We start from the raw sequence: 72,089 nt of genomic DNA, 5'->3' as shown, positions 1-72,089 counted from the left end.
AATTTTTTTCTTTAATGTGAAAGATAATGTTACGCTGAGTGAAAGAGAATTTAGCAAGAGTTCTTCTTTAACCACTTAAGCCCCGGAGGATTTGGCTGCTAAACGACCAGAGGGTATTTTGCGATTCGGCACTGCGTGACTTTAACGGACAATTGCGCGGTCGTGCGACGCTGTACCTAAACGAATTTGGCATCCTTTTTTTCCCACAAACAGAGCTTTCTTTTGGCGGTATTTGATCACCTGTGCGATTTTTTGATCACGCGCTATAAACAAAAAAAGAGCGTAAATTTTGCAAAAATAGCAATATTTTTCCCTTTTTTTTATATGAAATTCCCCCAAAAAAAAATGTAAAAATCAAAATTTTTTAATATTTTCGGCCAATTTGTTTTATGCTACCTATGTTTGGTAAAAAAAATCGCAAAAAGCGTATTTTGATTGGTTTGCGCAAAAGTTATTGCGTTTACTAACAAAGGGAAAGATTTTTGTCATTTTTGTTGTTTTTTTTTTTAACGCGTAATGGCGGCGATCTGCGATTTTTTTTGCGGTACTGCGACATTGCGGCGGACAGATCGGACCCTTGACTTACATTTTTGACACTTTTGGGGTTACCAGTGACATTTCTACAGTAATCAGTGCTATATATATGCACTGTTACTGTAAAAATACACTGGTAGTGAAGGGGTTAACTTTATTTGAGAGGGAGGGGCTGTGTGTGTCCCTAGGGGCGTGATTCTAACTGTGATTGGCTGTGGCTTCAACTGTATGCAGAGTGATCAATGGATCTACATAGTAGATCCAGATGATCATCTCTCATACAGAGAGGAGAATGACAGGCAGCTTGTTTACACAAGCTGCCTGACTTTCTCCCTCTCCCCCGCCGATCGCAGAGTGGCCGGCGGCGATCGGGTCCGCCGGTCACACGCGCGGGGGGGGGGTCCGTGACCACGCGGGAGCGGGAGCGCGCCTCCGGCGGCGCGCGCTCGCTCCCTAAACCCTCACAGGCGAGCGACGTAGACCTACGTCACTTTGCCTGTGAGGGGCTGACCGCCGCCGTAGATAGTCGTGCGGCGGTCGGCAAGTGGTTAATAGAGCAAGAGTTCATCCATTTTGATATTAGAAGACATATTGTGAACAGTGAAATAATAAGTGTATGTCTCATGTATTTTGCTTAGAATGAGATAGAATTATTAGTTAGAACTGTTTGTTCTTTGTTTGGCCCTTCTCTTCTCCTTCCCGAGAAACGATAGCTCTACAGTTTGTACACAGCTGGCTTCTGGTGAGAAACAAGCTTGAACCAATTTTCCTTTTTTCTACAGAAATCGCTCATGATACAATGTATATTTGTGGGAACATTTCAAGGAGGCGTATCTGTATTTCCATTGTTCTTCTATGTTCTGAAATGTTTACCTTATAAGCTGTGTGAAAATAAATCTTTGATCAGATGACTTTGAGCAACCGAACACTGCATGTGTCTCTTTGTTCAGAGTAATCTCTGGGCCCGCTGGGACTTGTGGTGCACCCGGGACAGGCCATCAAGTCTATACTTCACTGGGTGTGATCTAACGCCAACACTGAGTAAATAGATACCTACAGAGCTTTTTTTCTCAGAGAATAGGTGCAGGCACTCCCCTTCTAAGTTACTTTGTCTCCGCCCCCTACCCATCTCCGAGCACTAACCCTTGGTTCCACCCCTTCCAACCTCCAAGCACTGACCCTTGGTTCCACCCCTTCCAACCTCTGAGCACTGACCCTTGGTTCCACCCCTTCCAACCTCCAAGCACTGACCCTTGGTTCCACCCCTTCCAACCTCCGAGCACTGACCCTTGGTTCCACCCCTTCCAACCTCCGAGCACTGACCCTTGGTTCCACCCCTTCCAACCTCAGAGCACTGACCCCTGGTTCCACCCCTTCCAACCTCCGAGCACCAACCCTTGGTTCAACCCCTTCCAACCTCCAACCACTGACCTTGGGTCCACCCCTTCCAACCTCCGAGCACTGACCCTTGGTTCAACCCGTTCCAACCTCCAAGCACTGACCCTTGGTTCCACCCCTTCAAACCTCCGAGCACTGACCCTTGGTTCCACCCCTTCCAACGTCCGAGCACTGACCCTTGGTTCAACCCCTTCCAACCTCCAAGCACCGACCCTTGGTTCAACCCCTTCCAACCTCCAAGCACCGACCCTTGGTTCAACCCCTTCCAACCTCCAAGCACTGACCCTTGGTTCCACCCCTTCCAACCTCCGAGCACTGACCCTTGGTTCCACCCCTTCCAACCTCCAAGCACTGACCCTTGGTTCCACCCCTTCCAACCTCCGAGCACCGACCCTTGGTTCAACCCCTTCCAACCTCCAAGCACTGACCCTTGGTTCCACCCCTTCCAACCTCCGAGCACTGACCCTTGGTTCCACCCCTTCCAACCTCCGAGCATTTACCCTTGGTTCCACCCCTTCCAACCTCCAAGCACTGACCCTTGGTTCCACCCCTTCCAAGCTCCGAGCACTGACCCTTGGTTCCACCCCTTCCAACCTCCGAGCACTGACCCTTGGTTCCACCCCTTTCAACCTCCGAGCACTGACCCTTGGTTCCACCCCCTACCCAGCTTCCAGTACAGCCCCTTTTAGAGAATATAGAGCCAAGTATAATTTTGTATTGGAATGTATAGGATTAGGTTATAATAACAAGAAAAGCAATAAAATAGATCCCCCACAGCCAGCAGCAATAGACCCCCCCCCAGTAGCAATAGACCCCCCAGCAGAAGAAAAAGATCTCCCAGCAGTCAACTTTAATAGACTCTCGAGCAGCCAGCAACAGTGGGCCCCTCCCTAAACAGTAGATCCCTTCTAGCAACAATTAACCCTCAGTATCAAAAGATCCTCCACCAGCAACAATAGATTGCCATGCAAAACTAGATCCCCTCCAGCACCAATAGATCTCCCAGCAGCCAGCATCAGTAGACCCTCCAGCACCCATTGGAGGTGCCGGAACTGCGTTCCCCCACGTTCCCGCTAAAAAAAAGCCCTGGACACCTAACATGTCATGCTTTAAAATTGCACACACTCGTGGAATAGCTACAAACATTGCTACTTAAAAATCTCCATAGGCAACATTTTAAAAATTTCTACAGGTTACCACAGTTTAGAGTTACAGAGGAGGTCGGGGGATGGAATTATTGCTCTCCCTCTAACGATCGCAGCGATACCTCACATGTGTGGTTTGAACACCATTTATATCCATTTGGTCTTTTTGAACCAGTTTGTGGAAACCAGTCTGCAGGTCTCCTCTCCCCAGTGGTATTCAGTCGCTGTTTATGCTGTCTGGTCTTTGTTGGACCCCAGTAGAAGAATAAACTATGACAGTGACATAAAACACTCACTCTGTATCCTTGCTGATGTTCTTCCCCTTGGTTGCTCTGCTACTTTCCTAAGGACCTGGTTGCCCAATTTATATTTGGCATGTGGACCAATGAGGACGGGCGAGGAGACGGAGAACCTTTCAGCCAAGCCTAGTAAAGGGCACAGCGTCTATGAAGATCTACAGGTTCTACTGGTTTTCTCGGAGGTTCCTGTGTGTGTCCTCTCCAAGGTGCTGGATGGTTAACTCTTTTTCTTGATGTTGTGTGAAATAAGTTGATTGTATTTCATATTGTGAAATACGGTGCCAGCCCTGGGAAGAGTCCTGTTAACTCTTGGTGCGACTTCAAAGTCTAAGGCCAGTTTCACACGGGCTTCATCTTCTGTAAGAGCGGTGCGAGAAGCAGGGCCGTCTTTATTATGGATTGGTCCCTGGGCAAACATTTTCTTGGGCCCTCCCAAATCCACTTATCAATTATTTTAAGGCAGTGCTGGCTCAAGGGGCCACAACAATGACTAGGCCCGGGGCAGCTGCCCCTTTTGCCCTGCCTTAAAGACGACCCTGGTGAGAAGGACAAGCTTTGTTTGAAGCTTCTAAAGTACCATTCAGCTCCAGTTTGTAAATGTTGAATGTAGATCCTGATGGGAGCAGTGGCGGCTGTTGCATTGGGGGCGCCCCCCCTATCCATGTGTCCGGCCCCCTAATCTACATGCAGGGCGCCAGACGCATGGATTCCAATGGGGTTTTTTTTTTTTTTTTTTAAGCACATGATTAGAGCCAGAGGCTCTAATAGGCTTCAAAAAAGGGTGGGATCTGCTCCCCAAGCCCACCCAGTTGTGTGACAATAGCGAAAGAATATTCGCTATTATCACATGGATCCTCCTCCCAGCCAATCAGGAAGTGGGTCCTGAGACCCGTTTCCCGATTGGCCGAAAGGAGAGGCCATGCTATTGGCCAAGGGGGAGGAGGGAGGAGACGCAGGGGAAGCCGCCACCCCCACTGGGTGAAGCCGCCACTGCTTGCTCCCCACTACAGTCCAGGGTGGGTGAGTGAGCTGGCGACGGGGGGGATGGTATGGTGTGCGAGCGAGCTGGTGTGGTCGGGGGGGGGGGGGGTATGGTGTGGCCCGTCTGCCGCCCCCCCGCAATGGGGCACCAGCTGCCGCCACTGGATGGGAGTGCTCACTTTAAACAAGGCTTCAGAATTTCTTGAAGCTCGTTGTAAGCCTACTGAAGCCTGCTAGCAGCTTGCTTAAAGTGGCAATCAGCACTCCCGTTAGGATCTGTGTTCAACATTTACAAACTGGAACTGAATGGTACTTTAATAGATTCAACAAAGCTTGCTGTTCACACACCGCTCTTATATAAGCTGAAACCCGTGTGACACCGGCCCAAATGTGTATAGGCAAACTAGTCACACCTAATACCTGGCATAGACCAGGTGTCTCTGAACCACAGCCTCCAAGTATGGCCGGCTGCAAGATTTTTTGGGCAGCCTAAAGTAGGGGGGGGGGGGGAACTATGGAAATTGCATGGACAAGACCAGTTTACACAAAGTCAGAGGCACCAACATCCCTTATTAAAGAGCTAAAACAAAAAGGGGGAAATTTGGGACTTTTCAGGTGCATGGACATAAAAATACACAGAGAGATATTTATTACAAAAATTTGTTACAAAATTTTATTTCATTAAAAAAATTTAACAAAAATAAAAGCATTCTGTACAGCCATAGAATGTTGTTTATTTAACATGTTTCGCCTATTCCGGCTTCTTCAGGATAATGCGTGGTGAATGGTGATACTACAGGCGAAATAAACAGAAATAAACCAAAACAATATCACACAAACATTCAAACAAAAGGGGAGCCTAAAGTGGGGGGGACTTTGATGGGGACCCTGATATAAGGGGGCTGGTATGTAAGAGGGGACCCTTATATAAGGGGGCTCTTATGTAAGAGGGGGGAATCTGATGGGGACCCTGATGTAAAGTGGGCTTTGATATAAGGAGGCTCTTATGTAAGAGAGGACCTTGATGTGAAGGGGACTATGATTTAAGGGGGTTCTTATATAAGAGGGGACTCCAATGGGGACCCTGATGTAAAGGGGACTCAGAATAAGGGGGCTCTTATGTAAGAGGGGGTCTTAATGGGGATCCTGATGTAAAGGGGACTATGATATAAGGGGGCTCTTATGTAAGAGGGGACTCCAATGGGGACCCTGATGTAAAGGGGACTATGATATAAGGGGGCTCTTATGTAAGAGAGGACCCTGATGGGGACCCTGATGTAAAGGGGACTATGATATAAGGGGGTTCTTATGTAAGAGGGGACTCCAATGGGGACCCTGATGTAAAGGGGACTATGATATAAGGGGGTTCTTATGTAAGAGGGGACTCCAATGGGGACCCTGATGTAAAGGGGACTATGATATAAGGGGGCTCTTATATAAGAGAGGACCCTGATGGTGACCCTGATGTAAAGGGGACTCTGATATTAGGGGGCTCTTATGTAAGAAGGAACTCTGTTGGGGACCCCGATGTAAATGAGAACCCTGATGTGAGTGGGGACTATGATGGGTTTAAGACTAAAGTGATATTAAAGGTCAGTTTTATTTTTTCTTTAAGCAACACACACTCTATATTACCAAAAGTATTGGGACGCCTGCCTTTACACACACATGAACTTTAATGGCATCCCAGTCTTAGTCCGTAGGGTTCAATATTGAGTTGGCTCCGCCCTTTGCAGCTATAACAGCTTCAACTCTTCTGGGAAGGCCGTCCACAAGGTTTAGGAGTGTCTATGGGAATGTTTTACCATTCTTCCAGAAGCACATTTTTGAGGTCAGGCACTGATGTTGGATGAGAAGGCCTGGCTCACATTCTCTGCTCTAATTCATCCCAAAGGTGTTCTATCAGGTTGAGGTCAGGACTCTGTGCAGGCCAATGAAGGTCCTCCACCCCAAACTCACTCATCCATGTCTTTCTTTGTGCACTGGTCCAAATCATTTGGTGGAGGGGGGATTATGGTGTGGGGGTGTTTTTCAGGGGTTGGGCTTGGCCCCTTAGTTCCAGTGAAGGGAACTCTTAAGGCGTCAGAAGGTTCTCCTCTCTCCACAGAGAAACTCTGGAGCTCTGTCAGAGTGACCATCGGGTTCTTGGTCACCTCCCTGACTAAAGCCCCGTACACACGTACCGATGGTCGGCATACAAATGTTCCTCTTTTCTCCCCGGGATGTCGGTGTCTGCTGAAAAGTGCAAAGACAGCACAAGGACAGCACAAGAATTTTGTCCGCCGACTGCAGAAGTGATGTCATGTAATGGTTAACTTTCCCTGTGTTTTCTATTTTCTGAGCATGCCCAGTCTTGCAAATCTGCGGTCTGTCGGCCGAATTCTGTACTGACAGGCGAACAATCGTCCGTTCTGGTGTCCGCATACAAAAATTTTCATGTTTGCAAGAAAGACTTTTGTCCGCGGATTGTGCGCAGACATCTGTCGGAGGCACCATACTAACACGCGTACAATCGGCAGATCCTTCGTCCACCGACGTTTGTATGCCGACGATCGGTACGTGTGTACGGGCCTTTAGGCCCTTCTCCCGATCGCTCAGTTTGGCCGGGCGGCGGCTCTAGGAAGAGTCCTCTTGGTTCCAAACTTCTTCCATTTACAGATGATGGAGGCCACTGTGCTCATTGGGACCTTCAAAGCTGCAGAAATGTTTCTGTACCCTTCCCCCGATCTGTGCCTCCATACAATCCTGTCTCCGAGGTCTACAGACAATTCCTTGGACTTCATGGCTTGGTTTGTGCTCTGACATGCACTGTTACCTGTGGGACCTTCTATAGACAGGTGTGTGCCTTTCCAAATCATGTCCAATCAACTGAATTCACCACAGGTGGACTCCAATCAAGTTGTAGAAACATCTCAAGGATGATCAGTGGAAACAGGAGGCACCTGGGCTCAATTCTGAGTGTCATGGCAAAGGGGGTGAATACTTATGTACATGGGATCTTTTCCTTTTTTATTTTTAATAAATTTGCAAAGATTTCAAACAAACTTCTCTCACGTTGTCATTATGGGGGAGGGGTTTGTAGAATTTTGAGGAAAATAATGAATTTAATCCATGTTGGAATAAGGCTGTAACATAAAATGTGGAAGAAGTGAAGCGCTGTGAATATTCCCGGATCCGTTCTTTATATTTTGAATTCAAGATTTGCATTGAACTTCAGCTGCCTGTGCAGTTTTCTCTGAAGACGACCTCTGCTTATCATTCGTTCCTCATTCGCTCGGTTTGAATTGCCAATTTTTGAGAAAAAGATATTTAGAAACAAAAGGAATCCGCTTCTTCCGGAACGTTCTCAGAGCTCCTATTATTTCCTGGCAGTGACATCATTGTTTTATAAACCACCAATTTTATCAGATGTTTGTTCAGCGATTTAGGTGCAAAGCTTAGAGATTAAATCGATGCTACTGTGTGCAGACCATTGTCCTGGCCTGACTTTCCCAGTCATGTTGACATAAAAAAAAAAAAAAGCCTTTAAAATGACAAAGAGCCATTGTACCACCCAGTAAGAGCTTTCCTATATCTCTTAAAGCAACCCTGTCACTGCGAGGTTGTCCTCTATAGACCCAGTATGGTCACCTGCTGACTTGGCACAATCCACAGGCAGCTTCACTCTTCAATTGGACACAGACATTGAATCCAATGCATTTTTTTTACTTTATTTATTATAGGTAATTACAGTGCCTTGAAAAAGTATTCACACCCCTTGAAATTTTTTCATCTTACAACCAAAAACGTAAATGGATTTTATGTGATAGACCGACACAAAGTGGCACATAATTGTAAAGTGGAAGGAAAATGATAAATGATACAAATAAATCTGTGAAAAGTGTGGCTGCATTTGTATTCACCCCCCGGAGTCAATACTTTGTAGAACCGCCTTTCCCCGCAATTACAGCTGCAAGTCTTTTTGGGGATGTCTCCACCAGCTTTGCACAGCTAGAGAGGACATTTCTGCCCATTCTTCTTTGCAGAATATCTCATCTCTGTCAGATTGGATGGAGAGCGTCTGTGAACAGCAATTTTCAAGTCTTGCCACAGATTCTCAATGTGATTTAGGTCTGGACTGTGACTGGGCCATTCTAACACATGAATATGATTTGATGTAAACCATTCCATTGTAGCTCTGGCTGGATGTTTTGGGTCGCTGTCCTGCTCGAAGGTGAACCTACCCCCCCCCCCCAATCTCAAGCCTTTACTTCTAGGATTGCCCTGTATTTGGGTCCATCCGTCTTCCCATCAACTCTGACCAGCTTCCCTGTCCCTGCTGAAGAAAAGCATCCCCATACCATGATGCTGCCACCACCATGTTTCACAGTGGGGATGGTGTGTTCAGGGTGATGTGCAGTGTTAGTTTTCCCCAAAACATAGTTTTACTTTTAGACCAAAAAAGTTCAATTTTGGTCTCCTCTGAGCAGAGCACCGTATTTTACAGAAGAGGTTATTTTCTTGTACATAACAGGGAAAATCATGCATTTTTAAAGCACATTTGAAGAGTGTATTATATATAGATAAGACCGATACGAAAACACATAGGGCTTTATAAATAAGAGCAAATTCTGGTTAAGTGTGGGCATGGTACAGGAGATGTTCATAGGATGTGCGGACATGGTACAGGAGATGTTCATAGGATGTGCGGACATGGTACAGGAGATGTTCATAGGATGTGCGGACATGGTACAGGAGATGTTCATAGGATGTGCGGACATGGTGCAGGAGATGTCAGAGGCTGTGAGGACATGGTACAGGAGATGTCAGGGGCTGTGCGGACATGGTACAGGAGATGTCAGAGGCTGTGCGGACATGGTACAGGAGATGTCAGAGGCTGTGCGGACATGGTACAGGAGATGTCAGAGGCTATGCGGACATGGTACAGGAGATGTCAGAGGCTGTGCGGACATGGTACGGGAGATGTCAGAGGCTGTGCGGACATGGTACAGGATATGTCAGAGGCTGGGGACATGGTACAGGATATGTCAGAGGCTGGGGACATGGTACAGGAGATGTCAGAGGATGTGCGGACATGGTACAGGAGATGTCAGAGGCTGTGTGGACATGGTACAGGAGATGTCAGGGGCTGTGTGGACATGGTACAGGAGATGTCAGGGGCTGTGTGGACATGGTACAGGAGATGGTCAGAGGCTGTGTGCACATGGTACAGGAGATGTCAGGGGCTGTGCGGACATGGTACAGGAGATGTCAGGGGCTGTGCAGACATGGTACAGGAGATGTCAGAGGCTGTGAGGACATGGTACAGGAGATGGTCAGAGGCTGTGAGGACATGGTACAGGAGATGGTAAGAGGCTGTGAGGACATGGTACAGGAGATGTCAGAGGCTGTGAGGACATGGGACAGGAGATGGTCAGAGGCTGTGCGGACATGGTACAGGAGATGTCAGAGGCTGTGCGGACATGGTACAGGAGATGTCAGAGGCTGTGCGGACATGGTACAGGAGATGTCAGAGGCTGTGCGGACATGGTACAGGAGATGTCAGAGGCTGTGAGGACATGGTACAGGAGATGGTCAGAGGCTGTGCGGACATGGTACAGGAGATGGTCAGAGGCTGTGCGGACATGGTACAGGAGATGGTCAGAGGCTGTGCGGACATGGTATAGGAGATGGTCAGAGGCTGTGCGGACATGGTACAGGAGATGGTCAGAGGCTGTGCGGACATGGTATAGGAGATGGTCAGAGGCTGTGTGGACATGGTACAGGAGATGGTCAGAGGCTGTGCGGACATGGTACAGGAGATGGTCAGAGGCTGTGCGGACATAGGACAGGAGATTTTTTTTTCTTTGCATAAATAACTTTTTTTTTTACTTTCTAATACATATACTTTGCCTGTATCGGAGGGAGATACCTGGTGTGTGTGTGTGTTTTTTTTTTTTTTTTTTCTCTAATTTCCTAAAATAATTGCATTTCCATGTTCTATGTATTGTGGGAGATTGGATCTAGTGAGTGCAGGCTCCTGGGGAGATTGGATCTAGTGAGTGCAGGCTCCTGGGGAGATTGGATCTAGTGAGTGCAGGCTCCTGGGGAGATTGGATCTAGTGAGTGCAGGCTCCTGGGGAGATTGGATCTAGTGAGTGCAGGCTCCTGGGGAGATCGGATCTAGTGAGTGCAGGCTCCTGGGGAGATCGGATCTAGTGAGTGCAGGCTCCTGGGGAGATGGGATCTAGTGAGTGCAGGCTCCTGGGGAGATCGGATCTAGTGAGTGCAGGCTCCTGGGGAGATTGGATCTAGTGAGTGCAGGCTCCTGGGGAGATCGGATCTAGTGAGTGCAGGCTCCTGGGGAGATTGGATCTAGTGAGTGCAGGCTCCTGGGGAGATTGGATCTAGTCAGTGCAGGCTCCTGGGGAGAGCGGATCTAGTGAGTGCAGGCTCCTGGGGAGAGCGGATCTAGTGAGTGCAGGCTCCTGGGGAGAGCAGATCTAGTGAGTGCAGGCTCCTGGGGAGATTGGATCTAGTGAGTGCAGGCTCCTGGGGAGATTGGATCTAGTGAGTGCAGGCTCCTGGGGAGATCGGATCTAGTGAGTGCAGGCTCCTGGGGAGATCGGATCTAGTGAGTGCAGGCTCCTGGGGAGATTGGATCTAGTGAGTGCAGGCTCCTGGGGAGATTGGATCTAGTGAGTGCAGGCTCCTGGGGAGATCAGATCTAGTGAGGGCAAGCTCCTGGGGAGATTGGATCTAGTGAGTGCAGGCTCCTGGGGAGATCGGATCTAGTGAGTGCAGGCTCCTGGGGAGATTGGATCTAGTGAGTGCAGGCTCCTGGGGAGATTGGATCTAGTGAGTGCAGGCTCCTGGGGAGATTGGATCTAGTGAGTGCAGGCTCCTGGGGAGATCGGATCTAGTGAGTGCAGGCTCCTGGGGAGATTGGATCTAGTGAGTGCAGGCTCCTGGGGAGATTGGATCTAGTGAGTGCAGGCTCCTGGGGAGATCGGATCTAGTGAGTGCAGGCTCCTGGGGAGATTGGATCTAGTGAGTGCAGGCTCCTGGGGAGATTGGATCTAGTCAGTGCAGGCTCCTGGGGAGAGCGGATCTAGTGAGTGCAGGCTCCTGGGGAGAGTGGATCTAGTGAGTGCAGGCTCCTGGGGAGAGCAGATCTAGTGAGTGCAGGCTCCTGGGGAGATTGGATCTAGTGAGTGCAGGCTCCTGGGGAGATTGGATCTAGTGAGTGCAGGCTCCTGGGGAGATTGGATCTAGTGAGTGCAGGCTCCTGGGGAGATTGGATCTAGTGAGTGCAGGCTCCTGGGGAGATCGGATCTAGTGAGTGCAGGCTCCTGGGGAGATTGGATCTAGTGAGTGCAGGCTCCTGGGGAGATTGGATCTAGTGAGTGCAGGCTCCTGGGGAGATCGGATCTAGTGAGTGCAGGCTCCTGGGGAGATTGGATCTAGTGAGTGCAGGCTCCTGGGGAGATTGGATCTAGTGAGTGCAGGCTCCTGGGGAGAGCGGATCTAGTGAGTGCAGGCTCCTGGGGAGACTGGATCTAGGGAGTGAAGGCTTCTGGGGAGATCAGATTGGATCTAGTGAATGTAGAGTCCTGGGTTTAGTAACACTTTAACCACTTAAGTACCAGGCCTATTTCTGACATTTATCACTGTCTGTATACCAAATTATTATTCAAACAGTGCTGCGCGATATGCCAGGTATAAGAATATACATTATATATGTGTATATAACCACATAAAAAGAACAGATTTCCCCCGAGGTTTTTTGGCAGCAATCAAATTATCAAACAAGTTTTGATGTGTAAAGTTTATTTTATTATACAATTATTAAAAACCACAAAGGTATTAAAATATGAGCTCTGGTAACCATTTCTTGTTACAACCCATCGATTGTAATAACATGTAAGAAAAGGCAGGTAAATTCTAACAATAAGTAATCCTGCCCCAAACAAATACCCCAATGTGTTTCGACTGGGTAGGTCGTAGTCTTCTTCAGGGAGATTTTTTCAAAATATTTGGGGTGTGCAGCCCTTTTCTACTTCTCCGTGTTTTTTCCCATATTTTATGTTTATATAACCAACATCCCAGATATCCATTATTGGACAAATACCATCAAATTATGGAAATAAGACACCAAACAAATCCTATAGCAGATATCCACTATTGCATAAATACCATCCGGATATAAAGATATATAAACCTAGAGTGGTAAAAAAAAATGCAATAAAACAATGATTGTGTTGATAGGTGTCCATCCAATACATTTATGTGACGCTGCGTTTACCATATTTTCCTTAATTTTGCCCTTATGATTTGAGTATTTCTTCCAGATCTGTGCAGTCATCCAGTGTGAGACTTCCTGTAATAAAGACCGCCCACTGCTGCTCTCTCCTTGTGCAGGGGGATAGGTCTTGTCTCTGCCCCCTTCTGTAATGGGTGGAGCCAGCTGGGCCCCTCCCACAGCTCTGCTTTCTCCTTGTGCAGGGTGGCTGGTCATGTCTCCGCCCCCTCCTGTAGCTCTCTGTAGGCAGCCTGTAGTGGGTGGAGCCGGCTCTGCTCTCTCCTTGTGCAGGGTGGCTGGTCTTGTCTCCACCCCCTCTTGCAGTTTTATGCAGGCAGCCTGTAGTGGGTGGAGCCTGCTGGGCCCCTCCCACAGCTCTGCACTTCCTTTCTGGTGCAGGGGTATTGGTTATGTCTCTGCCCCCTCTTGCAGTTTTCTGCAGGCAGCCTGTAGTGGGTGGAAAAGTCTGGAGTGGCGCTATATCTGTTAAAATACAGTAAAATATAACAGTATGAATATACATAGAAACAACATGCTTCAACAACTAGAAGATATTCATGTGAAATAGTAAATACTCAGAATATCAATATTCAACATTGGGGTAACTAGAACCTACAGGGCCCCGGTTCAAGAAACCATGAAGGGCCCCCCAGACCCCTGGCTGGGGCTCTTCCCACTGACCCTGGGGCCCTTTACACTCGTTGCGGGACCCTTTCACAAGTTCGGCAGTGGGCCCCCTTCCTGCCATCTTGGGGCCTCCCCATGGTGGTGGAATGCCAGGGCCCAGGCACAAGTGTGACCTTTGCGATCCTGGAAGTTCACCTACTGGTGTCAGTAGTTTTATTTTTTGGTATTATAATTGTATTATTTTTTTTTTTATCATTTTATGTTATTTTTTTACAATGTGACTGACTATGACTCTGTCCATTCAGAAAAGGAAGGAGCTGGTAAATTACATATTTACCGACCCCTTCCTGGGTCTCTATTGTGACACACCCCCTGCAGCAGCTGGCAGGAGAGGGAAGGGAGCACAGTGAGGGGGGGGGGGGGATCAGGGGAGCACAGTGGGGGGGGGGGGGCAGCACAGTTGGGGGGTGGGAGCACACAGGGGCCCAGAGACAGCAGAGCACAAGAGAACTGGATATGAGGAGTGGCGGGGGCAGCATACAGAGGAACCAATCTCCTCCATTTTCCTCCTGCAGCTACAGGAGGAAAAAGGAGGACAGTGATTTCTCTACATGCTGCCCCCCGCTGCCCCTCCTATCCAGGTGTACAGGGGAGCCACACAGGCCTCCTGGAGTATGGGGGCCAGTTGCAATTGCAACCCTGCAACCCCTGTAGTTAGGCCCCTGATATTAAAATAAAAGGAGGCGCTGGCTTAACGAATAAGATTGCAGCACTTAGGACTCCCTGAACGCTGGGAGTAACATATATTGAAAGAAAAAAGACACAAGTGTACTATCTAGAACTCAATAAGTGTGACATATGTGATGTGATAATCAATTACCTGTGACAAGGTCCAAAAAGAACCTTTATCACTTCTCACGACACTAAAATTGTTTACATTGTACAAGTGTGTACTCACTTTTGTTGCCAGCGGTTTAGACATTAATGGCTGTGTGTTGAGTTATTTTGAGGGGACAGAAAATTTACACTGTAAGTGCTAAGCTCCGACTTAGAAAAAGGTTCCTGCACCACTTCGGGGCGACCTCGGAGCGACTTGCATTGACTTCACTTTATGTGAAGTCGTTGCAAGCCGCGCCGAAGTCACGGTGCACGGGCGACGGCATAACTCGCCCGAAGTCGTGTCGCCCTAGTATGAACCGACACTTAGCTCCGGTTCACACTACCGCGACTCTACTTCCCGGGGCGACCTCCGAGATCGCGGTGCGAGCAGCGCGCCGCGACCTCGGAGCGGCCGCCACGGACTTTATAACATTGAAGTCTATGGCGGTCGCCCCCTGGTCGCCCCAAAGAAGCTCCGGACCCTTTTTCTAGGTCGGAGCGACTTGTGTCGCTCCTATTAGAACGGGCCCGCAGCTTCTCTATGGGAGGCGACCTGCGGCGACCTGTGAGGCCCTAGTGTGAACCGAGGCTTATACAAGCTGTACACTCACTGCTTTACATTGTAGCAAAGTCTCATTTCTTCTGTGTTGTCACATGAAAAGATAGAATAAAATATTTACAGAAATGTGAGGGGTGTACTTACTTTTGTTAGATACTGTAAGTGACTACTACTTTTTATCTACTTTAAACTATGGAGATCCTCCATTTTTATTTTTATGAGCTGAGCTATTTGCCATGAAACGAACTTCACCAGCCAATGATCGATACTTCTGAAAACGCATTCTCATTTGCCTTAAGGTGAGCGGCCACTTCACATGGCGATGGATTGTAGTTTTCTACCATTCTCACACTGGATTTGGATACCTTTTTTTTTTGTGTATGTGTATATATATATATATATTGTATACATTTTTTTTTAATTTTTTTTTTTATATTACTGGACTTTTTTTTTGGATTATTACATTTTGTTGAATGGTGCGCATTATTTGTATTGCACATTTATTCTGAGTATTTACTTATTCACATGAATATTTTATAGTTATTGAAGAACATTTTTTCTATGTATATTTATACTGTTATTTCACTGTATTTTAACAGATAGAAAGAAAAGTCTGGAGCTGCGCTATATCAATATTATTTTTATGTGGTGACACTACAGCAGTGTTTCTCAACTCCGGTCCTCAGGACACACTAACAGGCCAGATATTAAGTATTACCTTGGGGAGATGCAGACTAGAATACTGCAATCACTGATCAGCAACTGATATCACCTGGGATGGATTTCAGTTTTCTTGCAAACCTGGCCTGTTAGTGTGTCCTGAGGACCGGAGTTCAGAAACACTGCACTGCAGAGTTTGGCTGCTTTATATGGTTCTATCATTTTATGTAGTGTGTGTTTTTTTTTTTTTTTTATACTTTATTCTACTTACACTTGGTAGCGCATTGATATGTTCCTTGCACTGTAGTGGGTGGAGCCTGCTGGGCCCCTCCCACAGCTCTGCTCTCTCTCCTTGTGCAGGATGACTGGTCATGTCTCCGCCCCCTCTTGTAGTTTTCTGCAGGCAGCCTGTAGTGGGTGGAGCCTGCTGGGCCCTCCCACAGCTCTGCTCTCTCTCCTTGTGCAGGATGACTGGTCATGTCTCCGCCCCCTCTAGTAATTTTCTGCAGGCAGCTTGTAGTGGGTGGAGCCTGCTGGGCCCTCCCACAGCTCTGCTCTCTCTCCTTGTGCAGGATGACTGGTCATGTCTCCGCCCCCTCATGTAGTTTTCTGCAGGCAGCCTGTAGTGGGTGGAGCCTGCTGGGGCCCTGCTATAGCTCTGCCCTCTCTCCTTGTGCAGGATGACTGGTCATGTCTCCGCCCCCTCTTGTAGTTTTCTGCAGGCAGCCTGTAGTGGGTGGAGCCTGCTGGGGCCCTGCTATAGCTCTGCCCTCTCTCCTTGTGCAGGGTGGCTGGTCTGGTCTCTACCCCCCTCCTCTAGCTGCAGGCAGGCAATAGAGGGTGAAGCAACTCGGCCCCTCCCACAGCTCTGCTGTTTGCAGAACTTAGGTACAGCAAGCGAAAAGTGTGCGCACTCAGACGCACCTCCCTGGTGTGAATGCGCCCTTAAAAAAATAAAATAAATGTAGCTCTGTGATGGAAGTATAAGGTATGTGGACCTTTTTCTGGTCCTAGACTGCTACCTCTCTGATCACAACAGACAATAAATAAATGTGTGGATATGTATTAAAGAGCACAAAGTAATCATCTAAGTGACTTTTTTTGTACATCAAATACAGCCAACGCGTTTCAGTGGAATAGCCTCACCCCCTCCCTTCTTCATGGCTTGAACAATGGAAGTTATTGGAATCACTAGAGGACCTACAGTATGTTGGGGCTTTATAAAGATCGGCCTCCTAACGGTGCTGGGAACCGGCAGCTGAGACATCATGGGGCTGATTTACTGAAAGCAAATAAACTCTTCAATGTAAAAGGAGAATTCTCCTCAGAGCTTAGCGAATGAAATGAGAAAATCGGTAGAACGGCTTCCATTCAACCAACCCAACTACACATGGATTGAAATTCTGCCTGCCCCCGCTGAACCAGCCCAGTTTCCATCCATGTATGGTCTGCCTTAGACAGGTCCTCTTTATGTGTTTTATATATAAGCTTTTTCCTTGGTTGCTGTCTCTTTGATGAGCTGTATCTTCCAGTTTACAGCCATGGTAAGAAAAGATTTTATGATAATATTGAAAGTGATGAAGATAATCGCTGATAGCGCAATCACGTGGACTCATCATAAAGGGATTTATCTGGTTATTTATTTACTCTGGTGGCAATTTTTTATAGGTAAAGTTTAAAGGTGACCACAGGACCGCGAGGCCAAGAGGGTGCATTTCCTATACGCGTCAGCTGAGAAATACAACATCTACATTGGAAATCTTTAGCCCATTATTTATTGTTCAGATACCTGGTGCCCAAACTCTGGCCCCTTAGGACCTATCGTGAGGTCTTAAGGGCCCCTGCAGACCCCAATCTGTTTCCCTATTGTCCTGTTATAGCTGCGATCTCTAACAGTCTCATGTATTGTGTCCAGCCTATCACCGTTTCCTGTCCCCAGTCTCCCAACATCTTCTATTGCATGTTCAGTCTCTGACCATCTCCTGTACCATGTCCACCCAGCCTCTGACATCTCCTGTACCATGTCCACCCAGCCTCTGACATCTCCTGTACCATGTCCGCCCAGCCTCTGACCATCTCCTGTACCATGTCCGCCCAGCCTCTGACCATCTCCTGTGCCATGTCCGCCCAGCCTCTGACCATCTCCTGTACCATGTCCGCCCAGCCTCTGACCATCTACTGTACCATGTCCACTCAGCCTCTGACATCTCCTGTACCATGTCCGCCCAGCCTCTGACCATCTCCTGTACCATGTCCGCCCAGCCTCTGACATCTCCTGTACCATGTCTGCCCAGCCTCTGACCATCTCCTGTACCATGTCCGCCCAGCCTCTGACCATCTCCTGTACCATGTCCCCCCAGCCTCTGACCATCTCCTGTACCATGTCCGCACAGCCTCTGACATCTCCTGTCCCATGTCCGCCCAGCCTCTGACCATCTCCTGTCCCATGTCCGCCCAGCCTCTGACCATCTCCTGTCCCATGTCCGCCCAGCCTCTGACCATCTCCTGTCCCATGTCCGCCCAGCCTCTGACCATCTCCTGTCCCATGTCCGCCCAGCCTCTGACCATCTCCTGTACCATGTCCACACAGCCCCTGACCATCTCCTGTCCCATGTCCGCCCAGCCTCTGACCATCTCCTGTCCCATGTCCGCCCAGCCTCTGACCATCTCCTGTACCATGTCCACACAGCCCCTGACCATCTCCTGTCCCATGTCCTCACAGCCTCTGACCATCTCCTGTACCATGTCCGCCCAGCCTCTGACCATCTCCTGTACCATGTCCACACAGCCCCTGACCATCTCCTGTCCCATGTCCTCACAGCCCCTGACCATCTCCTGTACCATGTCCGCCCAGCCTCTGACATCTCCTGTACCATGTCTGCACAGCCTCTGACATCTCCTGTACCATGTCCGCCCAGCCTCTGACATCTCCTGTACCATGTCCTCACAGCCTCTGACCATCTCCTGTACCATGTCCCCCCAGCCTCTGACCATCTCCTGTACCATGTCCGCACAGCCTCTGACCATCTCCTGTCCCATGTCCGCACAGCCTCTGACCATCTCCTGTCCCATGTCCTCACAGCCTCTGACCATCTCCTGTACCATGTCCCCCCAGCCTCTGACCATCTCCTGTCCCATGTCCCCCCAGCCTCTGACCATCTCCTGTACCATGTCCCCCCAGCCTCTGACCATCTCCTATACCATGTCCCCCCAGCCTCTGACCATCTCCTGTACCATGTCCGCCCAGCCTCTGACCATCTCCTGTACCATGTCCTCACAGCCTCTGACCATCTCCTGTACCATGTCCCCCCAGCCTCTGACCATCTCCTGTACCATGTCCGCCCAGCCTCTGACCATCTCCTGTACCATGTCCACACAGCCCCTGACCATCTCCTGTCCCATGTCCTCACAGCCCCTGACCATCTCCTGTACCATGTCCGCCCAGCCTCTGACATCTCCTGTACCATGTCTGCACAGCCTCTGACATCTCCTGTACCATGTCCGCACAGCCTCTGACATCTCCTGTCCCATGTCCGCCCAGCCTCTGACATCTCCTGTACCATGTCCTCACAGCCTCTGACCATCTCCTGTACCATGTCCCCCCAGCCTCTGACCATCTCCTGTCCCATGTCCTCACAGCCTCTGACCATCTCCTGTACCATGTCCGCACAGCCTCTGACATCTCCTGTACCATGTCCCCCCAGCCTCTGACATCTCCTGTCCCATGTCCGCCCAGCCTCTGACATCTCCTGTACCATGTCCTCACAGCCTCTGACCATCTCCTGTACCATGTCCCCCCAGCCTCTGACCATCTCCTGTCCCATGTCCGCACAGCCTCTGACCATCTCCTGTACCATGTCCACACAGCCTCTGACCATCTGCTGTCCCATGTCTGCCCAGCCTCTGACATCTCCTGTACCATGTCCACACAGCCTCTGACCATCTCCTGTACCATGTCCACACAGCCCCTGACCATCTCCTGTCCCATGTCCTCACAGCCTCTGACCATCTCCTGTACCATGTCCCCCCAGCCTCTGACCATCTCCTGTACCATGTCTGCACAGCCTCTGACCATCTCCTGTACCATGTCCACACAGCCTCTGACCATCTGCTGTCCCATGTCTGCCCAGCCTCTGACCATCACCATGTCCGCACTTTTACCACTTTTAACTGGAATTTGCATATATAATGTTATAGCCCTATATGCTTTTATATCTGTCTGATCTCTAATACACTCTTCAAATGTGCTTTAAAATGCATGGCTTTTCCTTTTATGAACAACAAAAGAATGACATTATGCTGTTGGGCTGGTATAATAATGCTATGGGGCTGGTATGAAATTTAGTTCCAGGGCTGAATTTTATTCCCAGTCCAGGGGCCAACCCCCCCACCCCCAAAATCAAATTTGACCATCACTGATACAGAGCTGTGATGGCCCACACAGGATATATCTCTGACCACGGCCGCCACGGGGTGCTGAATGGTGCAGATGTGATCATCTGACCATCTACAGGCTCAGCTTTCAGCGCCCCCGGACGCACATGCGCGGCTTGGCTGAACGCCATGTTTATTCTGGTGAGGTGAGGTTGAGGACTGCGGTCTGCTTGGCGCTGATGATTCAACTTATCACAATGAAGAGCAATATTCTAGGAGGGCGATGAGCTGAGCAAGGCGTCCAATTATTCCTCCCAGGGACAGACGACTGCATGTCGGGACATGAGGATCCGATCCATCCGAAGGCAGCGGGATCATCTCATCCCCAACACTCAGCTCTGTATTCTGTGTATCCCAGAGAAATCTCTTCTACCGCCACCTAGTGGGAAGCCGCCCACTCTGCTATCTACCGGTCTCCTGCAGCACACCTGAGCTTGGCTATGGCAGGGCAAACCAAACTGTACATGTAAGCACTTGCCTACCCCCCCCCCCCCCCCCTTCCCGCCCAGGCCAATTTTCAGCTTTCAGCGCTGTCACACTTGGAATGACAATTGCACAGTCATGAAACTTTGTACCCATATGATCTTTTTATCTTATTTTTCAATCAACTAGAGCTTTCTTTAGGTGGTTTTTAATCACTGCTGGGGTTTAATTTTTTTGGCTATAAAAACGTAAAAACCCAAAAATCTTGGAAAAAAAAATGTATAGTTTAAAAAATTTTTGCAAACAGGTAGATTTATCCTTCATTGATAGCCTGCACGGATGAGAAGGTACTGATAGGTGGCACTGATAGCCTGCATGGATGTGAAGGCTCCAATGAGGCTGCACTGATGAGGCGGTACTGATGGCCTGTACGGATGAGAAGGTACTGATGAGGCTGCACTGATCGGTGGCCCTGATGGGCACTGATAACTTGCACGGCTGAGAAGGCACCGATGAGGCTGCACTGATAGGTGACACTGATGGGCAGCACTGGTGGGCACTGTAGGTACTGCACCCATAATCAGTGCTCAGTGTAGATGTCCCTTTCACACAAGTCGGTTATCAGCTCGCTTCTCTTCTTCTCTCCTTATGCTGTCAGCCTGAGGAAAGGAATGCCGATAAATGGCTTGAGTTTTCATCATGATCGGCTGTCATTGGACACAGCTGATCACGTGGTAAACGGCCTCTTTGATTGGCCCTTTACCCCGATCTGTGATCAGCTGTGTCCAAAGGACACAGCAATCGGAGAGTGCCGCAGGGGGTGAGTGGGTTGAGCAATCATGGGAGGACATCCATGGATGCTCTCCCGGTAATGTAAACCTGCGCTGTAGCCGTCTTTCAGATTCAGCGTGGGCGGGAAATGGTTTAAATCTACAAATTTTACCGTTTTGCACACGTTTAAAAAAATCATTTTGGGCCTAAAGATTGCAAAAAAAAAAACCCGAAACATTTTATATCTTCTGAAAGCAGACGCCCTAGAGAATAAAAGAGTGGTAGTCCCACCAAAGTGCAAAATTTCAGTAAAATATACATTAAAGTAAATTTTAGGGCACACAAATTTTGGTAAAATATAGAAGATGAGGTTGTGCCGAGTAAATAGATACCAAACAAGTCAAACCTTAAATTTGAGTGCACCCAAGAAATGGAGACAATCTTCAGTACCCGATATTTTCCACAGGTGACTTATTAAAAGCCCCCCTATAGGTAATCAGTTTAGCGTTAGAGGAGGTCTGGTGCTAGAATTATTGCTGTTACTCTGGTGTGCGGTGATATGTAAAGTGTATTGCGATGAGCGATCCGAATCGCAGCAAATTGCGGGACATTTGTGCAATCCCATTATTTCCTAATGGCACCCCAATCGCAGACCAATTTTTGCCATGATAAATCGAGCCAATCGCAATGCGATTCCGCCCGCGATTCTGATCCCTCAGGCGTGAGTGGAGCCTAAATGTTTTATGCAGAATTAAGTTACAAAAATAAATAACTTTTATCAGTGCCCATCAGTGCAGCCTCATCAGTGCTCACTAATGCAGCATATCAGTGCCCATCAATGCAGCCTATCCATGCCCATCAATGCAGGCCCATCAGTGCAGCCTCATCAGTGCCCACCAATGCAGCCCCATCAATGCAGCCTCATCAGTGTCCATCAATGCAGCCTCATGAGTGCCCATCAGCGCAGCCTATCAGTGCCCATCAGTGCAGCCTATCAGTGCCCATCAGTGTAGCCTCTTGGGAGCCGATTCTCCTCCCAGCGATCGGCCAGGGGAAGGGAGAGGAGAGGAAAGGATCACACAGAGGGGAACTCCGCTGTCAAAGTCCCGCCTCCTGGACTGGCTCCTATTATAGCTGTCACATTACTTCAATTTCTTTACATACATACATACATACATACATACATACATACATAGTTTTAGAGGGTGGACAGCACCAGCAGATAAATCAGTTATCAATGAAAATAACCAGATAAATACCAAAAACCACCGAATAAGTTTAGCATGTACAAACATGCAATGGGACTTTATAAATGTGCCAACCAAACCTATGTATTTATACTAAGAATTATTTCATATCTCTTTATTGGTTGATAATAAAAAAATTAACCACTTTACCACCGGAGGATTTTGCTGTCTTACGTCCAGGCCACTTTTTGCGATTCGGCACTGTGCGACTTTAACTGACAATTGCGCAGTCGTGCAACGCTGTACCCAAACAAAATTTACGTCCTTTTTTCCCCACAAACAGAGCTTTCTTTTGGTGGTATTTGATCACCTGTGCGATTTTTATTTTTTGCGATATTAATAAAAAAAATGCGAACATTTTGAAAAAATAACAATATTTTTCCACTTTGACAGTTAAAAAAAATATCCAATATATTAAATTTTTGTCATATATTTAGGCCAAAATGTATTTAGCTACATGTCTTTGACAAAAAAATTCTCAATGAGCGTATTTTTAACCGCTTTATGACCAGAAGGTTTTACCCCATTCCTGACCAGGCCATATTTTGCAATTCGGCACTGCGTTACTTTAACAGACAATTGTGAGGTCGTGCGACACTGTACCCAAATAAAATTGATGTCCTTTTTTTCCCCACAAATAGAGCTTTCTTTTGGTGGTATTTGATCACCTGTGCGATTTTTTTACTTTTTGCGCTATAAACAAAAAAAGAGCGACAATTTTGAAAAAATAACAATATTTTTCACATTTTTTTTATGTGAAATTACCCTGCAAAAAAATGTAAAAATCCAAATTTTTTTATCATTTTAGGCCAATTTGTTTTCTGCTACATATTTTTGGTAAAAAAAAAAAAAAATCACAATAAGCGTATTTTGATTGGTTTGCGCAAAAGTTATTGCGTTTACTAACTATGGGAAAGATTTCTGTCATTTTTGGTGTTTTTTTTTTTTAACGAGTAAAGGCGACGATCTGCGATTTTTTTTTTTTTTTTTGCGGGACTGAGACATTGCGGCAGACAGATCGGACCCCTAACTGACATTTATGACACTTTTGCAGTATTCAGTGCTATATATATGCACTGTTACTGTAAAAATGACACTGGCAGGGAAGGGGTTAATTTTTATTGGAGAGGGAGGGGTTAATATATGACTGGTGCTTACTGACGTGTGTGGGGGGAGGGGACTGAGTGACACAAGGACAGATCGCAGGTTGAGCTATGCTGAACACTGCAATCTGACCCTGCCTGTCACTTAGGAGATCCGCCCGCTTTGTTTACACAAGCGGGCGGATCTCCACACTCGATTTCCTCGACGATCGGGGAAGAGCAGCGTTGATCACCGCCTCTCCTCCCCTGGCCTGACTCCCGCTGTGACTGAATAGCGAGAGAGGGGAATGTCTGGTGACGGAGGTCTACGCCGCCAGACAATAACGAGCCACTTTGCCGCAGTACAGTCAATGTGACTGGTCGGCAAGTGGTTAAAATTGACGCAGTATAAAAGATTGCAATCAATTATCAATCAAGGGTTTTTATAACCTGTATACATTACAACATATCTTCAATATCAGCCTGAGCCAACACCTCAACGCGTTTCAACTCTTACAGAGAGCTATCTGCAAAACACCAATAACCCCATTTTCAACTGATGATAATTTTCGGCAACCCATATATCGTTTCATCCCTAAAAAATAAAAAAGTGATCTCCTGCTGCCTGCATTACAAAAGGCCAACCCAATCAAGAAGAATCTTCTGGTGAAGTATCGCTCTCCTGTGTCCCGCACACACTTGCTCATTGGCTCCTCCCTCTGACCTCCTACATCAATACTGTATGCTTTGTCTATCCGACCAATCAGATGCTCAAATAGGTCAGTTAAATGAGTCTCACCATTGGCTATAACCCACGTGACATTCTGTGCTTCAGTAAGGACCAACCACTGCTGGGCGAGAACAGGAAGGGCATCTTGGAAAAAAAAAAAAGGATCTATTTTTGTCTAAATTTCAACTTTTTATATAATTCAAAAGGGCGGAGTCTATAAAAATGAAGGAGTGGAGTCTGAAAAGAAAAAGGCGAAATCAATCAGGAAAGCTTGATGTCTGAATCCAGCCTTGGATTGGTGAGTGAGGAATTACCTCCTCCTCACCACATTGCTGTATGAGCACTAAAACTGCAAAAGAACTACTGAGGGGGAACATGGCGCCATCTGTAGGGGGACATATGGTATTGCATGTTCAAAAAATTGCTTGGATTTGACTCCACCGTGCCCCACCATTTGTAAAACTCTTCCTCGCCCGGAATGTACTGTAGGCTCATCAATGTTTAACTTCAAGATTCCCTTTTTTTTGTTCCCTTCCAGCAGGCTGTGGAAACCCAGACTAAAGGTCGTGTGAACATGGCCACACATGAATGAGTCCTTTGTACCATTCTGTAGCGCTAAGTGTGGGATTACACTCCCCTACAGAGGCCGGGATCTCCGGCAGGTTACTTGATAGGATTCACGCGCATTGACTGCGCAACCGGATCACCCGCCTGACTTCCAGAAAACCTTTTACATCACAATACTGTAACCCCATTCTACATACCCCATTACTTTACAGCAGTGGTTGGCAACTTATGTGCTAAAGGGTGGCCTCAAATGTGGCCCCTGACATCACCAAAGGGCCACACATAATGTTCAATATATGTAATGCTGGAGAGGAGTGTCAGAGACTGCGGAGCTGATAGAGGAAATGAGGGTCAGAGAGTGAGGACATGGGGGGGGGGGGGTATAAGGGGGAATATTGGGGGATGGCTGTGGACAGGATACATGGTGGGTCAGGGAGATGCTGCAGAAGACAATAGGAAACTGGGGAGATGTTACATGAGACTGATAGAGATCAATGCTATTCACCTAATCAATGTTCCCTCTACAGACTGCTGAGGGCCGAGGGATGCACGTCAGGGGTGCAGACAGTTAAAAAAAAAAACGAAACTTTTTTTTTTGGAAAATAAAAAAAAAAGGCAATTTTTTTTCGCTTCTGTTACTGTTATAAAGCTTTGTCAATAAGTCATTTTTCTACTTCACTGATGTGTGCTGATAAGGCGGCATTGATAGGCTGCACTGATGGGCGCTGATGATGCAGCACTGATAGCAGGGCCGTCTTCAATATTGATTGGACCCTGGGCAAACATTTTATTGGGCCCTCCCAAATGCACTTATCAACTATCTGCAGGCAGTGCTGGCTCAAGAGGCAACTGCTTTGGGCCCCACAACAATGACTGGGCCTGGGGCAGCTGCCCCTTTTGCCCTGTGTTTAAAGACGGCCCTGACAGGCTGCACTATTGTGCCCTGCTGAAGCTACACTGATAGGTGGCACTAACGCGGCTGCACAGATAGGGGATCTGGATGGGAGCTCCAGGCACTCGGGTCCAACTCCATGTACTTGGGTCCAGCTCTGCTCCAGCTCCATCACTTATTGAAAAGATGTAGCACCCTCCTACATAGGCCGCCAGGGTGATGGGTACATTTTAATTCTTTTTGGCTCCTCTGTAATCATTGGAGCAGCTAATAAATTCTTTGGGCTGTTCTCACAGGTTTGACTCCCCCCCCCCCTGCTTTCTAGAAGGGGTTTCTAGAACATGGGGTGAGAAGAGTCAAAAAGGCAGCTTAAATATTCATTGTGCCTCAGCCAATCCCTGGGGAGGTTTGTCCAGTGGTGTGAGTGTGACTGCCATTGGCTGAGAGCGCTGATTGGGTTTTCCCGCATGCACGTCCAACATACACTTGAGCAGAATGTTGGGTGTTTTTTTTGAACCGGGAAATGGCTCTCCACATTCTGCGCGGGTGTATGGGGCTTTAGTTTTAGATTGCCTGTAGTACTGTTGTAGCTTTATTATAAGTCGCTGTTTACCGCCATTAGTAGTATTAAAAAAAAAAACATAAAAATTCCAGTGTATATGCTATAGTTTGTAGGCGCTAGATCATTCACACAAATCAATCCTTATACACATTAGATCTTTTTTTTTTTTTTACTTTTTGTAGCAGAAAGTACATTTTTATATATATATATAATTATATATTTTTTGTCTTTTCATTTATATCATAAGAAATAAACAGTGGTGATCAAATACCACCAAAAGAAATCCCTATTTGTGGGAAAAAAAAATGTAAAAATGTAGTTTGGGTACAGTGTAGCATGACTGGGCAATTACAAGTTAAAGTAACGCAGTGCCGAATAGCAAAAAATGGCCTGATCATGAAGGGGGTAAAACCTTCTGGAGCTGAAGTGGTTAAACAAGACAAATTACAGACTAAAATGCTTTTTTTTTTTTTTTTTTTTTTTGGGCAGTAACACTATATTTTTAAACTAACACTGTTAAAAAAAAAAAGTGCTTTTACATACACTATACGAAAAATCGTTCAAACTAATTTTTGAAAAACGAACACTCGGCCGTGAAAGCAAACGATCGTGCCATCATGTAATGACCGATAAATCATTCAATGGACATAAATGAATCAGTTTGTTTATTTATTTATTTATTTATTTATTTTTTTCACATAAACCGAGTGCAAACAGTTTGGATGAGAAAAACATTAACCACTTAAGCCCCGGAGGATTTGGCTGCTGAAAGACCAGGGGGTATTTTGCAATTCGGCACTGCGTGACTTTAAGGGACAATTGCGCGGTCGTGTACCTAAACGAATTTGACGTCCTTTTTTCCCCACAAACAGAGCTTTCTTTTGGTGGTATTTGATCACCTGTGCGATTTTTTTTTTTTTTTGATCATGCGCTATAAACAAAAAAAGTGCGTCAATTTTGCAAAAATAACAATATTTTTCAAATTTTTTTATATGTAATCCCCCCCCCCCCCCAAAAAAAAATGTAAAAATCAAAATGTAACATTTTCGGCCAATTTGTTTTATGCTACATATGTTTGGTAAAAAAAAAAAAACGCAAAAAGCATATTTTGATTGGTTTGCGCAAAAGTTATTGCGTTTACTAACAAAGGGAAAGATTTTTGTCATTTTTGTTGTTTTTTTTTTTAACGCGTAATGGCGGCGATCTGTGATTTTTTTTTTTTTTTTATTGCGGTACTGCGGCGGACAGATCGAACCCTTGACTGACATTTTTGACACTTTTGGGAGTACCAGTGACGTTACTACAGTAATCAGTGCTATACACATGCACTGTTACTGTAAAATTACACTGGCAGTGAAGGGGTTAACTTTATTTGAGAGGGAGGGGCTGTGTGTGTCCCTAGGGGCGTGATTCTAACTGTGATTGGCTGTGGCTTGAGCTGTAGGAACAGTGATCAATGGTCCTAAATAGTAGAACCGTATGATCAGTGTTTCTACACAGGGGAGAATGACAGGCGGCTTGTTTACATTTGCCGCCTGCCTTTCTCCCTCTCCCCCGACGATCGCTGAGTGACCGGCGGACATCAGGTCCGCCGGTCACACGCGCAGGGGGGGTCCGTGACTGCGCGGGAGCTCCCCAGAGCCTCACAGGCTAGTGACGTACCGATACGTCACTCTGCCTGTGAGGGGCTGACCGCCGCAGTATATGTACTTGCGGCGGTCGGCAAGTGGTTAACCTTTCAATTTATTGTTCGTTCGGCAGAAAATTTCCAAACTTGTCCTTCGTTTTTTCGGTTAAAAAAAGTCACAACTGATTACCGATTTTGTGCCCATTAACTGGCCGAAAAACGAAAACTGTCTGAATGACCGAATTTTGGCCTATTTTTGGTATAGTGTATGTGTGTGTGTGGTTTGTTTGTTTGTTTGCGAAGAAAAAAAAATACATTGTTGCCAGACAATATTATAAAAAAAGCCTTGAATTTGTCCTTTAAAATAAAATGATACATATTACCTTTTAGTAATGGCAAAGTGTTTGCAGCAAAAACAGGCCTATAGCAGAAGCGTAAAAATTACTCTGCCCCATAGGGGGCGCACAGGAGGGAGAGGCAAAGTGGTTAAAAAAAGAACAATGGATTGGTTAGTCCGGGTAAATTGTAGCAAAAATCTGCGATCTGATCCAGAGCCATTCCCAGTTCATACACAATGATCCATTCATTCTGCGTTTTCCCAGATTCCTATACACAGGAATGCTACATTGTATCCGGGCTGCAGAAATCCCAACGCCGCCAAAAATCTAATTTTAATAAATTATAAATGATAAACTGAATTACAAACACAGAATTCACTGTAATTCCCTTTTCTGGTGAATGTCTTATTGTGATTCACGGCCTCTTTAAGCTTTTCCCCCCCTTTGTAGTGTAACGGAAGTGGGAGGTAAAAGCTTTATATAGAAACAGCGAATTCCCTGCGCTGAGCGAGAGAATCATTCGTATCCTGGCTGCCTAGGAACTTCAGTGGGTGAGAAATTCCTTTATTTTCCCATTCCATTGTATGAGCAAAAAATGATAGAAATCCATAGAAAGTAATCCCTATAGAATGTAGATGATCCCTCATTGTGTGATCCCTATAGATGATCCCTCATTGTGTGATCCCTATAGATGATCCCTCCATTGTGTAATCCCTATAGATGATCCCTCATTGTGTATCTCTGAATTCTTCTCTTCTTTCCTAAAGATCTCCATCCTTCACTCTCTACACTCTTCACCTTCATTGTGTCCCTTCAGTCCTCTCTCTCTCTCCATCAGCAGGGGGCGCTGTTTAGTACAGTAAACCTCACACCTAGATAGTCCATGTCAATTTAAAGCGGTATTAACTACTTGAGCTCCTGAAGATTACTGCCCCCCCCCCCTTCTTCCTTCCTGCCCAGGTCATTTTTTAGCTTTCACAGTGTCACACTTTGAATGACAATTACACGGTCATGTAGCACTGTACCCATACAACATTTTATTTTTATGTTTACACAAATGGCTTTCTTTTGGCAGTATTTAATCACCTCCTGGGTGAGAAGAAACCTTGTGGAAACCCCCCCCCCCCCCCCCCAAAAAAAAAAAAAAAAAAAAAAACATTTTTTAATAGATTGTTATATTTTTTTTAAAATAAAAACAGGTAATTTTTTCTCCTTCACTGATGGGTGCTGATGAAGTGACACTGATGGGAACTGAAAGGCAGCACTGACAGCATTGATGAGGCAGCACTGATTAGGCTACACTGATAGTGGGGCACTGACAGGCAGCACTGATAGGTGGCACCGATAGTCACGGATAGGCTCTGATAGGTGGCACTGATAGTCACGGATAGGCTCTGATGGGTGGCATGGATAGGCTCTGATAGGTGGCACTGATAGTCACGGATAGGCTCTGATAGGTGGCACTGATAGTCACGGATAGGCTCTGATAGGTGGCACTGATAGTCACGGATAGGCTCTGATGGGTGGCACGGATAGGCTCTGATAGGTGGCACTGATAGTCACGGATAGGCTCTGATAGGTGGCACTGATAGTCACAGATAGGCTCTGATGGGTGGCACGGATAGGCTCTGATAGGTGGCACTGATAGTCACGGATAGGCTCTGATGGGTGGCACTGATAGTCACGGATAGGCTCTGATGGGTGGCACGGATAGGCTCTGATAGGTGGCACTGATAGTCACGGATAGGCTCTGATAGGTGGCACTGATAGGCACGGATAGGCTCTGATAGGTGGCACGGATAGGCTCTGATAGGTGGCACTGATGGTCACGGATAGGCTCTGATAGGTGTCACTGATAGTCACGGATAGGCTCTGATAGGTGGCACTGATAGTCACGGATAGGCTCTGATAGGTGGCACTGATAGTCACGGATAGGCTCTGATGGGTGGCACTGATAGTCACGGATAGGCTCTGATAGGTGGCACTGATAGTCACGGATAGGCTCTGATAGGTGGCACTGATAGGCACGGATAGGCTCTGATAGGTGGCACGGATAGGCTCTGATAGGTGGCACTGATGGTCACGGATAGGCTCTGATAGGTGTCACTGATAGTCACGGATAGGCTCTGATAGGTGGCACTGATAGTCACGGATAGGCTCTGATAGGTGGCACTGATAGTCACGGATAGGCTCTGATGGGTGGCACGCATAGGCTCTGATGGGTGGCACGGATAGGCTCTGATGGGTGGCACTGATAGTCACGGATAGGCTCTGATAGGTGGCACTGATAGTCACGGATAGGCTCTGATAGGTGGCACTGATAGTCACGGATAGGCTCTGATAGGTGGCACTGATAGTCACGGATAGGCTCTGATAGGTGGCACTGATAGTCACGGATAGGCTCTGATGGGTGGCACGCATAGGCTCTGATGGGTGGCACGGATAGGCTCTGATGGGTGGCACTGATAGTCACGGATAGGCTCTGATAGGTGGCACTGATAGTCACGGATAGGCTCTGATAGGTGGCACTGATAGGCACGGATAGGCTCTGATAGGTGGCACGGATAGGCTCTGATAGGTGGCACTGATGGTCACGGATAGGCTCTGATAGGTGTCACTGATAGTCACGGATAGGCTCTGATAGGTGGCACTGATAGTCACGGATAGGCTCTGATAGGTGGCACTGATAGTCACGGATAGGCTCTGATGGGTGGCACGCATAGGCTCTGATGGGTGGCACGGATAGGCTCTGATGGGTGGCACTGATAGTCACGGATAGGCTCTGATAGGTGGCACTGATAGTCACGGATAGGCTCTGATAGGTGGCACTGATAGTCACGGATAGGCTCTGATAGGTGGCACTGATAGTCACAGATAGGCTCTGATAGGTGGCACTGATAGTCACGCATAGGCTCTGATGGGTGGCACGGATAGGCTCTGATAGGTGGCACTGATAGTCACGGATAGGCTCTGATGGGTGGCACTGATAGTCACGGATAGGCTCTGATGGGTGGCACGGATAGGCTCTGATAGGTGGCACTGATAGTCACGGATAGGCTCTGATAGGTGGCACTGATAGTCACGGATAGGCTCTGATAGGTGGCACTGATAGGAGCGCTGGTAAGCAAGTAGATAAACTGTCGGTGCAAAGCACCTATTCCCTGCGCTCTGAGTGGTGCAATCCTCTATCCAGCTCGGCTATAGACTTGTAGATGAGAACAAACGACACGGCAACCTTGCAATGCTTCAGCCTTGCAGCCCCTCACTAGAGCAGCGTTTCGAGGCAGCGCCCCTTCTTCAGAGCCTCTGAAGAAGAGGAGCTGCCTCGAAACGCGTAAGCCTGTACAGCTTCGGGGGATGATCCAATCCTGATCTCGATGCTGAGGATTTTATACTTTGTCTGATGTGCTTTTTTTTATCAAGAACTCATTTGTGAGTATTTTTAATTCATATTTTAATAAACCTGCTTAAAGGATAATGCACCAGGCCGGTGCCCCCTTGTGTGTGTTTATCGTTTTTTTATAGGCAGCACTGGTAGGCGGCACTGTTGGTATATTGCAGGTTACCAATCATTAGATGCGGCGGCTGCATTTGTTTTCTTTTTTAAGGCTTTTTTTTTGTTCCCCCCTCCCCCCCCCTCCTGTTTTCACCTGGTGATCTGGCCAGTAATACACCTCCTGCATTAGAGCGCCCCCACTCTGGATGAAGGAGCACAGGGGGCACAGCAGACTGCAGCATTGTCAGTCTGGGGGGAAGGGAGTGTTAGATGGACTAGCAGATTTAGATAAACTAACAAATTGAAGATAAAACTTACACTTTATAATCAGATACAGCAAATAGTTTTGGGATAAAGTATTTACTTAAAATAAAAGCTGATCATTGTAAGCACCCCTGTTAGTAGTGAATGGTTGGTCTCAGCTCTGTAAAGTGATACATCTGCAGGACAGCTTGTTGTAGTTGAAAAACAGACTTACTGGCAGGATCACCAGGTGAGAAAAAAAGAAAGTCTAAAACCAAAAAATCTATCCTATCCATGGGGGGGGGGGGGGGAAGGGGCAACGGGGAAATCGCCGCCCCCCCCGAGAAAATTATTACTAATTCTAAGGCTCCCTCCCTCCACCTCACAGCGGCCAAAATCAAAGCCTGCCAGGGGAACAATATGCTCCCAGCTGCTATTATTTACCCCCCCTCCTTCCCCAGCTCACCTTATCTGACTCCAGCCCAGGAGATGCTGGAAGGGGGAGGGGGGACACAGCCTGCAGTGGAGGACAGAGTTCAGCTTCACAGAAGGTAAGCGGAGTAAAATGTAGTCCTGTCAGTGGCTTGTCTAAGTGGTGGGGGGGATGGGCTCTCTGTAGCGCTCTCTCTCTCTGTAGGGCTCTCTCTCTCTGTAGCCCTCTCTCTCTGTAGCGGGCGTTCTCTCTGTAGCGCGCTCTCTCTCTGTAGCACTCTCTCTCTGTAGCGGGCACTCTCTCTGTACCTCTCTCTCTGTAGCGGGCTCTTGCTCTCTCTCTGTAGCGGGCTCTCTCTCTCGGGGGCTCTCTCTGTAGCGCTCTCTCTCTCTCTCTCTCTCTCTCTCTGTAGCGGGCTCTCTCTCTCGGGGGCTCTCTCTGTAGCGCTCTCTCTCTCTCTCTCTCTCTCTCTCTCTCTCTCTGTAGCGGGCTCTCTCTCTCGGGGGCTCTCTCTGTAGCGCTCTCTCTCTCTCTCTCTCTCTCTCTGTAGGGGGCTCTCTCTCTGTAGGGGGCTCTCTCTCTGTAGGGGGCTCTCTCTCTGTAGGGGGCTCTCTGTAGCGCTCTCTCTCTCTGTAGCGGGCTCTCTGTAGCGGGCTCTCTCTCTGTAGGGGGCTCTCTGTAGCGCTCTCTCTCTCTGTAGCGCTCTCTCTCTCTGTAGCGGGCTCTCTCTCTGTAGCGGGCACTCTCTCTGTACCTCTCTCTCTGTAGCGCTCTCTCTCTCTGTAGCGGGCTCTTGCTCTCTCTCTGTAGCGGGCTCTCTCTCTCGGGGGCTCTCTCTGTAGCGCTCTCTCTCTCTCTCTCTCTCTCTCTGTAGCGGGCTCTCTCTCTCGGGGGCTCTCTCTGTAGCGCTCTCTCTCTCTCTCTCTCTCTCTCTCTGTAGCGGGCTCTCTCTCTCTCTGTAGCGGGCTCTCTGTAGGGGGCTCTCTCTCTGTAGGGGGCTCTCTCTCTGTAGGGGGCTCTCTCTCTGTAGGGGGCTCTCTGTAGCGGGCTCTCTCTCTGTAGGGGGCTCTCTGTAGCGCTCTCTCTCTCTGTAGCGGGCTCTCTGTAGCGGGCTCTCTCTCTGTAGGGGGCTCTCTGTAGCGCTCTCTCTCTCTGTAGCGCTCTCTCTCTCTGTAGCGGGCTCTCTCTCTGTAGCGGGCTCTCTCTCTGTAGCGCTCTCTCTCTCTCTCTGTAGCGGGCTCTCTCTCTCTGTAGCGGGCTCTCTGTAGGGGGCTCTCTCTCTGTAGGGGGCTCTCTGTAGCGGGCTCTCTCTCTGTAGGGGGCTCTCTGTAGCGGGCTCTCTCTCTGTAGCGGGCTCTCTCTCTGTAGCGGACTCTCTCTCTGTAGCGCTCTCTCTCTCTCTGTAGCGGGCTCTCTCTCTCTGTAGCGCTCTCTCTCTCTCTGTAGCGCTCTCTCTCTCTCTGTAGCGCTCTCTCTCTCTCTGTAGCGGGCTCTCTCTCTCTGTAGCGCTCTCTCTCTCTCTGTAGCGGGCTCTCTCTCTCTGTAGCGGGCTCTCTCTGTAGCGGGCTCTCTCTCTCTGTAGCGGGCTCTCTCTGTAGCGCTCTCTCTCTCTCTGTAGCGCTCTCTCTCTCTCTCTGTAGCGGGCTCTCTCTGTGGCTCTCTCTCTGTAGCGGGCTCTCTCTCTGTAGCGCGGGCTCTCTGTAGCGGGCTCTCTCTCTGTAGGGCGCTCTCTCTCTGTAGCGCGCTCTCTCTGTAGCGCGCTCTCTCTCTGTAGCGCTCTCTCTCTCTGTAGCGGGCTCTTGCTCTCTCTCTGTAGCGCGCTCTCTCTCTGTAGCGGGCTCTCTCTCTCGGGGGCTCTCTCTCTGTAGCGCTCTCTCTCTCTCTGTAGCGGGCTCTCTGTAGGGGGCTCTCTGTAGCGGGCTCTCTCTCTCTGTAGGGGGCTCTCTGTAGCGCTCTCTCTCTCTCTGTAGCGGGCTCTCTCTCTCTGTAGCGGGCTCTCTCTCTCTGTAGCGGGCTCTCTCTCTCTGTAGCGCTCTCTCTGTAGCTCTCTCTCTCTCTCTCTCTCTGTGGCTCTCTCTCTGTAGCGGGCTCTCTCTCTCTGTAGCGGGCTCTCTCTCTGTAGCGCTCTCTCTGTAGCTCTCTCTCTCTCTCTCTCTCTGTAGCGGGCTCTCTCTCTGTAGCGGGCTCTCTCTCTGTAGCGGGCTCTCTCTCTGTAGCGCGGGCTCTCTCTCTGTAGGGGGCTCTCTCTGTAGCGGGCTCTCTGTAGCGCGCTCTCTCTCTCTCTCTGTAGCGGGCTCTCTCTCTGTAGCGGGCTCTCTCTCTGTAGCGGGCTCTCTCTCTGTAGCGCTCTCTCTCTGTAGGGGGCTCTCTCTGTAGCGGGCTCTCTGTAGCGCTCTCTCTCTGTAGCGGGCGTTCTCTCTGTAGCGGGCGTTCTCTCTGTAGCGGGCGCTCTCTCTGTAGCGCGCTCTCTATAGCGGGCTCTCTCTCTGTAGCGGGCTCTCTCTCTGTAGCGGGCTCTCTCTCTGTAGTGGGCTCTCTCTGTAGCGCTCTCTCTCTGTAGGGCGCTCTCTCTGTAGCGGGCTCTCTGTAGCGCGCTCTCTCTCTGTAGCGCTCTCTCTCTCTGTAGCGGGCTCTTGCTCTCTCTCTGTAGTGGGCTCTCTCTCTCGGGGGCTCTCTCTCTGTAGCGCTCTCTCTCTGTAGCGGACTCTCTGTAGCGCTCTCTCTCTGTAGCGGACTCTCTGTAGCGCGCTCTCTCTCTGTAGCGCTCTCTCTCTGTAGCGCTCTCTCTCTGTAGCGCTCTCTCTCTGTAGCGCTCTCTCTCTCTCTGTAGCGGGCTCTCTCTCTGTAGCGGGCTCTCTCTCTCGGGGGCTCTCTCTGTAGCGCTCTCTCTCTCTCTGTAGCGGGCTCTCTCTCTGTAGCGGGCTCTCTCTCTGTAGCGGGCTCTCTCTCTGTAGCGCGCTCTCTCTCTGTAGCGCGCTCTCTCTCTGTAGCGCGCTCTCTCTCTGTAGCGCTCTCTCTCTCTGTAGCGCCTTCTCTCTCTCTGTAGCGGGCTCTCTCTCTGTAGCGGGCTCTCTCTCTGTAGCGGGCTCTCTCTCTGTAGCGGGCTCTCTCTCTCTGTAGCGGGCTCTCTCTCTCTCTGTAGCGGGCTCTCTCTCTCTCTGTAGCGGGCTCTCTCTCTCTGTAGCGGGCTCTCTCTCTCTGTAGCGGGCTCTCTCTCTCTGTAGCGGGCTCTCTCTCTCTGTAGCGGGCTCTCTGTAGGGGGCTCTCTGTAGCGGGCGCTCTCTCTGTAGCGGGCGCTCTCTCTGTAGCGGGCGCTCTCTCTGTAGCGGGCGCTCTCTCTGTAGCGGGCACTCTCTCTGTAGCAGGCTCTCTCTCTGTAGCGCTCTCTCTCTGTAGGGGGCTCTCTCTGTAGCGGGCGTTCTCTCTGTAGCGGGCGTTCTCTCTATAGCGGGCTCTCTCTATAGCGGGCTCTCTCTTTAGCGGGCTCTCTCTTTAGCGGGCTCTCTCTTTAGCGGGCTCTCTCTTTAGCGGGCTCTCTCTTTAGGGGGCTCTCTCTCTGTAGCTCTCTCTCTGTAGCGGGCTCTCTCTGTAGCGGGTTCTCTCTCTGTAGCGGGTTCTCTCTCTGTAGCGGGCGCTCTCTCTGTAGCGCTCTCTCTCTGTAGCGCTCTCTCTCTCTGTAGCGCTCTCTCTCTCTGTAGCGCTCTCTCTCTGTAGCGCGCTCTCTCTCTGTAGCGCGCTCTCTCTCTCTCGGGGGCTCTCTCTGTAGTGCTCTCTCTCTCTCTCTCTCTCTGTAGCGCGCTCTCTCTCTCTCGGGGGCTCTCTCTGTAGCGGGCTCTCTCTCTCTCTCTCTCTCTCTCTCTGTAGCGCGCTCTCTCTCTCTGTAGCGCGCTCTCTCTCTCTCTGTAGGGCGCGCTCTCTCTCTCTGTAGGGCGCTCTCTCTCTCTGTAGCGCGCTCTCTCTCTGTAGCGCGCTCTCTCTCTGTAGCGCGCTCTCTCTCTCTGTAGCGCTCTCTCTCTGTAGGGCGCTCTCTCTCTGTAGCGCGCTCTCTCTGTAGCGGGGCTCCTATCTGTTAGGTCATTTTTGTGTGGGAGAACTGCACTGCTTCTGAAAGAAGGAGATTTTCTGAGATCTGCCCCCAATCTTACACCTCCCTAGAGTCCTTACCTATTGCTTGCAGTGCTTACCAGTCCAGTACACAGCACATCCTCCTCGCCTGCATTACCATCTCATGTGTCTGGGGCACTACAAATCCAAGCATGCCAAGAGAGGGGCGGCAGCAGCAATATCATGGATCAGGCTGATTTTCAGAAGTAAAGTGCCGGTGTATTTGTGCAGTGTGTCTGTATACTATGTGTAATCAATATATATTTGATCATATACATATATTTATTGTGCTTGATGGTCTTAAGGTTTTTATTATGTATATATTTTTTATAATAAGTAGTGAGCACATTTGGTGTGGAAGTGCTCTGGAGTATTATTTCTGTGTTAATAATGGAAAAACTGTGGTGGAGTGATGGGGGAGGGAGATGGGAGAGATGGGAAGAGTGGGGAGTGAGTAAGGAATGGAAGTATAGATTGGGTGACAGACAGATGAAGGGATGGAGCAAAGGATGGTGGGAGAGAGTTATGGAAAGAGGGAGAGACAGAATAATAGAGGGATAAAAGTGATGGCGAGTAGAAAGGGTTGAAGGATAAAGGGCACAAGGATTGCTGGATGGACAGTATGATGGAGGGAGGGAGGGAGCAAGAGATAAAAGGATGGAGTTATGGAAAGATGAAAGGAGGGAGGGTTAGAGTAACGGAGGAATAAAAGTGATGGACGGTGAAGAGGTTGGAGGGACCTGCAACAGAGGGATGGAGACAGGAGGAGGTGATGGAGGAGGTGAAGGAGGGAATGGAGACGGGAGGAGGTGAAGGAGGGATGGAGACGGGAGGAGGTGAAGGAGGGAATGGAGACGGGAGGAGGTGAAGGAGGGATGGAGACGGGAGGAGGTGAAGGAGGTGATGGAGACGGGAGGAGGTGATGGAGACGGGAGGAGGTGATGGAGACGGGAGGAGGTGATGGAGACGGGAGGAGGTGATGGAGGGATGGAGACGGGAGGAGGTGAAGGAGGGATGGAGACGGGAGGAGGTGAAGGAGGGATGGAGACGGGAGGAGGTGAAGGAGGGATGGAGACGGGAGGAGGTGAAGGAGGGATGGAGACGGGAGGAGGTGAAGGAGGGATGGAGACGGGAGGAGGTGAAGGAGGGATGGAGACAGGAGGAGGGAATGGAGGTGAAGGAGGGATGGAGACAGGAGGAGGGAATGGAGACGGGAGGAGGTGAAGGAGGGAATGGAGACGGGAGGAGGGAATGGAGACGGGAGGAGGGAATGGAGACGGGAGGAGGTGAAGGAGGGATGGAGACGGGAGGAGGTGATGGAGACGGGAGGAGGTGAAGGAGGTAATGGAGACGGGAGGAGGTGAAGCAATTTACAAATACCTCAATGGTGATCTCTGCATAGAAAAAAATCTATTCAGTCGCAAGGATTGCATGAGGACGCGAGGACATACAATGCGATTAGAGGAGAAGCGTTTTAACCTTAGGCAACGCAGGGGGTTCTTAACTGTTAGGGCTACAAGATTGTGGAATTCTCTACCACAAGAGGTGGTTTCTGCGGGTAGTATGGTGGCTTTCAAAAGACTTAGACTTACATCTCAAGGATCAGAACATTCAGGGGTATGAGAGATGATTACGGCCACACACACCTACACAGGGGGAACTGGATGGACTATTGTCTTTATTCAAACTTAACTACTATGTAACTATTTGAGGGATGGAGACAGGAGGAGGGATGGAGGCAGGAGGTGAAGGATGGATGGAGGCAGGAGTTGATGGCGTTAGCAGGTGTGGTCCCTTCATCCGGAGGTGTTTCATCAGTTGTCTCCGGTGGGGCATCCCTGAGTTGGATCTGTTGGCGTCTCCGCTCAACAGAAAGGTGCAGAGCTTTGTGGCTCAGTCACGGGATCCTCTGGCGGACACTACAGACACGCTGGTGGCCCCAAGGGGGCAGGATTGTCTGATTTACGCCTTCCCTCCTTTCAAGCTTCTGCCAAGACTTCTATGCAGGATCGAGGCAGAAGGGATTCGGGTCATCTTAGTGGCCCTGGACTGGCCTCACCAGGCTTTGTACAACGATCTGGTCCTGCTGGATGCCGATGTTCCTTGGAAGCTTCCTCCCAGGGAGGATCTGCTGTCTCAAGGACCAATCTTCCATCCTGCTTTACAGTCACTGGCTTTGACAGCTTGGCTGTTGAACGCCAGGTGCTGATGGATAGAGGTTTATCTGAGTCTGTGATTCCAACGCTGTTAAAAGCTAGGCAATCTACTTCTAGGTAGATCTACCATCGTACGTGGAAGACTTGCATTGCGTGGTGTGAGTCTCTTGAGGTTCATTCTGGGTGTCTCGAATCTTAACGTTCCTTCAACGGGGAGTTGAACAGAAATTTTCAACAGAAATTGGCCTTGAGTAACATCAAGAGCCAGGTGTCGGCTTTGGCAGTCTTCTTCGAATGACCCTTGGGCCACACACTCCCTGGTGCGTACCTTTCTTCATGGGTCAGACATTTGGTTCCTCCAGTGCAGTCTATGTTACCGCCTTGGGACCTCCAATTTGGTGCTTTCGGTTCTCCAGAAGCCTCCCTTTGAGAATCTTCAGGAGATTCCCTTGCTTGCACTGTCTAAGAAGGTGGCTTTTTTGGTCGCTATCACCTCTGTGAGCAGGGTGTCTGAACTGGCGGTGTTATCCTGTCGTTCACCTTACTTGGTGGTTCTTCACCCCTGTCCATTCCTCCCAAAGGTTGTCTCTGATTTTCATTTGAATGAAGACATTGTGTTGCCTTCCCTGTGTCCCAGGCCTAAACATCCGAAGAAAATTGCTTTGCATGCCTTGGATGTGTTTTGGGCAAACATCTCTTTTTCTTCTTTCTCCTTTCTCTTTATTCCTTTCTCTCCTCCTTCTTTTTTTTTTTTTTATACACGGTTTTGTTACCCCCGACTGATGATTCTATCGATTACTCATTGCTGGGATATCCCGGTTTACTGTTAGAGCCCATTCACACTAGGGCGACTTATGAGGCGACTTGTGTCGCCCCAGGTCGCTTGACATAACAAAAGCAATGTTAATCAATGAGTGCCATCTTAATTGGCACTACTGAAGTCGCTCCGACTTCAGAAAAGGGTCCTGTAATACTTTGAGGCGACCTGTGATCCGACTTGTCCCATAGACTTCAATGGGAGTCGCCTCCTTATCTTAATTGAAGCGACTTGTGATCCAACTTTCCATAAAAATGGTATTGAACAAGAAAAAAAGAGCATTTTTCTTATAATTTTTATTAGAACATGAATACAGGTCTAAAAAGTGTCCCTGTGAAGTTTCAGCTCTGTAGCATGCCCAAAACCCCCCAAAAAATTAGCATATTTCTTATTAGAACATTAATACGGCTTCTCTCAACCTGGCTTTTTTTCTTGCAGGCATTTTTTGAGGCAGGCATGACTTTTTTTGGATTTAGTGTCTGGGGGGGTCTAAAAAGTGTCCCTGTGAAGTTTCAGCTCTGTAGCATGTCCAGAACCCCCCCAAAAATTAGCATATTTCTTATTAGAACATTAATACGGCTTCTCTCCACCTGGCTTTTTTTCTTGCAGGCATTTTTTGAGGCAGGCATGACTTTTTTTGGATTTAGTGTCGGGGGGGGGGGGGGGGGTCTAAAAAGTGTACCTGTGAAGTTTCAGCTCTGTAGCATGTCCAGAACCCACACTGAACCCACTGAACCCACACTGCTGTATTAATAATTATAAGAAAAATGCTTTTTTTTTCTGGTTCTGGACATGCTATAGAGCTGAAACTTCACAGGTACACTTTTTCGACCCCCCCAGACACTAAATCCAAAAAAAGTCATGCCTGCCTCAAAAAATGCCCGATAAATGCCTGCAAGAAAAAAAGCCAGGTGGAGAGAGACCGTATTAATGTTCTAATAAAAATTATAAGAAAAATGCTCTTTTTTTGGGGGTTCTGGACATGCTACAGAGCTGAAACTTCACAGGTACACTTTTTAGACCCCCCAGACACTAAAGACATGCCTGCCTCCAAAGACGCCCAAAAAATGCCTGATAAATGCCAGCAAAAAAAAGGAAAGGGAAATTAGGTCACAACACATCATATTCTGATTGGCCAAATACAAAGTCGTCGCGCTAGAAGTCGCCCCTTATGAGGCGACTTTAGTGGTCGCGGCAGTGTGAACCGGCTCTTAGGAGATTCCATGTTTACAAACAACTTGAAGAAAATACATTCCTGTGCTGGAATTTGATCTTAGTCCCGGTTCACATTTGTTCGCAGTGCGCTCTGAATTACATGCGATCTCTGTGATCGCACAATTGTGAACTGGGGCTTATACCTGTTTGCACTATTATTCAAAAATTGTGCCCATTTTGATATTATCCTATTACCCCCATGAAAAATAATTGAAATATAAATACCACCAAAAGAAACCTCTATTTGTGTGAATTAAATGATAAAAATGTCATATGGGTGCAGTGTTGCATGACTGCACAATTGCCATTCAAAGTGTGACAGCCCTGAAAGCTGAAATCTAGCCTGGGCAGGAATTGGGGGGGGGGGGGGGGGGGGGTGCCCGGTATTGAAGGGGTTATTGACCTTTTTGTGTGACTATTTTGCTGTTCTAGAAGAATTCATATTTAGTTGTCTGTCTGACATATGGAGATTACATTATATTTCCATATTTCCAAGGAATGTTGGTTGATTTTACATGCGTGCGGGAGATAAATCCGGAGGGATGCAGTAATTCCACCCTTGCCTGATATAAAAATAAGACCACATTTACAAATGGAAAAATCTTCATGCAGCGGATAGAACGTTGCTTTAAATAAGGGGCCAGTGAGGGACTTCTAAGAAAATGATTTCATACTTGTATATACAGAGACTGTGCTGACCCCCCCCCCCCCCCCAACAACGAGCCTATGGAGGGGCTGGGAACTGTTTGTGAATTTTTCTCAGTTTGGTAATCTACTAAAAGTGTTTTGAAATCCCTGAAAATGTAGGGTTTATGCACACGGACAGAAATAAATGAAGTTTAAAGAACAATAAACTGGCCCTTTGTTTAGAAAGTTTGGTGACCCCTGGTTTATAGTATTTTAAAACCATGTTCAGGGGCAAAAAAATTAATTTTACACCTGTATGCGCATAAACGTGAATAGACGCCTACAGTGCATCTGGAAAGTACTCACAGCGCTTCACTTTTTCCATTTTCCACATTTTATGTTACAGCCTTATTCCAAAATGGATCAAATTCATTATTTTCCTCAAAATTCTACAAACAATCCCCCATAATGACCACGTGAGAGAAGTTTGTTTTGAAACCTTTGCAAATTTAATAAAAATGAAGAAAATCCCATGTACATAAGTATTTACACCCTTTGCTCAATACTTTGGTGAAGCTCCTTTGGCACCAATTCCAGCCTCCAGTATTTCTGAGTATGATGCTACAAGCTTGGCACTCCTATTTTTGGGCAGTTTCTCCCATTCTTCTTTGCAGGACCTCTCAAGCTCCATCAGATTGGATGGGGGAGGGTCGGTGCACAGCCATTTTCAGATCTCTCCAGAGATGTTCAATCGGGTTCAAGTCTGGGCTCTGGCTGGGCCACCCAAGGACATTCACAGAGTTGTCCCGTAGCCACTCCTTTGTTATCTTGGCTGTGTGCTTAGGGTCGTTGTCCTGTTGGAAGATGAACCTTCACCCCAGTCTGAGGTGCAGAGTGCTCTGGAGAAGGTTTTCATCAAGGATGTCTCTGTACATTGCTGTATTCATCTTTCCCTCCATCCTGACTAGTCTCCCAGTTCCTGCCACTGAAAAACATCCCCACAGCATGATGCTGCCACCACCATGCTTCACTGTAGGGATGGTATTGGCCAGGTGATGATCCAGACATGACGCTTGCCATTCAGGTTGAAGAGTTCAATCTTTGTTTCATCAGAGCAGAGAATTTTGTTTCTCATTGTCAGAGTTCTTCTCATGCCTTTTGGCAAACTCCAGGTGGGCTGTCATGTGCCTTTTACTGAGGAGTGGCTTCCATCTGGCCACACCCATACCGGCCTGATTGGTGGAGTGCTGCAGAGATGGTTGTTCTTCTGGAAGGTTCTCCTCTCTCCACAGAGAAACGCTGGAGCTCTGTCAGAGTGACCATCGGGTTCTTGGTCACCTCCCTGACTAAGGCCCCCCCGCCATTCACTGCATCTTCCAAGGAAGAGTGACATGCTTGTTTGCCTCATCAAGGCCTCGACAACTAGAGAGGCAGCCTTTAGATTCTTCACATCCTTATCTCTGAATGTATAGAGGTTGGCCATCTTGCTCAGAAGGAAGGTAGATCTCGCAACCTTGCTCCACTCATCCAAAATTTATATCTCTTATTTCTGTTAGGAATGGGAAATTGGAACCCTCTCTCTAGAGGTGCTTAAGGATCTACCTCTTGCTTTGCAGGAGACTCTACAGGTTCTGCTGGTGTAAATGCCGTCTTTGATTGCCTTGACCAAAGGCGTCACAAGGGCAAAGGGACTCCTCTTGTTCTGCCTCACTGTCTGGGTCTTCATAGATGAATGGCTTGGTTAGGACATTTCCAGTTCTTCCTAGCTGTCCATAGTGGGAGAACACGCCGTAACGGCTGTTGGAATTTGCGTGTGGCTTGTACCCCCTCTTTAAGGGTTTACTGCACTACGCGCCTCACCAGAGATTCCATTTGCTGGAAATCACCATTTCCCTTTTTCCAACCGCCTGGGCTTAGTATGGTTCACACAGAGACTTACCCTCTGGGACCTGCATGCTCTTTACTTGGAGCGGCTGACATGGCGGTGAATATGTTGCCTAAAGGAGGATTCAGAGCTTTTGCTATGAAGGCTGGACCATGATGGTTACCAATGACGACTAAATCTGGAAGAAGAATGTTGATGTAGTGACCCAATGCGGTCTTTAATCTCCTGCCGTGTATTGTCAATCTGACCTAGGACTTCAAAACCTAAAGGGAAAACAAAATAGGGAAGAAACGAAAGGGTTAAAAACCCAAAAGGAGTTTCCAGGCAAGCAAGGAAAGGGTTAAACAGATCCTCATCCGCACTACACAAGGGCTGGCCACAAGGTGGGGGGACGGTGATGACATCCGTGGTGTGTAAACTGCACAGACAGCCACCCTGCACAGGTGAGAACCATCAGGATCCCGAACACAGGCAGCACACAGGGGTGTTATTGCAGACCATATACCTGTGATTGCACGCAGCATTTAGGGAAACTGCTGCAAGCTGCCCACAGAGTAATCCCAATATCAGTGCTGACCGCTGATTGACTTTCTCCACCTTAATGACACCACCGCCGCCCACAGCACACATGTGCTGAGTCCCTGGGCAGGAGCAACCCAGGGGACGCCAGGCCAGGAGAGAGAGCAGCTGCTTGGAACACAAAAGGAAGACACTAGAGGGAAGAAAAACAGACAAACACAAACTGCTGCCATGGACTATGCAATATAAAAGTTTACATCACTGCACACGGCATCCCCACAACCACGCCTGGATCCAGAGGACGCTGCTGCATGGGTCCAGGGCGTTTATGGCCTCCTGCTAATAGCAAGGCTCTTAGGCTGTACTGCCGCTTTGCCTGCCAATAGCCAAGCTTAAGCGCTTCATGGCACCGCATCCATTGCCCTTCTTTACCCCGCTAATAGCTGGGGACTCCACATGGCACTGAATCCATCGCCCTTCTCCATCCCACTAATAGTTGGGGACTCCACATGGCACCGAATCCATCGCCCTTCTCCACCCCGCTAATAGTTGGGGACTCCACATGGCGCTGAATCCATCGCCCTTCTCCACCCCACTAATAGTTGGGGGTTGCTGAAGACTCTACGTGGCACCGAATCCATCGCCCTCTATTAGCGGGGGTGGAGAAGGGCGATAGGTTCAGTGCTGCTCTTAGCTGGGGACTGAGACTCCACATGTCACTGAACCCATCGCCTTTCTCCACCCCACTAATAGCTAGAGACTCCACATGGCACCGCATCCATCGCCCTTCTCCACCCCACTATTAGTTGGGAACTCCACATGGCACCGCATCCATCGCCCTTCTCCACCCCACTATTAGTTGGGGACTCCACATGGCACCGCATCCATCGCCCTTCTCCACCCCACTATTAGTTGGGAACTCCACATGGCACCGCACCCATCGCCCTTCTCCACCCCACTATTAGTTGGGGACTCCACATGGCACCGCATCCATCGCCCTTCTCCACCCCACTATTGGGGACTCCACATGGCACCGCATCCATCGCCCTTCTCCACCCCACTATTAGTTGGGGACTCCACATGGCACCGCATCCATCGCCCTTTTCCACCCCACTATTAGTTGGGGACTCCACATGGCACCGCATCCATCGCCCTTCTCCACCCCACTATTGGGGACTCCACATGGCACCGCATCCATCGCCCTTCTCCACCCCACTATTAGTTGGGGACTCCACATGGCACCGCATCCATCGCCCTTCTCCACCCCACTATTAGTTGGGGACTCCACATGGCACCGCATCCATCGCCCTTCTCCACCCCACTATTAGTTGGGGACTCCACATGGCACCGCATCCATCGCCCTTCTCCACCCCACTATTAGTTGGGGACTCCACATGGCACCGCATCCATCGCCCTTCTCCACCCCACTATTAGTTGGGGACTCCACATGGCACCGCATCCATCGCCCTTTTCCACCCCACTATTCGTTGGGAACTCCACATGGCACCGCATCCATCGCCCTTCTCCACCCCACTATTAGTTGGGAACTCCACATGGCACCGCATCCATCGCCCTTCTCCACCCCACTAATAGCTGGAGACTGGGGACTCCATATGTCTTCCGGGGTACATCTTCCTGAACATCCAGGCCTCGATGGTGGACACTTCATCCAAGGTAGGACTTTAAACCATTCTGGTCCTTAGGAGGAGGACAAAAAAGGAACATGGCCTCTGACTCAGAACAAAGGTTTATGGGAGTGGGATCCAATAGGGGAGGAGTGGAGGCGGGGTTAACCCATACGTATGCTGCCCTAGAGTCTGTCAGGAAAGATATTTTTTTTTTCTTCTGTTGATCAGAGTTCAGTTCCAGGGACAAATGTTTCTGGGGAGGGATTGATCCAGGGACCCTGGAAATCTCAAGTCTCTCTTATTCCAGTTTTCAGGAATCTCCTCTGTGCTGTGTATTCCTTGCACTGAGCCGTGTCATGCACAGACAGGCCAGTTTTCATTGCAGGGCTGGGATAAGAGGTGGGCAGGAGGGGGCGGCTGCCCCGGACACTCTGTTATCATGGGGAGGGGGAGATGCCGCAAGGAGATTGGGAGGAGGGTGCTAAAGAGTACAAATTGTTCTGGGGGGGAGTAGGGATGATAGTGGGGTATTTATGCTCGGAGCAGGTATGGGGGGGGGGATTTGTGCTGGGAGGGAGGGATTTAGAGTGAGGGGGGAGGATGTGTACTGGGAGGGGAAATTTTAAGGTGTAAGGGGTAGAGGATTTGTACTGGGAGTGATTTATTTTTTATTCTTTTTTTGGGGGGGGGGTCTATTTGTGCAAGGGGATTTAGAGTGGGGGGGGGATGTGTACTGGGAGGGGAAGCTTGAGGGGGTAGAGGATTTCTGGTAGGAGTGACTATTTGGGGGGAATCCAATATGTGCAGGGGGGATTTGGAGTGGGGAGAGAATGTGTACTGTGAGAGGATTTTTGAGGTGTAGAGGATATGTGGTAGGAGTGATCTTGTTTTTTTTTTTTTTTTTTTTTTTTTGGGGGGGGGGGGGGCGGTCAATTTGTGCAGGGGGAGGATGTGTACTGGGAGGGAAAGTTTTTGAGGTGTAGAGGATTTGTGGTAGGATGAGTGATTTTTTTGGGGGGTCAATATGTGCAGGGGGAATTTGGAGTGGGGGTGTGTGTACTGGGAGGGAACATTTTGAGGTGTAGAGGATTTGTGGTAGGAGTGATATTTTTTTTTTTTTTGGAGGGGGGGTCAATATGTGCAGGGGGGATTTGTAGTGGGGGGGGATGTGTACTGGGAAGGGAAGTTTGAGGGGTAGAGAATTTGTGGTCAGAGAAGTGATGTTGTGTTTTTTTTTTTTTTTTTTTTTTTTTTTTTTTTTTGGGGGGTGGGGGTCGATTTGCATGGGGGGGATTTGCAGAGAGAACAGATTTGGGATGGGGGGGGGCAAAGATTTGTGCTGGGAGGGGGGAATTCAGCATAGGGGTTGGTTTGTTCTAGGAGGAAGGGGGAATTTATGTTCAGGGGGTAAGCATGCAGATTAGTGCTCCCAACTTTTTTTTTTTTTTGGGGGGGGGGTCAATATGTGCAGGGGGGATTTGGAGTGGGGGGGCGGGGTAGAATGTGTACTGGGAGGGGCAGTTTGAGGGGTATAGAATTTGTGGTCGGAGTAGTGTTTTTTTTTTTTTTTTTTTTTTGTTTTTTGGGGGGTATGTGGAGTGGGGGGGGGGGGAGAAGATGTGTTCTGGGAGGGGAAATTTTAAGGGGTAGAGGAATTGTGCTGGGAGGAGTGATCTTTTTTTTTTATTTGGGGGGGGGGGGGGGAGATTTGTGGAGAGAACAGATTGGTGCATGCAGATTAGTGCTCAATTTTTTTTTTTTTTTGGGGGGGGGGGGTTTTTGGTGACACATAATGCTCATACATCTTGGGGGGAGCGCGGTTTGGCATGTTCACCACCGGGGCTCTAGGTGATGTCTCCTTGTTATATTTTATTTGCACTGTGAAGCCCCCCCCCCCTGTTTATTCTCTGCTCCCCCCCCCCCCCCCCCCCTACAGATTGCTGAAGAGGAAGCGGAGGCCGTTGATCACTTCCCCCCCTCGATCCGCAGAGCTTCCTCCACTTCTCATCGCTGTGAGCACAGAGAACGCACAGCCCTGGCATGGACAGGATGTCGGTCACTGAACTATTCTCTGGCATCCCGCTGCCAGGACATCTGCACACCCCGGAGTCCCTCCAATACGCCCTGGACTTCCAGTTCAAGGAAGGCGATGTGCTGATTGTCACCTATCCCAAGTCAGGTGAGATTACACCTTCTGATCACAGCCTCTCTGCAACTCTTCAACTACAATTCCCATCATGCATTGCTAACATGTCTGCTTTTTAGGCTACACTACAACACGCATACAAACATGCCTGCAGTGCATTGCGTTTTGGTGCATTTCCATGCGCTTTTTGACAGGTTTTTTGCATGTTTTTTGTTTCAGAGGCACGCATCCTCTGACCTGTTATGGGTGAGGGGCACGGTGCATATTGACACATTTACATGCGTTTCTGTGTGTTGCAGTGCGTTGTCATGCAAATATGTTGCAGAAAATCGCACTGCTATGGAACGCAGAGAAACGCCGCACTCTGGTGTGACCAGACACCTAGGAAACCATTGTTTTCTGACTGTCATTGCAGTTACCTGCATCTTTCCATGCAGAAAAACCCACGCCTGCACATAGTATAGGGAATAGTATGATCACCAACCCTCACACTGACCTTCCTTGTCACCCCCCCCCAACCCTCTCACTGACCCTCCTTGTCACCCCCCCAACCCTCTCACTGACCTTCCTTGTCACCCCCCAACCCTCTCACTGACCGTCCTTGTCACCCCCCCAACCCTCACACTGACCTTCCTTGTCACCCCCCAACCCTCTCACTGACCGTCCTTGTCACCCCCCCAACCCTCTCACTGACCTTCCTTGTCACCCCCCCAACCCTCTCACTGACCTTCCTTGTCACCCCCCCAACCCTCTCACTGACCTTCCTTGTCACCCCCCAACCCTCTCACTGACCGTCCTTGTCACCCCCCCAACCCTCTCACTGACCTTCCTTGTCACCCCCCCAACCCTCTCACTGACCCTCCTTGTCACCCCCCCAACCCTCACACTGACCTTCCTTGTCGCCCCCCCAACCCTCACACTGACCTTCCTTGTCACCCCCCCCCCCCCCCCAACCCTCACACTGACCTTACTTGTCACCCCCCCCAACCCTCACACTGACCCTCCTTGTCACCCTGAACCCTCACACTGACCTTCCTTGTCACCCCCCCAACCCTCACACTGACCTTCCTTGTCACCCCCCCAACCCTCACACTGACCTTCCTTGTCACCCCCCCAACCCTCACACTGACCTTCCTTGTCACCCCCCCCCAACCCTCACACTGACCCTCCATGTCACCCCCCAACCCTCACACTGACCCTCCCTGTCACCCCCCAACCCTCACACTGACCCTCCCTGTCACCCCCATTCCTCACACTGACCCTCCCTGTCACCCCCATCCCTCACACTGACCTTCCTTGTCACCCCCCCAACCCTCACACTGACCCTCCTTGTCACCCCCCCAACCCTCTCACTGACCCTCCATGTCACCCCATCTCTCACACTGACCCTCCATGTCACCCCCATCTCTCACACTGACCCTCCTTGTCACCCCCCTCCAACCCTCACACTGACCTTCCTTGTCACCCCCCAACCCTCACACTGACCTTCCCTGTCACCCCCATCCCTCACACTGACCTTCCTTGTCACCCCCCCCCCAACCCTCACACTGATGTCTCTTTGCTTGATTGTGCTGTCTTTTTTCTGTATTGTGCTGTCTCTTTGCTGAATATATGGGAATGTCTCTTTGCTGGATTGGGATGCTGAATATATGGGGATGTATTTTTGCTGGATTGGATTCATTTTCATATATTAAGTTGTAAGAGTGTTAAAATAAAAGTGGGTGCACTGAATGACTCAATGGGATGGCCAGCGGGCGGATTCGGTGGGACGGCCAGAGGGCCGGCCCTGGGGAATGTTGGTTGTCAGGCCTGGAGGATCCCAGGCCTAAAGCTGTGTAAGGGGCCCCAACATTTCTGACGGCTGCCCTGTACATCATTGTTGCCTAGCTGAAAATGGCTGGGGATGGGGGGGTCGGACAAAAAAAAAAAAATGTAAACCACAAAAAAAAAAAGAAAAAAAGAGGGGGGGGGGGGGGATGTGGGTTTGTTTCACAATGCGGTAGAGGGGAGGCGGCCAGGAAGGTAGGCTCACCGGAAAAAGTAAATTTCTGCTTAAGTTATGTAACCTGAGGTTCTGGTGAAATTTTTTAGAGACCTGAGTGTTGAAATAAGCGTCAGCATCATTATTTGAACCTCAGACATATTTGTCAATGTATATATTATTATTCGTTAACACAATATGGATCTACAAGTAGCATCCAGAAGTTTGTATTCAAAGTCACAGCAGAAGAGTGCAAAGGGTTTGGTCCATGCAGGACCCCTTCATAAGGCTCAAAACTTTGCACTCTACTGCCAAGTGTATGTAAAGCCAAAACCTGTTTATGTATCCAGAACAAATTCCCCGCTGCAAGATTTCCCCTTACCTCTTGTTCTGGGAACAACTCTAAAATTTTGGATTTCCTCTTCCTTTTATTCTCATTGACATTGGCCATTAGTAAAAATTGAGGGACCATCCCCCCCCAATGTGAACAAAGATGGTAATAAAAAAAAAATTGACAGAGGGTCTAATCTTTCACAACTCTATATTAAAAAAAAAAAAAAAAGCAGAAGGTCCCTAATAATGGAAATATTGCAGCAGAGACCTGCTGGGACTTTTCTGGAATAAAAAAAAAAAACGTGTCTGTCTCCACATACCTTGGTACTGGAATAAATGAACTCCAGCGCACGTGTGGAGTAACGTGTTTCTGACCCGGCCAATCAAAATGGTCAAAGGCTCCGTGTCTGAATGGACATGTAGCGCCCTCCTAGGTAGGTGCTAGGAAAAAGCATTTATATGGCCCTGTCTGCTTATCAGGGGAGTCTAGGCTGTCATGTGTTTCCAGGGGTATCTATTGAGTCTGGGGAGTCTCCGCACTGTATCCAATGAGGGCTCTTGTTGAGCAGTGGAGGAAACCTGGCCAATAGCATCCTGGGACTTTATATCTATCTCAGTGGGCAGAGTCTGCCGCAATGCATCCTGGGATGGGGTAGAAGTTTGAGGGGAGCACATGACAGAGCATCTTTGGTGGGAAATAGAGTCCCAGGAGGAGGGTGACGGCTGTCTCTCCTCCTGTCAGCGGTAGTGAAGGTGTCCAGGGAAGTTGGCCTAGAGGACAGAGGTTGAGCTGAGCTGCAGAGAGGGATCCAGAGTGCTGTGGACCGAGTGGAGCTGCTGGGCAGAAGTTTTTGGGGAAAAACAGTATCATGAGTACTTGAAACTGCCCAGGGGTCTGCCTAGGAGAGGGGACCACTCCAGAGTCAGCTAACCAGAAGAGAGGTCTAGAGGAAAGGGGTTGCCTGTGTCTAGACCCTGAAGAGAAGTGAGAGGAAAAAGGGGGCACCGGTGTGGGCCCTGAAGTGTTCAGCAGTGTATGCAGATAGCTACCTCAGCAAGGAGTGCTTAACCACTTGCCGACTGCCGCAAGTACATATACTGCGGCGGTCAGCCCTGTGCAGACAAAGTGACGTATGGGTACGTCACTCGCCTGCGAGCCAATAGGGGGCGATCGCGCGCCACCGTCCCCGCTCGTTCACGGGCATCCCCGCATGAGTGACCGGCGGCTCTGATGTCCGCCGACCATTCGCGATCTCCCACTGGAGAGAAAGGCAGACGGCTGATGTAAACAAAGCCGCAGTGCCGAATCACAAAATAGGCCCTGGTCTTTGAGCAGCCAAATCCTCCGGGGCTTAAGTTGTTAATGCAGCTTAAAGAGGACTTCTTTAGTGAAAAAGCAGTCAAAAGGCAGTTCAGAGTTAACAGACATCAGACCAGCGTTGACCGGCATCCTGCCAGCGTCAAGTAGCGCCAATCAGCATTTTTCAAGTGTCTCTGTCAAGTTAAATATAGTTGAGCCAAAGGAGTATCCCACTCATTCCCTTCTCCTATCCACGTTACAAAATAAATACAAAAAACCCAAAGATACTGGACTGGTCATTGTCTCAGTGCTCACACTTGGGGAAGCATGCACAAAGGTACTTTTGTTGCACCCGGTGAGTGACCCAGGGGGACCCATATACAGCAAAACGGCTGGGAATCCTGCTACAGACACATGGAGCTTTGACTAGGCTTGGTTGCTATGGGGGCTCTTGACAGGAGGGAGCGGCCAGGAGCACAGAAGAGGGACCCGGGAAGAGGAGGATGGGGGCCGCTCTGTGCAAAACCAACTGCCCAGAGGAGGGAAGTGTAACCTGTTTGCTATTTGTTTTTGTTAAAAAAAATAAAAAAATAACATTCACTTTAAAAAAAACGAAGAACACATGCCATAAATCAAAGACTAATCAATACAAAGGGTACAGTACAGGGGGGTCAGAAGGGCACAATACTGGGATCAGGAGGGCACAGTATAGGTTCTGAGATGCTTCTCAGGATACTGCCATCCCAGGACAGCTTAGTAAAAAGAGTGATTGTTCTGGCAGATCTGGGACAGTTGGAAAGTATGATGAAATTCAAGATTATCATTGGGCCCCCATGCACCTGGGGCCCCTGGGCAGTGCCCATGCAATAGGATAGCCCGGCAAATGAGTGAGATTGCGTCTCGCAGGACCAGATGCCACGTGGCATGGTCCTTCAATCAGCCCTGTGCAAAGTCCATTCTAGCCAGTGGCGGCCCGTCCATTGGGGGCACAGAGGCGCCGCCCCCCCCCCCCCCCATCCGGGCCCCTATTTTACATGCAGGGCGGAGGCTGCATGGATTCCAAAGGAGTTTTTTTTTTTTTTTTAAGCACGTGATTAGAGCCAGAGGCTCTAATAGGCTTCAAAAAAGGTGGGCTCGGGGCGCAGAGCACTGCGCCTAGCCAATCAGGAAGCAGGTTGTGAGACCCCTTTCCTGATTGGCTGAAAAGAGAAGCAATTTTATTGGCGCATGGCCGGAGGAGGTAAGAATGCTGGCAGCCAGTCGGCCGTCCCGCTGAAGGTGGGGGGTGGGTGGTGTAGTGTATTTGGCTGGCCGTCCCGCTTGGGGGGGGGGGGGTAGTCTATCTGCCTGCTGGCCAGGTGGGGGTGGTGGTGGATTTGCTGCCTCCCCCCCCCCCCCCCCAAATTATCATGCACCAGCTGTCACTGATTCTAGCCCTCAATCCTGGAACCTCTAAAGCCTGTAGAGCAGTTGTATAGTCCATGGGCTGTCTAAGAACCACAGCCCTGCACCCCCTGCTCTCCAATGTCTGATCCACATTCCAGCTTCCCTAATGGTCACTTCCTCTCCAGGGATTGGCTGGTACCAGAGAACTATTCAGGCTGGCTAATATGGAAATGCTTGTAATTATACTTCAGTATCCCATAGTAACATCTGATACAAAGCGCTACAAACACTGAGACAGCAGACTTTGTGAAAATTAATATTTGTGTCATTCTCAAAACTTTTGCCCACAGCGGTACCTTTTTAGAACCACTTCAATTTTACTATTCCTGCCAATAATAACAATATAACCACGGCATGTGACTTTGACAAGTGTTTTTTTTTTTTTTTTCCTCCTTACGTAACAACTCTTCTAACTTGAACTTACTATATTTTAGGCACAACATGGATGCAAGAGATCTTGACGCTAATCTACAGCCAAGGCGATACAGAGATTGCTATGACTGTACCCAACTGGGAGCGGGCCCCTTGGCTGGAACACACATACTTTAAGGATACCCTGAAAGAAGGAGAGGGCCCCAGAATCATCACTACACATCTTCCTAGTAATGTCCTGGCACCCGCACTGCAGAACACCAAAGCTAAAGTAAGTCAACCAATAGTCACCCATAGATGGTGCACTGGCCTTCCTGGTCTGGTTAATCTGTAGAACTGATCAAAGATTCTTAGGATCTAGGAGTCCATCTTTGATGACAACACTTCACTGTCTTCTCCATACAAAGGTGACAAACTGGGGCCTATTGGCATAAAAGTTTTCTAATAAGTTGGAAAGAAAGCCTCCAGGCATGGTAACCAGCTCACACACACAACAAAACCAAAAAGGTGCAAAGGCCTAGTGCGTTACCGTCAAAATCTTTTTTTTTTTTTTTTTGAAATAAAAATACTCCCAAGAGAAATTGGTAAAATTAACATTGTACATCAACCCAGGAACTGAAGTGGACGTCCAGAAGATGGAACTTACATTGTCCTAACATAAGTCAAATTACCAACTGACATATAGTTACATAGTTAGTCAGGTTGAAAAAAGACCAGTCCATCCTGTTCCACCTATGATGTGTGTGTGTGTGTTTGCTGTTAACCGTACATTGTATACCCCTGTATGTTGTACATTGTATACCCCTGTATGTTGTACATTGTATACCCCTGTATGTTGTACATTGTATACCCCCTGTATGTTGTACATTGTATACCCCTGTATGTTATACATTGTATACCCCCTGTATGTTGTACATTGTATACCCCTGTATGTTGTACATTGTATACCCCCTGTATGTTGTACATTGTATACCCCCTGTATGTTGTACATTGTATACCCCCTGTATGTTGTACATTGTATACCCCTGTATGTTGTACATTGTATACCCCCTGTATGTTGTACATTGTATACCCCCCTGTATGTTGTACATTGTATACCCCCCTGTATGTTGTACATTGTATACCCCCCTGTATGTTGTACATTGTATACCCCCCTGTATGTTGTGGTCTTTAGGGTGCCCATCTAATAGTGTTTTGAAACGATCGATGCTCTCTGCTGATACCACTGCTTGTGGAAGAGAATTCCACATCCTTGCTGCTCTGACAGTAAAGAACTCCTTTCGCAGTTTAAACTGCTTTTCTTCTAGTTTAGTGAGTGGCCCTGTGTCCTATTGCATTCCCTTTCTCTGAAAAGTTTGTTCTCTAAGCTAGGGTCACCAGTTCGGTATTTGTACATTGATATCATATCCCCCCTCAGTCGTCTCTTCTCCAGAGAAAATAAGTTCAGGGCTTGTAGTCTTTCCTCATAGCCGATGTCCTCCATTCCCCTAATTATTTTTGTTGCCCTTCTCTGGACTCTCTCCAGTTCCAGCACCTCCTTCCTGAGGATCGGTGCCCAGAACTGGACGACATACTCCAGATGTGGCCGGACCAGAGTCTTGTAGAGTGGGAGAATTATAATTTTATCTCTGGAGTGAATCCCCTTTTTTATACATCTCAGTATTCTGTTGGCTTTGCGTGCAGCAGCTTGGCATTGCATGCCATTGCTAAGCCTGTTGTCCACTAGGACCCCCAGGTCCTTTTCCATCTTAGATTCATCCAGAGGTTCCCCCCCTAGTGAGTAACTTGCGTTCGTATTTTTTATACCCAAGTTCATTACCTTACGTATTTCAACATTAAACCTCATCTGCCATGTAATTGCCCACCCCATTATTTTGTTCAGGCCTTCTTGTAAGGTTACCACGTCTTGTATAGATATTGGCTTGCTTTGCTTTGTGTCATCCGCAAATACCGAGATTGTGCTGGTTATCCCATCCTCTAGGCCAGTTATAAATGAATTAAACCGGATTGGTCCCAGGACAGATCCTTGGGGGACCCCACTTGCAACACCCGACCAATCCGAGTACTCCCCATTTATCACCACCCTCTGCACTCTCCACTGGAGCCAGTTCTCTATCCAGGTACTCACCCTATGGGCCATAACTATGTACCTTATTTTATACAGTAAACGTTTGTGGGGAGCGGTGTCAAATGCCTTTGCATAATCCAGATACACCACATCCACAGGTCTTCCTTTATCCAGATACACCACATCCACAGGTCTTCCTTTATCCAGATAAACCACATCCACAGGCCTTCCTTTATTCAGATACACCACATCCACAGGCCTTCCTTTATTCAGATACACCACATCCACAGGCCTTCCTTTATCTAGATACACCACATCCACAGGCCTTCCTTTATCTAGATACACCACATCCACAGACCTTCCTTTATCCAGATACACCACATCCACAGGCCTTCCTTTATCCAGATACACCACATCCACAGGCCTTCCTTTATCTAGATACACCACATCCACAGACCTTCCTTTATCCAGATACACCACATCCACAGGCCTTCCTTTATCCAGATACACCACATCCACAGGCCTTCCTTTATCCAGATACACCACATCCACAGGCCTTCCTTTATTCAGATACACCACATCCACAGGCCTTCCTTTATCCAGATACACCACATCCACAGGCCTTCCTTTATCTAGATACACCACATCCACAGGCCTTCCTTTATCTAGATACACCACATCCACAGGCCTTCCTTTATCTAGATACACCACATCCACAGACCTTCCTTTATCCAGATACACCACATCCACAGGCCTTCCTTTATCCAGATACACCACATCCACAGGCCTTCCTTTATCTAGATACACCACATCCACAGGCCTTCCTTTATCCAGATACACCACATCCACAGGCCTTCCTTTATCTAGATACACCACATCCACAGGTCTTCCTTTATCCAGATACACCACATCCACAGGCCTTCCTTTATCCAGATACACCACATCCACAGGCCTTCCTTTATCCAGATACACCACATCCACAGGCCTTCCTTTATCCAGATACACCACATCCACAGGCCTTCCTTTATTCAGATTATTCAGATGCACCACATTCACAGACCTTCCTTTATCTACATGACAGCTTACCTCTTCATAGAATGTGAATAGATTGGTCTGGCAAGAACGATTCTTCGGGAATCCATGCTGATTACTACTAATAATACCATTTTCATTACTAAAGTCTTGTATATAATTCCTTATCATCCCCTCCAAAATCTTGAAGTTAGGCTAACCGTGCTATAGTTTCCCGGGATACATCTTGGCCCTTTTTTTAAATATTGGTACCAAGTTGGCTTTTTTCCAATCAGCTGGCACCATTCCTGTCAGACTTTCCATAAAAATTAGGAACCATGGTCTGGCTGAGTTCTTTAAGGACCCTCGGGTGTAAGCCATCTGGTCCCGGTGACTTATTTATGTTAATTTTTCAAGTCTAATTCTTAGTCTGTCTTCTGTTAACCATGAGGGTGCTTCCTGTGATGTGTTATTCATTTTTTGGCTACATTAACCCAACGTTAAAAGCTGGGTTAATGTAGCCCCCCCCCCCCACAGTTCTTTTGTGAAGACTGAGAAGAAAAATGTATTTAGCACCTTCGCCTTCTCTGTCCTTTTTGTAGCCAAATTCCCTTTGTCTTTTTTTATGGGGCCAATATGTTTTGGCCTTATTTTTTTCATATATACTTAAGAATTTCTTTTTTTTTTTTTTTTTAACCCTCTTCCCGCTATGTGCCTTTCGTGTCCTATTTTAGCCGCCTTGATTGTGCTCTTACATTTCTTATGGCACTCTTTGTAATGTTGACCCCTCAGCCTTGTATTTATTGAAGGCCTTTTCTTTAGTTTTTAATATGCATTTTTATGTTGGAGTTTAGCCACCCAGGTTTTATTTTAGCTCTTTTAAACATATTCCCCTTTGGAATGCACTGGCCAATCCCTTTTATTTGGTGTGTTCTTGAAGCACACCCATTTTTCCTCCGTGTTCTTTGCTCCCAGGGTTCGATCTCATTTTATATTGTCTAGCAAAGAGCGCAGTTTAGGGAAGTTGGCTCTTTTGAAATTCAGTGTCCTTGTATTACCCTTGTGTTTTCTATTTCTATGATTTATACTGAAATTAGTTGACCTAATGGTCACTGTTTCCTAAGTTGCTCTAAATTTCTACATCCGAGATCAGGTCTGTATTGTTAATCAGTAGGTATAGTAATTCATTGCTTGTCGGTGCGTTCACCATCTGACCCATGAAATTGTCCTGCAAAACATTTAGGAACTGCCGAGCCTTGGCTGAATGCACGGTTCCTTCTGCCCAGTCTATATCTGGATAATTAAAACCCCCCAATATAATGGTATTTCCCATCCTTGCTGCCGTTCCAAGCTGTGATAGGAGGTCCGACTCCCCCCCCTCCTCCCTCTGGTTTGGGGGCCTATAGCATACACCCAAAATTACTTTCCAAATAGTACCTTCCCTTTTGAAGTTCTACCCATAGGGGATTCTACCTCTTCCTTAGCTCCTTTTGTGATATCGTCCTCATATTTACCTACATATTGTTCTTGATATACAGGCATACCCCTCTCTAGCTCTGCGATAAAGGGAGTACCCCTGAATGTTCGCCAGCCAATCATGAGAGCTGTCAAACCAAGTCTCTGAAATTCCCACAAAACCAAAATCCTCCTCATACTTTAGCAGCTCCACCTCTCCCATCTTGTTGGCCAGACTTCTAACATTTGCATACAAACCTCGTAATTTTGTCCGGTTGCACAACTATATCCTTGTTAGATGTTATGAGGCTGCACTCGCGATTTGTCCGCCTACCTACCTACCTTGGGTTTTGGATCTCTGGACACCCTACTGCTAATGGCCCCATTATTGCCCCCTGAACCTTGCTCCCCGCTGGCTAATTCTACATTTGTACCCTACCCCCCATCATAGTTTCAAAGCCCCTCTAACTTTTTGGCCATCTTCTCTCCCAGTACGGCTGAACCCTCCCCATTTAGGTGCAATCCGTCCCTGCTAAAGACCTGGTAGCCGACAGAGTCCGCTCAGTTCTCCAGGATCCTGAAACCCTCCTTACTACACCAGCTCCTCAGCCACTTGTTAACTTTCATGATCTCCCGCTGCCTCTCTGGCGTGGCTTGAGGTACAGGTAGTATTTCTGAAAATACTACCTTTTGGAGGTCCTACTCCTTAATTTTGCTCTGTAGTCCCTGAAATAATTTTTTAGGACTCTCCATCTCCCTCTACCTTTGTCATTAGTACCCACATGTACCATGACAGCTGGGACTTCCCCAGCCCCACCCAATAATCTGTCCACCAGATGCATGATGTGCCGAACCCGAGCACCCAGTAAAGTAAAGTTTCAAGTGAAATGGCCCCTTGATCAGTACAAAACCTTGTTAGGGCCATGTCAGTTCCATCTTCTGGAAGGCCACTTTGGTTCCTGGGTTTATGTTTGGCGGTAATACACTAGGCCTGGGATGCCATTAAATTTCGTGTGTGTGTAAAGGCAGGCTTCCCAATACTTTTGGTGATCTAGTGTGTGTGTGTGTTTGTGTGTGTATAAGCTGCCTTCTAGTGACCATGCTGTGTTTTTTCAGGTGATCTACCTTGCCAGGAATCCGAAGGATGTGGCAGTTTCCTTCTACTATTTCCACAAAATGGCCAAATTTCTCCCAGACTTTAACAACTTTTCTGATTTCCTAGACCAGTTCCTGGAGGGTAAAGGTCAGTCTTGAATTTGTATAATTTCCCAGATTTGTGTACTGGAACCTCCCGTCTGCTTTTTCCTTCTTCCAAGCTGATAGAACTCCTGATCTTCTATGGTGCACCTATCCATGTACATAGATCTCGCGCTGGCCCAAAGTTAGAACTATTGTCATTTGTGCCTGGCACTGACTCCAAAGTCTGGAAAGTGGGGTTTTTCCAGTGAGCACACATAGTTTCTATCCCAGTAATTACCTCATAAGTAGGTTCTGTCAGGAACCGTAAACCAGACGAAACCAGAGTGCAGTTAAAATCACACCTTTAATGAAATGGCACAAAAAAACAGTTCAGGAATGTAGTCAGAAAACGGAAGCCAAGGTTTGGATGCCAGAGCGGATATTCAGATGAGCCGGGGGTCAGGAAACCTGAAGTCAGTGTAGTCAGGAGCAAAAAGCAGGAACAGAAATCGGAAGGGAAGTCAGCCAGGCTAAGTCCTACACAGGAAAACGGGAAGTAATGTGCCTAGAGATCATAGACCATGCAAGGGCAAGGAAGAAATGAGCTAAGCTGCTTAAACAGCAAAAATGAGCTGGCTGTAGGGTATCAGGACAATATCCCCCGGAAAACATCCCTCTGGATAAAATCCCCCCCGGGACAATATCCCCCCGGAAAACATCCCCCTGGACATAGGGTTAGGGTTAGAGGGGGGATATTGTCTAGGGGGATATAGGTGCAGGTACTCCGCCCCCCTTCTGGGTCATCCCTTGTCTCCGCCCCCTGCCCACCTCCTAGCAAAGTTCCTTTGGTCCCAACCCCTACCCACCTCCCAGTACCCCCCCCCCTTTTTTTTTAGAGAATACCGAACCAAGTATTAGTTTTCGGTACTAAGTAGTTTGTATGGAATTTGCTAATAAAAGGCAGCAAAATAGGTCCCCTGCAGCCAGCAACAATAGACCCCCCCCCCCCCCCCCCAGCAACAATAGTCTAATCTAAGCAGCAATAGATCTGCCCAGCAATAATCCGCCCCAACAACACTAGACTAATCCCAGCAACAATAGACCCCCCAGCAGCAATAGATCTGCCCAGCAATAATCCACCCCAGAACAATAGATCTTCTTAACAATATATCTTCTTAGCAACAATAATCCGCCCGACCCCCCCCCCCCCCCCCGCAAGAGACTAATCCCAGCAAGAATAGATCTGCCCAGCAATAATATCAATCCCAGCAACAATAGATGCCCCAGCAACAATAGCCCCCCCCCCCAGCAATAATAGACTAATCCCAGCAAAAATAGACCCCCAGCAGCAATAGATCTGCCCAGCAATAATAGATCCACACCAAAAACAATATATCCCCCAGCAGCAATAGATCTCCTTAGGAAAAATAACCACCCCAGCAACAATGGATCTTCTTAGGAACAATACCTCCCTCCTTCCCCAGCAACAACAGAAACCCTAGCGACAATAGGAATGTCTAGCAATAATAGACCCCAAAAGCTACAATCGAAACCCCCCTCCTCCAGTAAGAATAGACTCCCACAACAAAATACCCCCCCCCACAACAATACTGTAGATTAACACTAGACTTCAACAGCAGCAATAGACCCCCCAGAAGCCAGCATCAATAGACCTTTCCTCAAGAACTAACCTCCCCCCCTCGCGCAACATCAGTTCCCCTCACTAGCAGTAATAGACCTTTCCAGCAACAATAGATCCCCCAGCACACCCTAACACCCCTTGGCATTATATTATAAACATCCAGTGCTGGAACTGCGTCCCCCCCCCCATTTTTGCAGAAAAAAACCTCTGGAAATGCCCAACTTTCACCCATGGTCAATAATCTGTTTAAAAAGTCCTCCTCGTCTTTGTGGTATCAGGTCCAAAATTGATTATTTGGGCAGATTTCCCTCCTTCAATCTGCCCAAATAATCACAGCTCGGTATTTATCTTTGTCCGGCAGGACACCAAATCATTTTCTCTCGGCTCCAACTATAATTTACCACGACCTACAAAAATCGGCATTCATCTTACCAAGATATCCACCTATAAACCTGCAAAATGTCATGCCTAGCACATCCAGATCATGGTGAGGGTAAGAAATTGGCCTCCCTTCGTACATTACCATCGAAGCTGCGTACATTACCATCGAAACTGCGTACATTACCATTGAAGCTGCATTTCCTTAATGTGTTGGGATGCCACTAAAAAATTAATGACACTTCAATGCGCTAATGCCACTAACGCGTTTCACCACAACACGAAAAATATGAACCCATTCTAAATCTGAAAAGAGAAATTGAATATATTGGGACTGTCACATGTTACCTGACTAAGGATTTGTATTCTCCAGGAAGGAGAAGCAGCAGACTGATGAGATCACCTTTCTGCCTCTCTGCTCTCTTATCTTCCAAGTGTTTTTAACCACTTCTGAACTGGAAAGGTTTACCCCCCCCTTAATGACCAGGCCATTTTTTTGCGATACGGCAATGCGTCATTTTAACGGAAAACTGTGCTGTCGTACGACGCTGTACCCAAATAAAATTGATGTCCTTACTTTCCCACAAACAGAGCTTTCTTTTGGTGTTATTTGATCACCTGTGCGATTTTTTTTTTTTTTTTTTTTTTTTTGCGCTATAAAAAAAAAAAAAAAAAAAAAAAGCGAACATTCTAAAAAAACAAAAAAAAAAACGTATTTTACACATTCTGCTATATAACATTTCATAAAAAAAAAAAAATTAAATCCTAATTTTTTTTCATCCCTTTAGGCCAATTTGTATATCGCAATAAGCATGTTTTGAGCAAAAGTTATCGCGTCTACAAACTATGGAGATAGATTTGTCATTTTTATTTATTTTTTACTAGTAATGGCGGCGATCAGCGATTTTTAGCGGGACTTCAACATTGCGGCGGACAGATGGGACCCCTAACTGACATTTTTGGGGGGGCCAGTGACATTACTACAGTAATCAGTGCTAAAAATATGCAATGCTACTGTAATAATGACACTGGCAGGGAAGGTGTTAACACCAGGGGCGATCAAAGGGCTGAGTGTGAGCCTAGGGAAGTGTTTTCTTACTGTATGGGGGAGGGACTTGTGAAATGACCATAGAGACCTGTGTTCCTATATAGAAGGATCACAGGCGCTCTGTGATCATTCCAGAGAGAAGAACGGTCAGCTGTGTTTACAACCAATATGCACTGTCACTGTACTAATGACACTGTCAGGGAAGGGGTTAACACTGTGGGTGATCAAGGGGTTAAATGTGAGCCTAGGGGAGTGATTCTAACTGTGGGGGGGGGGGGGGGCATGGCTTGTGAAATGACCATAGAGACCTGTGTTCCTATATAGAAGGCGCTCTGTGATCATTCCAGAGAGAAGAACGGTCAGCTGTGATTACAACATCCGACCGTTCTTCTCTCTCAGCGGGGAGAGATCGCGGGTGCCCGGTGGAAATCACGGCCACTGACCCCCGTGGATCTGAATCCCCGCTGCCTAGTGGGGGCGTGAGCGCACCGCCGGCGACACGCGCTCGCCCCCTAGCACTCTGCGCGCAACCGATGTAGAGCTAGCTCAGAGCCAGCCTGCCGTAGTATAACTGCGGCAGTCAGTCGGGAACCGGTTAACTTGTCATTTGCCGATCTATTATAAATGACTTACCTGAGGTTTGTTGCTTCCTTTAGTGCATTACGGCTCGTGGTTTGATCATGTGAAGGGGTGGTACCGGCAAAGAAACAACCTGGACTTCTTCTACATCACTTACGAAGACTTGAAGAAGGTCGGTGATCTCCTCCTGGAATCCCCATTTACACGTCCCATTAATGAAGTGATGGGAGGGAAGGAGCGCCCGGTGTGCGAAATAATGCAACTATTGCTGGAAGAATACAATCCTTCGATATTCAGTGCTTGGTAATTGGTTATTGATAATTATTTGGTGGCTCCTCAGGTAAGTGGTGGTGCTCATCTACCTTCAGAGGTTTGGGCCGCTACCTTACTGATACAACGGAGCGGTCACTTAAGTAGAAACAAAGCTTGAATGAGAAGGAAGGAACGATCGGTGACAAAAATAATGCAAATCTTGGCGGGAGGATACTGAAAGTGTGAGAATGTACAGATGGAGCCAACGCATTTCAGGGAAATTACCTCCCCTTTCTTCAGGGCCGAGGCTAAGCGCTAACAGAGATGGATGGACTCTGTGATGGTACCAGAATTTTTTGAGATGGCAAATGCTGACTTGTGTGTTGCAGAGGCCAAAGGACTTTTGCATGCCAACAGCCCTAAATAAGGGGGAGGCGATTCCCCCGAAATGCGTTGGCTCAATCTGTACATTCTCACACCTTCAGTATCCTCCCACCACGATTTGCATTATTTTGGTCACTGGTTGTTCCTTCCTTCGCACTCAAGCATTGTTTGTTTCTACTGAAGTGACCGCTCCGTTGTATCAGTAAGGTAGCGGCCTAAACCTCCTGAAGGTAGATGAGCACCACCACTTACCTGAGGAACCACCTAACAATTATCAGCCAATAACCAAGCACTGAATATCTGAGAGGAGTCCAAGGGACTGATTAAGGAAGCCCACAGTGCAGTTTTTCCTCAACCCTTTTTGGGAAGGGGGGTAACATTTCAGCTTTGAAGTGATCTGGACATGAAACATAAATTTCCCCAAATGTCTTTGCAAAAGAAGAAAACGCCTCTCCTGCTGCCCAGGCCATGGAATGCGACTTCTTGCCGCCTTAAGTTTCTGCAGAATCTATCACTTCCATTGAACTCTGGCTCCCTTGCTGTGCTCAGTGGTTCCTCCTGCCGACATTCATGTATTTTGACGATGTTTTGTAGGGACATGGGAGGTTGGCAGGAGGAACCACAGAGAACAGAGTGGGACCAGAAGGCAGGAGGAATCACAGAGAGCAGCTTAGGACCAGAAGGCAGGAGGAACCACAGAGAACAGCGTAGGACCGGAAGGCAGGGGGAACCACAGAGACCAGCGTAGGACCGGAAGGCAGGGGGAACCACAGAGAACAGCGTAGGACCAGAAGGCAGAAGGAACCACAGAGAACAGCGTAGGACCGGAAGGCAGGGGGAACCACAGAGACCAGCGTAGGACCGGAAGGCAGGGGGAACCACAGAGAACAGCGTAGGACCAGAAGGCAGGAGGAACCACAGAGAACAGCGTAGGACCGGAAGGCAGGGGGAACCACAGAGAACAGCGTAGGACCGGAAGGCAGGGGGAACCACAGAGAACAGCGTAGGACCAGAAGGCAGGAGGAACCACAGAGAACAGCGTAGGACCGGAAGGCAGGAGGAACCACAGAGAACAGCGTAGGACCGGAAGGCAGGGGGAACCACAGAGAACAGCATAGGACCAGAAGGCAGGAGGAACCACAGAGAACAGCATAGGACCAGGAGGCAGGAGGACCTACAGAGAACGGCATGGGATTAGAAGGCAGGAGGAATAACCGAGAACAGTATGGAACCAGAAGGCAGGTTGGATTCACAGAGAACAGCCTGGGCCAGAAGGCAGGAGAAGCCACACAAAACAGTGTGGTACCAGAAGTCAGTAGGAACTACAGAGATCAGCATAGGATGAGAAGGCAGGAGGGGCCACAGAGAACAGCATGGGATTAGAAGGCAGGAGGAACCACAGAGAACAGCCTAGGACCAGAAGGAACCACAGAGAACAGCGTAGGACCAGAAGGCAGGAGGAACCACAGAGAACAGCCTAGGACCAGAAGGCAGGAGGAACCACAGAGAACAGCCTAGGACCAGAAGGAACCACAGAGAACAGCGTAGGACCAGAAGGCAGGAGGAACCACAGAGAACAGCATAGGACCAGAAGGCAGGAGGAACCACAGAGAACAGCCTAGGACCAGAAGGCAGGAGGAACCACAGAGAACAGCGTAGGACCAGAAGGCAGGAGGAACCACCGAGAACAGCCTAGGACCAGAAGGCAGGAGGAACCACAGAGACCAGAGTAGGACCAGAAGGCAGGAGGAACCACAGAGAACAGCGTAGGACCAGAAGGCAGGAGGAACCACAGAGAACAGAATGGGATTAGAATGCAGGAGGGACCGCATAAAACAGCATGGGACCAGGACATGGACTGTCCTCGAGGTGTAAATTCTGAGCAGGCTTTAGCAGACCATTTCTCTTTAATAGGGCGTTGATCGGAAACGCAGGCAGCAGGATTGGGGAGTATTTCCTTTATTTGCAAAGACCTCTTTCTGGGAAATTTATTTTTCAGCAGGGTCACTTTAAAACAAACCTGTGTGAGGACCATGAAGGACAAAGCACCGGGTTCTCCTATTGGCCCATCCTACCAGCAGCAGAAACCCGCCCTCCCCCTAGCGCTCCCACCTGGCTGATGATGCTGTAAGCCAAGAATCACACCCAGTACCTCCAGGTATGAGGACCATGTGACTCATTCCTCTTCCTCCCAGGTGACAGTGCTGGTCATTGGCATCACTATGGGTGTGCGGGAGGTGCAGACCGCACCTGGGTGACACCATGGCCGGATCTAGAGGGGGTGCTGATTTTAGTTGTACCCCCCCGAGGCTGGTCTTTTCATGGATGCTGTGCCTGGCTGCTGAGTGCCTCCCCCCCCCCCCCCATCTCCTCACTCACAGCCAGGACAAGGGGGGAGCAGCCAGGAGCAGTGAAATCCGTAAAGGAGAGGACAGAGATGAGAGAGCCGGGAGGTGCGGGCTGTGTTCTCCCCTTCCTGTAAGCAGAGCGATCCTCCATAAAGCATATGACACAGGATCGATCGCTCTTACATCTTGCACTGTTCGCTTCATTCCCTGCTGCCGAGAGATGAGGGTAATTGGAGGAGATAGGGGGAGGGGTAATCAAACTGTTTACAGCCCGATCTTGTGTCATCTTCTGTATGGAAGAGCGCTCCACTGACAGCAGTGAGAGAGCACAACCCGCACCTCTACCCGGTTTCCTACCTGTAAGCTGGGGAGCTCACAGGCCAGGGGAACGTCACACAATGAAAGGGGGGGTACCAATCATTGTAACCCTAAGTTTGTGCAAGAGGTGGGGATTTGTGCTATAAGAGGGGATGGGGGGGATATGTGCTAGGAGGGGGTGTTTTTGCTTGGAGAGGGGGGTGGGGGATTTTTATGAGGAGGGGATTTGGGGGTTTGTGCTAAAAGGGGGGGGGGGATTTGTGCTAGAAGAAGGGATTGAGGGGATTTGTGCTAAGAGAAGAGATTGGTGCAAGAAGGGATTTGTGCTAGAAGAGGGGATTGGTGGGATTTTTGCTAGGAGAGGGGATTGGTGGGATTTTTGCTAGGAGAGGGGATTGGTGGGATTTGTGCTAGGAGAGGAGATTGGTGGGATTTGTGCTAGGAGAGGGGATTGGTGGGATTTTTGCTAGGAGAGGGGATTGGTGGGATTTGTGCTAGGAGAGGGGATTGGTGGGATTTGTGCTAGGAGAGGGGATTGGTGGGATTTGTGCTAGGAGAGAGGGTAGTGGGAGATTTTTTTTTGGGGGGGGGGGGGTATTTGTGCTAGGAGTAGTAGCAGGACAACATGGTGTAAGCCCCCCCCCCCCCCAGGGGTGAGGGCAGACACCATGTTTTACCACACCAGGTAAAACCAACCCTAGTGGCGTCACTGGTGCTGGTACTTGGCGATTGGCAGCTCAGGGCCCCAACCTTGTCACATGGGGATGGGGAGAAAGTCTTCAGCCTTAGCCACAGGACTTCCTCTATACTTCCCCCCAGCTGCAGGGAATGGGGGGGGGGGGGTGTGAAGGGTACAAGAATATGTGCAGCTTGTAGAGTCTACATTACGGTATCCATGCATGCCTGTAATATTCACCCTGTGTGTTGGAGATCACATGACCTTGCCATTGACCAGCACAAGAAATGAATTTTCCGCTCATCTTCTGCCTTTGTTAGGATTTGAGAAGAAGTATAAAGAAGGTTTGCAGATTTTTGAGCTGCCCCATGTATTCTGAAGAGGTGGATAAGGTGGAGCATCATTGCCGCTTCCCTGAGATGAGCCAGAACATGATGGTGAATTACATGCTCATCCCCAAGGAGATCCTCAACCACGATCAGAGCAAATTCATGAGGAAGGGTAAGTAGCCCAATGTACACCCCCCCACTTTTTTTTTTACTGATGTTTTAAAAAGTATATAAGGACCATCTCATAAAATTATAATATCATCCAAAGGTAATTTATTTCAGTAATTCAATTCAAAAAGGTAAACTCCTATATTTTATATAGATGTATTACACACAGAGCGATACATTTCATGCATTTCTTTCTTTTAATTTTTGATGATTATGTCTTACAGCCGGTGACACCCCAAAATTCAGTATCTCTGAAAAATAGAATATTGCATAACACCAATAATAAAAAAAAAAAAAAAATACAGAAAAGTCTGTCCATGTACAGTATAGGATGCACTCAATACTTGGTCGAGGCTCCTTTTGCATGAATTACTGCATCAATGCGGCGTGGCATGGAGGCGATCAGCCTGTGGCACTGCTGAGGTGTTATGGAAGCTCAGGTTGCTTTGATGGCGGCCTTCAGCTCATCAGTGACGATTTGGGGAGCCTTGTCATCTGCTGGTGTTGGTCTACCGTGTTTTATCAAGTCCAATGTCCGCACAGCCCTACTGGAAATAAATTAACTTTGTGATGATATTCTAATCTTATGAGATGCACCTGTATACAATGATTGAAATTAGTTGAAATAAAATGCCAATTAAAATGTAATGGTCTCCTCGTTATGTTGGAATACTGCCCTGCCCCCCAGTCTCTGAAGGGAGGGGATCATGCTCTGCTTCAGTATGTCACAGTACATGTTGGCATTCATGGTTCCCTCAATGAACTGTAGCTCCCCAGTGCCGGCAGCACTCATGCAGCCCCAGACCATGACACTCCCACCACCATGGTTGACTGTAGGAAGACACACTTGTCTTTGTACTCCTCACCTGGTTGCCGCCACACACGCTTGACACCATCTGAACCAAATAAGTTTATCTTGGGCTCACCAGACCACAGGAGATGGTTCCAGTAATCCATGTCCTTAGTCTGCTTGTCTTCAGCAAACTGTTTGCGGGCTTTTCTGTGCATCATCTTCTGGGATGACAGCCATGCAGACCAATTTGATGCTGTAACGGATCAACCGGCACCCCGACCTGGTACCTGCATTGACGGATGCTCCTAGTGCTTTCCAAGGGCTCCAAGCACTCCACCAGACACCATAACCAAGTCAGACCCCACAAACCGCTGCAGCTTGGTTGGCGTCTAGCCGTCTCCTACACACCCTGGACCTACGACAAGGCTCCAGGTTCCCGTGGGTGACCCTCTTTCCCCAGAGAGTGAAGCAGGAACAAGCTCATACAAGAGCTTAGTAATTATCCAAAGGAGTATGAAGAGCATAGCAATCCCTTGTAGCCTATCCCCCCCCCCCCCCCAAACATGAATCGAGACTTCATGATGGGGTAAAAATAGACTTTTATACAGTTTTTCCCCACAAGGTTACCGCCCAGGTGGACCTTGTTGTAGACAGGACATGACATTCACAATCCAATAGAAACAGGGTTTTACACTGTCATTCCCACACAGTGTACACAATCCCTCCCCTCTGGCTGATTACAGTATCACATGCAGATGAAAAGTGTATATAGGAACAGAACTAAGCTAATTATCTAGCCACCTGGATAAAACAATGTGAGGTCATTAACATTTAACAATGGGACATGCACAATCCACATTCCATTTCAATACACAAACAATAGGGAAGTCTGTCAATGACAGTCTGTGTCTCTCTCACAGACGAGCACACAGAATACACATTATCTAGGAGGTAGACTTCATGGCAATGGTCTAGAACAGTCTAAGTCTCCCACTGTAAAGTGGGAATAAATCTTCATATTTCTATATGAGGATATTGCTGACAAATATTACTGTCCCATCTGAAGCAATTCAAACCATGAAGTATCTGTTTTTCACTTCCAGTGATGGTGAATACGTCACAGATGCAGTGGGTCTCAGCACTGACCCCCCCACCCCTTCAACCTCTGCAGCAATGCTGGCAGCACTCCTATGTCTATTTCCCAAAGACAACCTCTGGATATGACGCTGATTACGTCCACTCAACTTCTTTGATTGACCATGGCGAGGCCTCTTCTGAGTGGAACCTGTCCTGTTAAACTGCTGTATGGTCTTGGCCAAAGTGCTGCAGCTCAGTTTCAGGGTCTTGGTAATCTTCTTATAGCCTAGGCCATCTTTATGTAGAGCAACAATTATTTTTTTCAGATCCTCAGAGAGTTCTTTGCCGTGAGGTGCCATGTTGAACTTCCAGTGACCAGTATGAGTGAGAGCGATAACACCAAATTTAATACACCTGCTCCCCATTCACACCTGAGACCTTGCAACAGGAAAAATGGCTTATTGGGCCCAATTTGGACATTTTAACTTAGGAGTGTAGTCACTTTTGTTGCCACTGATCACTGTCTTTCCATCTGTTTCTCACGGGGTGGGGGGGGGGGTTAAAGTGAGAGTGAGGGGCCAAGGTGTGTTTGCCACCCCCCCCCCCCCCAAAAAAAAATATTGAGCACCAGTTACCACACTGTTGCTGGCTTTGGTAGTTGCAGCTTGACTTTGCATGCTTTTGCTCAGTCTGTCTTTTACTAGGACCCCCAGATCTTTCTCCAGCCTTGATTCACCCAGAGGTTCTCCCCCTAGTGAGTAGTTTGCATTTGTTTTTACCCCCCCAAGTGCATTATCTTAAATTTCTCCACATTAAACCTCATATGCCATGTAGTTGCCCACTCCACATCAGGATATAGAAATTTTGCAGAAAGACCTGAAAAAAAAGTCCTTGCCCAACTTATTTTTGTGTTGTCTGCAAAAACTGCGCTGTTTATCCCACCCTCTATATCATTTATAAATACATTTAAACAGAATTGGTCCCAGGACAGAACCTTGGGGTACCCCACTTACCCCTCCAGACCAGTCGGAGTACACGTTATTTAGCTCCACCCTTTTGACACGCCCCTGTAACCAGTTAACTTGCATTTTAGCTACTTTATTACTACTTTATCCAAAATTAAAAAAAGTTTTAGATTTTAGATCTAATTTAAGGATTGCCAGCGCTCACCTTCTCCTCTTTTGTTTCTTTAGGCATTGTGGGTGACTGGAGACAGCACATGACGCCGGAGCAAAGTGACGCCTTTGATAAGATTTTCCAGGAGAAGATGTCCGGTTGTGATCTACAATTTCTCTGGAGTTTAGAATAAACAGAAGACGCGCTGATTCCGGGACTGCGAGCGCTTCAACGATCTGCAAATATTTACATACAGGGGACCAGTCTAAACGCAGATATAGCATAAACTATGACGTTGGCATTCCTCAACCCCGGAGCCAGAAGGACAACGGAAATGTGATGAAAGAGAAGCCGTATACTCACAATGTATACTACTTGTATTTACACGAGACGGGAAAATTCTAACCAGACAAGTCATGGTGAGATGGATGGAAAGGACCAAAAGTACCTCCAGTGACCATTCCTTACCCAGCACTTATCTTCATGTCTCATTTCCATCACACATCCATTAGGTTTATTCTTCATTTTAGGACAGTGGGCGGAGTCATGAAAAAACATTAATCTTGCCTCTCTGGCCAGTTGAGCACCCAGAACTGCGGCCTTCTAGCACTGATCTGATATAGAACCTCTTCTTAAAAACTGCATACAGCCGGCTCGGGCTAGATGGCCATTGGTGTGGTGTATTATTTGGCTGCTGAGTCGGAGGGCTTACAAACCAATGAAAGTCTCTGGACGGGTCATGGTGATGTGTCCCAAAAGCAACTAGAAATCAGCCAAACTGGTCTGCATCTCCTCTGTGGGCTTTTTGTTAACCACTTGCTGTCCACCGGACGTATAAATACTTTTTAGGGTTCAAGTGGTTATAACAAGCTTGTTATTTTTTATTTATTTTTTTTTTTTTCTGTTGGAGATTGGCCGTTGAGTAAAGTGATCGGGACGGCTCTACAGCCACTCAATCACTTTTACTGTAGTGAGTGAGAAGGGAAGGCCGCTTCCACCCGTAGTGGTTCCTGGGCTCTTCTGTTCCCAGCCGTTTACCACAGTCCCCAACTTCCAGGGGGGAAGACCTGCTATAGAGAAGGTCATGGAACATCCAATCTCCTCTGTAACGAATGAACCTGGAAGAGACGATGATTCTATCACTTTTCAGAGCTGTCATTCTCTGGCTGAGAAGCAGCATAATAAAGTGGTAGTAGAACCTCCTATAGTTTTCAGCCAAGGAAGCTGCCATCTTGGCCTCTGTTTATTCTTCAACTGCCATGAAGCTGCACATGTGATCAGTTTGGTTGAGAGTGCAACCAACGTGACCGTTACATACCTGATATGGTGTTTTTTGAAACTGTTAAAATTAATGAGGTTACTTCCCCTTTAAGCACAATTTGTGCTTGATTAGCTGCATTGGAGGGCAGAGGAGACCTAACCAGTCACCTGACCAAAGCGATCACATAGAGGGCTCATTACCTCCCTTGCGATAGCAATAACGTTAACCACTTTACGCCTGCGCTATATCCGAAAGACGGGCCTAAAATGCTGGGAGGATGGACCTGGACGTTCTCACGTTTCCTGCACGCCCCCTGGTGCGCATGGAGCCAATGACTGATGATTACGTGATGTAAACAGAAGCCGCTCATCGGCTTTTTTATTTATTTCCTGACAGCGTGAGGAGAAAAAAAAAAAAAAAGCAGATCACCGGCTTCTGTAAGAGGGACATCTGTCCCACACTGTCCCCACCAGTGCTGCTAATCAGTACCCACCAGTGCCACCTCCTAGTGCCTCTCAGTGCAGCCTCATCAGTACCTCCCAAACAGTGACACCCTTTTAGTGCCCACAAGTGCTGCTGATCAGTACCCACCAGTGCCACCTCTCAGTGCAGCCTACCAGTGCCCATCAGTGCCCCCTCTCAGTGCAGCCCATCAGTGCCACCTCTTAGTGCCTCTCAGTGCAGCCCCATCAGTACCTCCCAAACAGTGACCACTTTTTAGTGCCCATCAGTGCAGCCTCATCGGTACACATCAATGAAGGAGAAAAATCACCTGTTTGGAAAATTTTACAACAAAACTATAAATAGTGTTTTTTTTTTTTTTTTTTTTTTTTTTTTTTCTTTCTAAATTTTCTGTCCTTTTTTTTGTTGGTTTAGCAAAAAATAAAACCCCAGTGGTGATTAAATACAACCCAAAGACAGCTCTTTGTGTGGAAAAAAAAATGATAAAAAGGTCATATGGGTACAGTGTTGCATGACTGTGCAATTGTCATTCAAAGTGTGACAGTGCTGAAGGCTGAGCATTGGGCCGGGGGGGGGGGGATATATGGATATGGAGATATATATATATATATATATATATATATATATATATATATATATAATATATACACACACACACACACACACACACACACACACACACACACGTGGTTTAAATGAAAAAAAGTGTACAAAAAAAAAAACTATTTGTAATAAAATGAAAAAAATTTTTTTTTTAGCTATCTAGGTCTTTGTCAGAAATATTTCCCCAGATTTATTATGCCGATGA

The 72,089-nt window shown here is 48.1% G+C and overlaps 1 protein-coding gene across 1 annotated transcript; it reads left to right on the top strand.

Annotated features, from left to right (window-relative positions):
• Nucleotides 1-47,184: 47,184 nt before the first annotated feature.
• On the top strand, nt 47,185-69,899 carry LOC309564907 (sulfotransferase 2B1-like). The gene is made up of 6 exons (XM_082269598.1): nt 47,185-47,338; nt 52,800-53,008; nt 58,388-58,514; nt 62,175-62,269; nt 66,396-66,576; nt 69,636-69,899. The coding sequence occupies exons 1-6, from the start codon at nt 47,200-47,202 to the stop codon at nt 69,749-69,751; spliced, it is 867 nt and encodes a 288-aa protein (XP_082125724.1). The 5' UTR covers nt 47,185-47,199; the 3' UTR covers nt 69,752-69,899.
• Nucleotides 69,900-72,089: the final 2,190 nt, after the last annotated feature.

Source organism: Pelophylax lessonae, assembly GCF_965119305.1.
Source record: "Pelophylax lessonae genome assembly, chromosome: 10".
Taxonomy (NCBI): Eukaryota; Metazoa; Chordata; class Amphibia; order Anura; family Ranidae; genus Pelophylax; species Pelophylax lessonae.
The sequence above is the reverse complement of the archived record's forward strand: the minus strand, read 5'-3'. Positions and strand labels throughout refer to the sequence as shown.

Bases quoted from the DNA above. Each gene is read 5' to 3' on its own strand.
- LOC309564907 (XM_082269598.1), top strand. From the start codon at position 47,200: ATGGACAGGATGTCGGTCACTGAACTATTCTCTGGCATCCCGCTGCCA. The intron at 47,339-52,799 runs GTGAGATTACAC...ACTATATTTTAG, and splicing joins TGTCACCTATCCCAAGTCAG to GCACAACATGGATGCAAGAG. The intron at 66,577-69,635 runs GTAAGTAGCCCA...TTGTTTCTTTAG, and splicing joins GAGCAAATTCATGAGGAAGG to GCATTGTGGGTGACTGGAGA.